This window comes from Mytilus edulis, chromosome 4 (assembly GCF_963676685.1).
Source record: "Mytilus edulis chromosome 4, xbMytEdul2.2, whole genome shotgun sequence".
Lineage (NCBI taxonomy): Eukaryota > Metazoa > Mollusca > Bivalvia > Mytilida > Mytilidae > Mytilus > Mytilus edulis.
The window spans coordinates 26775354-26840109 of record NC_092347.1 but is presented as its reverse complement, the minus strand read 5'-3'; the positions used below and the strand labels follow the sequence as shown (position 1 = coordinate 26840109).

The window sequence follows — 64756 nt, the reverse complement described above, 5'->3', positions numbered from 1 at the left end:
TTACTTGCCATTAATTTTAATACCCCTTCCATATTAATTTCTCCATGTTTAATGCCTCAAATTGTAAGTAGGGGGTGAAATTACACTGTAAAAAAATTTGGGTTCCGAATTTTAAAGGAAAGTAGTGATTTGGTCCAGGTGAAAAAGGTTGAAATATAGAACTTCGGAAGCTGTCAAAAGATTTCAAGACGCCCCTAAAGATAAAATTGTCCATATTTTGAGTTAGAGACCATGAAGTTTTCTTTAATTTTGATATAATTTGTCCCAAAAGTAGTACAACACACTGTAAAAGTTTCATTGAGAAAGCACAGGTGGGATTTTTTTAATTTTCATATATGTTCTAAAAGAAATGCACTACAAATTAATTGTGTTCTCTAACCAAATAGCAATAAGGTGTTTAGGAAAACATGACCTAAAAAGTTAACCTCCTTCATATAAGACAAAAAACGTGGGAACTCATACTGAATGGTCAAATGTGTTCAATATGAAAATTGCAGTTAAGATGATAAAATCACAAATCGGCCATTAATGTACATGTAAATGGACTAAAAGTATGACTTTTGCGCAAATTTAAAGAGAAATGACGGGGAAGGGGCAAATAAGTGTTCAAGGGGAGCAAATGCTGTTTAAATTAGTATGTGGTTTTAAATATAGAGGGAAAGTGAAGTTATCTTTTTAGACTTAAGTTAAATATAACTTATGTAGACTTACCTTCTAATTCTATAAAAAAAAAAAAAAACACACACACAACTCAGAACTATTACTAATTCACTTGGACTATACTGATATGCAGACCTAAAAACAAAAAGAAATATATCATAAAATAGCGATTGAAAGATTAATAACACTTTGAAAAGATAATTCAGACACGTGTTACACGGGGAGCATGTTTGTTTACAAATAATAATGTCACGTGATCGCGCACTGACCTCGCATGTTGCATCGCCCTTACAATTCACTAATACATAACCATTTTCATGCAAACATGCAACGTGAATTTGTTATCAAATAATACAGAAATAATGCATGAACAGTTGAAGAAGAAATTATTTCATCAAATAGATGCGATTTTCACTTTCGACACGAATAGGTCGGGTTGACATTTCTGTCATCGGAGATAGTATTGAGATAAATGGGATAAAACGGACCGTCAAAAAGGTCTAGAGAAGCACATCAGTAGAACCTTAACATGAATAAGTAAAACTTACCAAAAATTATCTAATTGATAAACTATATAACTGAAATTGCACAATAATAACGGTAAATAATTTTTTTGATGGTGATGATGGTTAAATTGGCGCGAGAAAATATTCTTACTCCTATTGATTTACGTAAAAAAAAAATGTATAGAATTGAATTCGACTACAGTTCAGCATAAAAAAACGTGAATATGCAAAAGCCTGGTAATATGTTAATGATAAAGTGTGTATAAATTTTCGTAAACGAAGTTACCTGTATACTTCACCAAGAATTACATTTGAGCGCAAAGAACTGTATGTGTGATTCGGCTTATGTAACATCGTCAATCGGAACTACTCGGCTATTCACTTCGTGCAACCAGAAAGGCCGAGTAGTTCCGACTGGTAACAAAGTACAACATGATTAATGGAATTTTTTGCGTTGCTATTAAATCATTGAGGCCACGTGATTGAGGCCATCTATTTTTATTGCGGGTTCCACATATTTAAATCGGAATTATAGAAAAAATGGAATGTTGTGAGCAGAATCAAAACAGAAATGATGAACACTGCAACATTTCCAGCAAAATATAAATAGGATGGAGGATCTGTGTATTCACATTATTTGTAAAACTCTCCTTATTCCTGTGAAGCGTGTGCTTTACATCGAGGCTTATTATGCTAAGCATCGACGCCACAGTACTTCAACCAATCAGACAATGGTTATTTGGGGCATTCGATCTATTTTTACTCAGATTTTTGAATATTTTAATCGAAATTATAGAAAAATTGAATATTGTTAGTACATATAAAATAGAAAAAGATGAATACTTTTAGCTAGAGATAATTTGGATGGGGGTTTTGTGTATTCACATTATTTGCACAACTCTCCTAACTGATGCCATATTTTGGAATTTCCGTGACCTAAATGGTTCGCGAAAATTAATATTTTTATATATAGTATAGTAATAATAATTTAAACAATACATAAAAACAAGCCCTGTAACGGATTTTGTCCGGGATTGATCTGCTTTTTACTTTTTATACTGGTTTTCTTAATTGCGACATACGGATAACAGAGCCAAGCAGATAAAGTATAGAGAACCAGTTTATTTATTCTCACAGGGATGGCGGATTTTTCGACTTGCCAGGTTTTTGATCTCCCAAATTTAATACAAATAAAAACTGATTTAATCAGGGCAAACAAAGAATGCTCACGGCGTAAACTACTTAATAGTGCTAAATGGTAAAGGTTTTATAAAGCTTTCTGTATTAGTCATTAGAATATGAGCAACAAGATTCACAAATAACAGTTTGTTCTTTGCAAAGTGATTTTAAAAACCAAATCATACCTGCCAACTTCTGAAACCTTTAAACTTAGAGAGAGATCTCCCTTTTAACTATGAAAGCTACAACTGAGGGGCAGATTTTTTGAGAATGACATTTTCAAGCTTAATATACTTGGATCACACTAGCACTAGCAGGCAAATGAAATGGGCTTAGAAACTCGTTTTCCGGTCTATCACTTTGCCCCGGTACTTCGAATGACCGAATAACACTGTTATTATCCGAATAACACATGTTATGACCGAATAACTCTTCAAATATCAATATTAACACATTTGAGTGACTTTTAAACATATATTATTGAATAAAATTATATTAGAAGTGTATTTTATAACCTAAAAATGATTTACAAGTTGCAGGTAAGTTAATATTGATCATTATAAATTTATGGATAACGCTATGAAAATATAGTATTAAATATTTGACTGTATATACAGAGAATTGTCTAATGATTATTTTTCAGAAAGGATTTGAAAATTTAACCAGTACATCAAAGCAATGCAATTACTCCAATCACTAATCACTAATTACTTTTCATAACAATTTACTCAACATCAAATAAAATGTAATTAAGAATTTTACATATTCAATTCAAATTTATTTAATATATAATTTTTTTACAATAAATTCTAAATAAAGTATTTTCGCGGACTATGACAGATAAGCCCGTGCCTTGTGCAGGATATCTTAGTAGTTATAAATTTTTTACAATAAATTCTAAATAAAGTATTTTCGCGGACTATGAAAGATAAGCCCGTGCCTTGTGCATGATATCTTAGTAGTTGTAATTTTAGAGTTTAAAAGGGGCTTGGTTAACATCCATTTCTAAATTAAAAATATAATAATATGATAAAGATAATAATTTTTTTAATAACTAACTAAAATTAAAACAAAAACTAATTTAAACAGTTTACTATTCCATATTTTATTTTAAAAAGGCACACCCTCACATTGTTCATTGCCTTGACGTGGCGTGAGGGCTCCACTTTGGTGGTCTAAGATGAACACGTTGAGGGATTGTATGCAATCTTTCTTTTATTCATTCTATATGATTTCCTTAGTCGCCATCTTGGAAGTACACACCGATATCCATAAATTTATAATGATCAATATTAACTTACCTGCAACTTTTAAATCATTTTTAGGTTATAAAATACACTTCTATTATAATTTTATTCAATAATATATGTTTAAAAGTCACTCAAATGTGTTAATATTGATATTTGAAGAGTTATTCGGTCATTACATGTGTTATTCGGATAATAACAGTGTTTTTCGGTCATTCATGTTACCCGAGCTGTACAAGTCAGAATTGAAAACTTAAATATAAAATAACCTATCAATGTGGACTGCCAAAGGTTCACCACTAACATCATTCTAAAGTGTTGCTAAATGTGTTAACTTGTAAAAAACTTAAAAGGTTGGTCAACCACTGTATTGAATCTATAAAAAAAAAGACTACAAACAATGAATTGCTGACCTGTGGATACTGCAGCTAGATATAGTAATAAATATGTAAAATGTTTTTGTACATGCTGTAGTGCAATGTCATGTTGGTGCACATTCAGCGTTGTATTCCTGTTTGTATAAATAGTTTAGAAATTAGTCACAAGAAACAAGTTTCAAAATATTAGTTGCAACATGTACAAGTAACAATTGCAAGTGTTTCATAATATTAGTTACCATAGTTACAAGTAACAAGTGTTTCAAAATATTAGTAACAAGTGTTTTAAAGATATGGATAAGATAGACATGATAAATATTCTAAAAATTTATGTACGAGTTAACATTTTTTTTTAAATGTAGAAAAACTAAGACTCTATCATGTCAATAAAATTGAGAAAGGAAATGGGGAATGTGTCAAAGCGACAACAACCGGACCATAGAGCAGATAACAGACGAAGGCCACCAATGGGTCTTCAATGTAGCGAGAATTCCCGCACCTGTAGGTGTCCTTCAGCTGGCCCCTAAAAATATGTATACTAGTACAGTGATAATGGACGCCATACTAAACTCCGAATTATACACAAGAAACTAAAATTAAAAATCATACAAGACTAACAAAGCCCAGAGGATCCTGACTTGGGACAGGTGCAAAATTGTGGCGGGGTTAAACATGTTTATGAGATCTCAACCCTCCCCCTATACCTCTAGCCAATGTAGAAAAGTAAATGCATAACAATACGCACATTAAAATTCAGTTCAAGAGAAGTCCCAGTCCGATGTCAAAAGATGTAACAAAAGAAAATTAATAAAATGACAATAATACATAAATACATGTAACAACAGACTACTAGCAGTTAACTGACATGCCAGCTCCAGACCTCAATTAAACTGAATGAAAGATTATGTCTTCATCATATGAATATCAGGCACAATCCCTCTCGTTAGGGGTTTAATATCATACTTCATAAAATATATGAGAAGAACATAACCCGTGTCATGCCAATAACTGTTTTTAAAAAAGATAAATGTGTTTAGTTCCGATGCAAAGACCCTATAAGTGAATCAATATTAAAGCCAAAATATGCAATCTTTAATGACCTGACCATGTATATAGAATATTTTATAACAAAAGCCATTACTTCACGCAAGGCAATTTTGATAAGATCAAAGATTGTTATACATTTTGTTAGTATTTGACAAGATCTAGGCCTGGGAATACTATATTTTATACCACCTACATGTACATGTATAAAAGGACAAGATACATGTACTTTATATTTATTATGCAATAAAGGATTGGGACTTGTTGCCAAATGATTTAAAAGATTAAAACAAACATTTTGAATGTTATTTTAGGGCTGCAGAATTATCTTCAGCTGTAGATGCATCAGTTGATTACCAACAAATCTTGCTTCTCCAGGAACCTAAGGTATTTGTTTTAGTAAAATAAACGGATATATGTTATTGAAACAAAAAACAAACTTTTAATTTGCATATTTATTATAATACTCGTCTAAACATCAACCCAACAATGTAAGATCTGTAAATTTGCTTTCGCAAATGTTATATATACACATATACACCAAATATCAAAAATGTTTAGTCAACCATATCCTTCATGTACAAAAGTAATATTTAAAAATCAAAATGCAAACAACAGGCACATAAACATTTGGCACAGGAAAAGTACTTATAAACTTAGTTTTCTTATATATCACTTACAAATATAGAATCATTTCCCTTGGTTATTAAGGATATTGCACAACATATAAATGTCAAAAATACAGGTCTTTCTATATATATATATACATATATATATCATTTGGTTAACACATTAATTCAAAATATAAATCAAACCTGAAAAGAGGTGTTAAAATCAGGGTTGGCAAAGTATTACCAGCCTGGGAAAACCCAGGCCGGGTTTTCCCGGGCTGGGCAATATTCCCAGAAATGGGTAATACTGGGCAATATGAATTTTTAAGCTTATTTTAACAAAAAATAGTACAGATTTCTTGTAGTATCATAGCTTTATAGCTAAATATATATTTTTTGTACAGATAACCATAAAGAGACATTTCTAGAAGATTCAAATTTCAATTTAATTCTCTCCACTAATTCTATGTAGGCAGAATACAACATTTGCACATTTTATGATACCTAGTTAATTTCCTAGCATTATTTCAATAATCAAAACTTTGAAAAACGCATTCTAATGCAGTGTTTTAGTGAATTGTAAGTTTAATTGTTTGATTTTGCTAAACAAAACACCCACAGGGTTCATGTCATTAACACTTATAGAATTGAAAAGGCTGATTATTGTTACATAAACAAATTGGTGTTCCAATCTGAATAATTACTTATTTAAGATTAGCTATATAATATATAGTGATCACTGATGTACATATACATTATTTAAAAATAAATTTTCTTTCATGTTGTTTCTAACATAAGTTGTATATACATGTATTTGAAAAAAACAGGTTTGTTTTTTTTGCTTTAAATTAACAGTTTCACTGTTTGATCAATCTAGAAAAATCAAATTATGTTTATAGATATCTTAAATCTATTGCATTTGTGTTTGATCACTATAAACCTTTTTAAAATTCAAGCCAGTAATTCATATTACCCAGTATTGCCCAGTATTACCAAGTAAAACACTGTAAGACCCGGGTTTTCCCAGTATTTCCCACTGGGCTGGGCAATACTCATAAAACCCGGGGTTTTGCCAACCCTGGTTAAAATATAATTTTACCTTCGTCTAAAAATGTCTACAGAATAAATAAAAGATTTGAAGCTATGTTATATTTACAGGATTATTATGATGAGTATGATAAGTTCGCTTTGGCCTCAAGTTATTTTGATCTGAAAGAATATGACAGAGCAGTATACTTCTTACAAGAATGCAGTAGTTCAAATAACTACTTTTTGTACCTGTATGGACGCTATCTGGCTGATGAAAAAAGAAAAGTGGATAATGCTTCAGACTCTATAGGTTAGACTTAATATTGTTAGATATAAATTCTCTATACAAAAAAAAAGAACCCTTTGTATCCCTATCCTATCGTTCAAATAATAATATTAAATTCAGTATTTTGTATATGACTTTCTACTGTGGATGGAAGAAAAACCTAGATAGTTATGCTAAAAGATAAAGCTAGACACCGTGGTTGTAGATAAAAGCTATACCATGCACTGTAAAATAAAGCTATGTTATGTTGATGAAAGATAAAGCTAGACAGCGTGGCTTTAGATAAAAGCTATACCATGCACTGTAAAATAAAGCTATGTTATGTTGATGAAAGATAAAGCTAGACAGCGTGGCTTTAGATAAAAGCTATACCATGCACTGTAAAATAAAGCTATGCTATGTTGCTGAAAGATAAAGCTAGACATCGTGGTTGTAGATAAAAGCTATACCATGCACTGTAAATTAAAGCTATGCTATGTTGCTGAAAGTAAAAGCTATACAAAGTGGCTGTAAGATAAAAATAGACACTGAGACCGTAAGGTAAGACTTGAGAATGTGGCTGAAATATAATGCTATACCATCTTGCTGTTTGATAAAGCTATACAATGCAGCTATTTGATGTAGCTATTATACAGTGTGGCTGTTAGGTCTGGAAGAAAAAGCTGCATGCCAATGATATAAGACTATCTTAGACAATGCAACTAACAGATAAAGTTAGACAATGTGACTTTAAGATAAAGTTAGATAATGTAGCTGTAATATACAGCTTGTCAATGTAGCTGGAAGATAAAGATAGACCTTGACGTTTGTGACTGTAAGATTGTATTTTGTCATTATAATTTAGTCTAATGCAAATAATGAACACTTTTTGATACAATGTATCATCTTTTTTCTATTTTGAAAGGTCCTCCTGATCACCTAGAAAATGAGCATTTGAAAACTTTAAAAATAGAACTAAGTAAAAAATACATAATGAAAGAACTTGATGGATTTTGTTTGTATTTGTAAGTATATATTCATTTACAGTATTAACACAAGAATGAATAGAAATGATAGATTGATGCTGTTTGACCCCCCCCCCCCAAAAAAAAAAAGGGATGTTTATTAGATGTGTTAATTAGTTACTTGGTTTCTGAAAGAGGACCCTATTACTAAATGGGAAAGTGAATTATGTGGTAAAAATGATGTATTTTTAGCTTCATACTTGAAAAGTATTGATAAGCTTTACTGATGGAGTAGTCCAAATAGTTAATTTACAATGAGCACACAATTGCAACACTGACATTGTGAGTTTTGAACCCAGCTTCTGACATTGTATGTTCATTTCTGATTCAGTTGATCAGTGGTTCTCTCAAAGTACTCAAGCTTCCTCCACCAATAAACACTGGTCATTGTGATATAGTCAAGTGTGCACACAAAGAGGTGTTTAACACCAAAAATAAATCTTATCAATCAAATTTTGTTTTATATGATGAAAAAAATCAGTTCAAATGAAGAGAATTATATGTAACCCAAAATAAATGTCATTTTCATGCTTTACATGTATATTCTCCTTGCACTGAATTTCTTATCAGATGATTTGAACACCTTATAATAGAAACAAAATTACTATTTAGTGAATACTTTTTTGAGTTGGCTAGAGGTTTATATTGAACCATTTTACTGAATATAAATGCAATTCATACCATAAATTGACAGATCGATAGATAAGGTAAAGTTAAGATGATTTTTTTGTGTATCATATCTTTTTTGTAGATATGGCATAGTTTTGAAAAAGCTAGACTTACTGAAAGAAGCTTTAGAAATGTTGGTAGAAGCAGTTAATTATGAACCATTACATTGGGGTGCATGGTTAGAACTGGCTATTCTCATACCTGATAAAGAAACTGTAAGTATAAATTATGAACCATTACATTGGGGTGCATGGTTAGAACTGGCTGTTCTCATACCTGATAAAGAAACTGTAAGTATAAATTATGAACCATTACATTGGGGTGCATGGTTAGAACTGGCTGTTCTCATACCTGATAAAGAAACTGTAAGTATTAGTTATGAACCCTTACATTGGGGTGCATGGTTAGAACTGGCTGTTCTCATACCTGACAAAGAAACTGTAAGTATTAATTATGAACACTTACATTGGGGTGCATGGTTAGAACTGACTGTTCTCATACCTGATAAAGAAACTGTAAGTATTAATTATGAACCATTACATTGGGGTGCATGGTTAGAACTGGCTGTTCTCATACCTGATAAAGAAACTGTAAGTATTAATTATGAACCATTACATTGGGGTGCATGGTTAGAACTGGCTGTTCTCATACCCGATAAAGAAACTGTAAGTATTAATTATGAACCATTACATTGGGGGGCATGGTTAGAACTGGCTGTTCTCATACCCATTAAAGAAACTGTAAGTATTAATTATGAACCATTACATTGGGGAGCATGGTTAGAACTGGCTTTTCTCATACCTGATAAAGAAACTGTAAGTATTAATTATGAACCATTACATTGGGGTGCATGGTTAGAACTGGCTGTTCTCATACCTGATAAAGAAACTGTAAGTATTAATTATGAACCATTACATTGGGGTGCATGGTTAGAACTGGCTGTTCTCATACCCGATAAAGAAACTGTAAGTATTAATTATGAACCATTACATTGGGGGGCATGGTTAGAACTGGCTGTTCTCATACCCGTTAAAGAAACTGTAAGTATTAATTATGAACCATTACATTGGGGAGCATGGTTAGAACTGGCTTTTCTCATACCTGATAAAGAAACTGTAAGTATTAATTATGAACCATTACATTGGGGTGCATGGTTAGAACTTGCTGTTCTCATACCTGATAAAGAAACTATAAGTATTAATTATGAACCATTACATTGGGGTGCATGGTTAGAACTGGCTGTTCTCATACCTGATAAAGAAACTGTAAGTATTAATTATGAACCATTACATTGGGGTGCATGGTTAGAACTGGCTGTTCTCATACCTGATAAAGAAACTGTAAGTATTAATTATGAACCATTACATTGGGGTGCATGGTAAGAACTGGCTGTTCTCATACCTGATAAAGAAACTGTAAGCATTAATTATGAACCCTTACATTGGGGTGCATGGTTAGAACTGGCTGTTCTCATACCTGATAAAGAAACTGTAAGTATTAATTATGAACCATTACATTGGGGTGCATGGTTAGAACTGGCTGTTCTCATACCCGATAAAGAAACTGTAAGTATTAATTATGAACCATTACATTGGGGTGCATGGTTAGAACTGGCTGTTCTCATACCGGATAAAGAAACTGTAAGTATTAATTATGAACCATTACATTGGGGTGCATGGTTAGAACTGGCTGTTCTCATACCCGTTAAAGAAACTGTAAGTATTAATTATGAACCATTACATTGGGGTGCATGGTTAGAACTGGCTGTTCTCATACCCGATAAAGAAACTGTAAGTATTAATTATGAACCATTACATTGGAGTGCATGGTTAGAACTGGCTGTTCTCATACCCGATAAAGAAACTGTAAGTATTAATTATGAACCATTACATTGGGGTGCATGGTTAGAACTGGCTGTTCTCATACCCGATAAAGAAACTGTAAGTATTAGTTATGAACCATTACATTGGGGTGCATGGTTAGAACTGGCTGTTCTCATACCCGATAAAGAAACTGTAAGTATTAATTATGAACCATTACATTGGGGTGCATGGTTAGAACTGGCTGTTCTCATACCCGATAAAGAAACTGTAAGTATTAATTATGAACCATTACATTGGGGTGCATGGTTAGAACTGGCTGTTCTCATACCCGATAAAGAAACTGTAAGTATTAATTATGAACCATTACATTGGGGTGCATGGCTAGAACTGGCTGTTCTCATACCCGATAAAGAAACTGTAAGTATTAATTATGAACCATTACATTGGGGTGCATGGTTAGAACTGGCTGTTCTCATACCCGATAAAGAAACTGTAAGTATTAATTATGAACCATTACATTGGGGTGCATGGTTAGAACTGGCTGTTCTCATACCCGATAAAGAAACTGTAAGTATTAATTATGAACCATTACATTGGGGTGCATGGTTAGAACTGGCTGTTCTCATACCCGATAAAGAAACTGTAAGTATTAATTATGAACCATTACATTGGGGTGCATGGTTAGAACTGGCTGTTCTCATACCCGATAAAGAAACAAACTGTAAGTATTAATTACGAACCATTACAATGGGGTGCATGGTTAGAACTGGCTGTTCTCATACCCGATAAAGAAACTGTAAGTATTAATTATGAACCATTACATTGGGGTGCATGGTTAGAACTGGCTGTTCTCATACCCGATAAAGAAACTGTAAGTATTAATTATGAACCATTACATTGGGGTGCATGGTTAAAACTGACTGTTCTCATACCCAATAAAGAAACTGTAAGTATTAATTATGAACCATTACATTGGGTTGCATGGTTAGAACTGGCTGTTCTCATACCCGATAAAGAAACTGTAAGTATTAATTATGAACCATTACATTGGGGTGCATGGTTAGAACTGGCTGTTCTCATACCCGATAAAGAAACTGTAAGTATTAATTATGAACCATTACATTGGGGTGCATGGTTAGAACTGGCTGTTATCATACCCGATAAAGAAACTGTAAGTATTAATTATGAACCATTACATTGGGGTGCATGATTAGAACTGGCTGTTCTCATACCTGATAAAGAAACTGTAAGTATTAATTATGAACCATTACATTGGGGTGCATAGTTAGAACTGGCTGTTCTCATACCCGATAAAGAAACTGTAAGTATATAACAGATGAACTCAGAAGTTCAACTGTCTTATTTACAAGCAGACAAAGAGCTGTTTATTTTACATGTATTTGTTAGTATCTGAGGCCAGGGTTTTTTAATTTGTTGGTTTACGGATTTTACCCATGAAAAAGTCGGGTCGGTTGGTCGGGAAAAAAAAAGAAAAAAAATATTTTTCAAGACAGAAAAATATGTTCGATGACGGACGGACAAAGACAAAATTAAATCGTCATTTCACAAACATTAAAAACAGATTAATCAATTCCAGAAAACTTGGTGAATTATGATCTTCAAGCACGAAAACTGATAAAGAAAAAAAATGTAAAAACGTCTTACGAAAATAAGTTTCAACACACGTGTCAAAAACGTAATAGACTCGTCAACTGGAAAAACGAGAATATCGGGTTAATCTGTTGTCATGCATTCCCATTTTTTTATCCAAATGGACGATATTTTTTTATTATCTATGAAACAAGAAAATTCCAAATGATTATTTAATATTCAGTACTTTAACTTGACGTCTTCCACCTGTCCACATTTGGACAACTCTATTTCTATCAGATGATGCATCTTACGGACTGATGACAAATACGGGAAACTAACTTATTGTGTAATTGGTTTTAAACACAGGTTTCGTTTCGCAAAATTATTTGCGCAAACGACATTTCAAGGTCAGTTATAATTGATTATTTTTAGAAACGTAAACTGGAAGTTTTATTTTTTCCCTACATAAAGTGTTATCAATTTTGTTAGTGATAAATGCACTTCATTTCATAAAAAACAGAATATTTTAATTATTTTTCAGGGATAATGCACTTGTTAGGGTCGGCGGAAATAAAAAAGCATGAAAAAGTGATTTTATTTTTATTCTGGAAATCGGCAAAATCGGGTCGGCGGATCCGTAAACCAACAAATTAAAAAATCGTGGCCTGATAGAGGTTGATCACATTATCGAGAAAGACATTATATAAATATACTGACATGAGGAGATAACTTGTTATATATAGAAAATGAATATTTGTAGCTGTAAAATCTGCAAATTAAACAAAATTATAGCTAAAGCCTACTCAAAACACTTATTCTATAATTCATCTTTAAATGTACTTACTTATGTGTATAAAATTTGAATAATAAATGTTCACAGTTAAGAAATGTACAAATTTTTGTATGTTATTCATGCATATTTGTCTTTTAAAAATATGAAATTAATTCAGTATTAAGTAAAAAGGTTGATGGTACCCTTGTAGTAATAATTTGTTGTTGTTCAATTAATTGTTTTTTGTCTTGCTGGATTCTAAATGTGAGACATGATGTTTCCGATGGTATTGGGTGCAATGTATTTGTATGGGGAACCATTAGTGGTATGTCAATGATATTGTACAAGTGCTGGCACATCTCATTTCCATGAAGATTAATTGGCTATTAACCTTAATTCATTGTTCATTAGTAAACTTAAAATATTTGGAATAACTTACATGCTAAAGTATTGCTATTTTAATATCAACATTTGCATTTTACTATCTAAATAACAAAAAGGTCAGACATGTGTTAACAATTTTTTTTATACATTGTATTTGTTCATTACAGTTGTTGTCATTATCATTACCCAACCATTGGATGAAGAATCTATTCTTAGGTCACATGTACTTAGAATTACAGCTAAATGAAGAAGCCCTTAAAATTTATCAAGGTCTTGTAGATGGAGGATTTAGTAAAAGTACATACATTGTATCCCAGATGGCTGTAGTTTATCATAATATGAGAGGTAATACATATTCAAATATTTTCGTGATATGCATCCCTTGAACATACTAAAAAGGAGAAATTTTCATGGAGGATTTAATTTCGTTTATTTCGAGGAACGAATATATCCACAAAATTAAAACCCTCACGAAAATTTAACCTACATATAATATCACTTCTATTTTCTGGAAATCACGAAATTAAATTCCCATGAATCTTATATAGACACAAAACCATGAAATTTTAAACCCAGGAATATTAATATTTCTACAGTAATTGATTAAAGGAAGACTAGCTGGCAGAGTGGGTATTTAGGAGCTAGCTGTATTTAACAGTTCAATATATTATACATGTATATACCGGTATATGATATATATATAGTACAGGCTATAAGTAGAACTTATTTTGGTGTTTTCCCAATAATTAGAAAACGGTGCCAAAAGAATTACATACAGGTCTTTAACTGAATAACTTATTACACAAAGAAAAAAGGACACATAAATATTTTAATAAAATAAGTAATTCTCCCCTTAGTACATGTAACAGTCTGGTTTAAAACAATCAAAATCATGATATTGTATTACATTAAGAGGAGTATAAGTAGTGAGCCATAGCATAGTTATAATCATTCAATGTATCTTTAATTTTGTAGAGATTGATATGTCAGTGACTGCATTTGCAGAATTACAAGAATTAGATCCATATAGATTAGAAAACATGGACACCTACTCAAATCTACTCTATATAAAGGTAGGTTACAACAGTGTATATACATTAGTTGATAAACATTTTTAATCCATCATAGAAAAACAAACAAAATATGCAAATAAATTCTTGAATTTGTTGCAGAAATTCCTCATCCGATCAAACATTATAAAATTTCAATATGTTGACAGCGTTGCACTAGTGAATGAAGCAATATGATCCTTAGTTTAATTTCAATTGCTTAAACTAGTAGCTTCACTATAACTAAATAATCAGTTGTTTATTGATAAAAATTTTATATAGTAAATCCAGCAGTAAATGATTCTTTTAAGCCAGAGCCTAAGACTTGAATTTTAGTTTATTGAAGGACATTTTGTCTTATTTTTAAACTATATTGTAAGGCCACGGTTTTTTTATTTGTTGGTTTACGGATCCGCCGACCCGATTTTGCCGATTTTCAGAATAAAAATAAAATTGACTTTTCATGCTTTTTTATTACCGCCGACCCTTATCAATGCATTATCCCTGAAAAATAATTAAAATTTTCTTTTTTTATGAAATGAAATGCATTAATCATTAACAAAGTTGATAACACTTTCTGTTGTGAAAAATAAAACTTCCAATTTACGTTTCTAAAAATAGACAAATCAATTATAACTGACCTTGAAATGTCTTTTGCGGAACGAAACCTGTGTTTAAAACCAATTACAAAATAAGTTCGTTTCCCTTATTTGTCATCAGTCCGTAAGATGCATCATCTCAGAGAAATAGACTTGTCCAAATGTGGACAGGAGGAATACATCAATTAAAGTACTGAATATTAACAAATCATTTGAAATTTTCTTGTTTCATAGATAATAAAAAAATATCGATCATTGGGATAAAAACTGGATTGCATGACAACTGATTAACCTGATATTGTCGTTTTCCCAGTGGACAAGTCTATTACGTTTTTCGACACGTGTGTTGAAACTTATTTTTGTACGACGTTTTTACATTTTTTTTCTTTATCAATTTTTGTGATTGAAGATCATTATTTACCAAGTTTTCTGGAATTGATTGAGAGCTACGCGAATCTGTTTTTCTTGTTTGTGAAATGACGATTTAATTTCGTCTTTGTCCGTGCAACCCCCCTTTTTTACAGGAAGTTATTAAACGATGTCATGCGATGTTCATGATAACTGATCAATTATATTTTATCGAACTAAATGTTAAGAAATGATGACAAAACAGCATATAAGACAAACATTTTATTAGTGAGGTGAAATATATATTTATTTTGCATATTTTTTTGTTTTGAAAGATTTTTTTTTTGATTTTTTTTCCGACCGACCGACCCGACTTTTTTATGGGAAAAATCCGTAAACCAACAAATTAACAAACCGTGGCCTAAATTGTAAAAATATTAAAATAATAACTTGACGTGATATAGCCTTTTTGTGCTCATACCGTGTAAAGCAAGCACCAACCAATCAATCAATCTGTAAGCCAGATGGTCTAGCAATATGTTTGAAGTTTCTGTCGGACATATGCCTCATTTTTTTGTGTTTAACTACTGCTTTACCATCTTTGCTAGCCAAGGGTTATCATCCAGACCCCTCCTCTCCATCCTTGGCAGATTAAGCCAACATTTGTGATAACAATGCTGCGCTACCTACCAGTAGATGAAAGTCAGGCCTATTCTGACTACATTATTCTGGTATGACATTAATTAATTTTCAAGATAAATAGAAGACATAGAATTAATGAAAATGTAAAATTTTTGTACATCAAAATGCTAAAAGAAAAGACAAATAAAGAGGTCAAACTCATATAAATGTGTTCTCTGTATCATCTGTAAGGTTTCTAACTTTTTGTTATAACAGGAGATGAGAGCAGACCTTGCACATTTAGCACATAGATGTTGTGATATTGATAAATACAGAGTGGAAACATGTTGTGTTATAGGTATCTAAATATGTTAGTCCAAGTAAAAATATGCTAAAGTTTATAACTTATTTTCTCTCTAATTCCAAGATGTTTTATGCTTCCCCTGAATATTTGATTTTCTATTGACAACTAAGATGTATATGCATATGATGTCTTTAGATATACAAAGTGTTTATATACTTTATAATTGTACATTTTGATAGGACATTTCACAGTAAAATTATTGAGAGAGAGAAAAAAAATTATAAGAAAGAGGACTCCAGTGTATTTGGTATTTGACCTTACCATAAAAATAAGGAGATATGGTATGATTGCCGATAAGACAACTATCCACCAATGTTCAAATGAAGTTTATTTAAATTTAATTTTACCATAGTCAGGACATTTTATAGTTAATACATGTACATGTACTTGTTGCCATTTCAGGAAATTATTATTCATTAAGACAACAACATGAGAAAGCTGTGATGTATTTCCAGAGAGCATTAAAACTGAACCCTCATTATCTGTCTGCATGGACATTGATGGGACATGAATTTATGGAATTAAAAAATACTTCGGCTGCATTACAGGCTTACAGACAGGCAATAGGTGTGTATATATGTAGTTTTCTATCGTACCAAAATGATAATTTGCTGGATTACATACAAACTGTAGGTTATGAATATGTATAGTTCTATAGGTGTGTATAATGCTTATCCCCATCTTAGTATATTTCTCGTTTTTTAATCTTTAAAAAAATACATAGCCCCGGTTGATGCTAACCCATATACCTTGACTTTACTGTTCATTACCATGGGAAGTTCATGCACCCTTTTCTTTGTTTTCTAGTTGTTCCTTGTAAAAATTTGAAATCTGTAGATTTTCTATAATGTCAGCAATTTAATATGTATTATGCGGATTATTGGCTCTCATTTTAGTATATGCATCATTTGAATAATGTAATCCACTAATGAGTTTATCTTATTATGCAGATTATTTGCATTCATTTTAGTAAATGCATAAATTAAATACCACATGTCAATGAACGAATACTTGCCTAGGCAGCCTGTATCTTTCACATACAACTTTGTTCTCAAATTTCCCTAAAAATCACCAGATTTGGAAAAAAATCATTATCTACATTCATATCAGTAGATATGGGTATTTTAACACCTTTTAGTACCCTGTACTTGGATACTCCAAGGTGTTATTATACCCATATCTTTAGATATGAACATAGATAACTTATACATGTTATAATATCTATAAAAGAAAGAGGTGGACTATAAGTTGATGACAAACTGACAACACTATGGTGAAAAAGGAAACGCAACCAAAGTACACACAACAGTAAACAAAACATAACATGGAAAACTAAAGACTGCAACAAGGACCCCACCAAAAACCATGGTGATCCAGGGTGCTTACAAAAGGGTTAGCAGTTCCTGCTCCACATGTGGCAGCCTTTGTGTTGCTCACGTAAGTACTTAGTGATCAGTTTTATTCTGTGTTGTCACATACCAGGAAAATAGGACAGGATTAGGGTTATAACAAGTGTAACATATATTGTCAACTGTTAAATATATGTAATAAGATTAAAACCAACTCATAATGTGTAATTCTCTATCATACCAGTATAGACATTGCCAGCTTACAGACCATTTCTAAGTGTGCAAATTGGCAGTTCCCTTAAGAACACCAGTAATTTTATAAGCTATGACTGAAAAAACGACCATTTTGAAAGCCATTGAACAGATAGAAATTTTGAAGATGTATCATTATCATTTATTTTATTTCAGAGGTTAACAGGAGGGATTATAGAGCCTGGTACGGATTAGGACAGACATATGAAATTCTGAAGATGTATCATTATCATTTATTTTATTTCAGAGGTTAACAGGAGGGATTATAGAGCCTGGTACGGATTAGGACAGACATATGAAATTCTGAAGATGTATCATTATTGTTTATATTATTACAGACAAGCTCAACAGCTGAGGTATTTATGATGATAATCAACCTATAAAGTTTGCAGATCTAGGAGTTTGTTTCTTGAATAAGATAAATGGAAACATTATTTCAGATAAAGTGAGGAAAAAATAGCTTGTCGGTAGTAATAACAGTGTTGATGCTAATCAGCTGAATAAAAAGGGACAGTCTGAACTTTCTCTATCATAAACTTGTCAACTGTTTTTGTTCTTTCTTTTAGTTTAAGCAACAATTTTTTATCCTTCATTCCTTCATCTGCTTCTTTAACATTTAGTTGATTTTTTTTAAGACTATAATTAACTTTGTCAAACATAGGTCATTCTAATAGGGCCTCAGGGCCTTTTTGAACTATTCAAGGAGTTTCCTTCATCTATAAAACAAATACTGACAAATGGGTGCTACCATGTAGTTTGAATGTCAATTCATTATGCAATAAAATGGAAAAGACAAAATTGGTCACTTATTTATGACGAAAAGAATCTGCATACACTTGACAAAAACCAAAGCTTTTATTGCAGTTCTTTATATCAAAGTCACAGTGAGGCCTCCAGCATGTCACAGAAGAACACACCTCTCCACAAAAGAAGTCCCTAGTACAGATTTAAATAGAGTTCGTTGTGTCAGAGATATTGAGTTTTCTTTTCCAACAAAAAACATAGCAAGGAAACTGCTTTTATTACAGTTCTTCATATCAAGTCACAGTGAGGCCTACAGCATGTTGCAAAAGATCACATCTCTCTAGTAAACTACAGTTTCAAAGAAGTTCCTAGTACAAATTTAAATAGACTTCCTTGTGTCAGAGATATTGAGTATTTTTTCCAAGTTTTTTAAAGACATTAAGCTGCTTCAGTATTTCTTTGAGTAAATTAATCTTTTATATTTTCAGACCTAATGATTCAAGAATGGTTGTAGCACTTGGAGAGTCTTATGAGAAATTAGAAAGATTACAGGAGGCTAAAAAATGTTTTAGAAAAGCCCATAGTATTGGCGATGTAGAAGGAATGGCTATCATAAAATTAGCAAAGTCAGTACATTGTCAAAAATTGAAAAATAAATATATGTGTTTTTTATTCCTTAAGGTGTTACCAATCACCTTGACTAAAATTAATTTGTCTTTTTAATTCTCATTAAAATTTCGAAAAAATGTTTACTTTGACCCTTTGATAAGATAATAAGAATTTCAAAAAACGTGAACAACACACTTTATTTGAAAATTTTCATTGGATATACAGCAGTTTGACAAACACATATTTTGATTATCGAGAAGCTTAAAAATATTAAAATTAAATTTGATTAAAACGTTCAGCTGATTTTTACAAAGTTATCTCCCTGCAGTGTTATGTACCACCTTAACTGTCTTTTCTCTGTTGTTATCCATTGATACTGTTTTCAAATTTCACAGCAACACTGTTATTCAGGATAACAATCATTATATATAAAGATAAGAAGATGGGGTATGATTGCTAATGAGACAACTATTCATACAGACTCATTGTTACCAATGGATAACTTAACATTGTATGGTGTTTGGAACGTGTAGATAATAAAGGCAAGTAATGGCTATAAACTCAAAGAAGTGTTCAGTGTTTTGTATGCTTTCCTTGGAGTCAATGATATACATAGAGACTTCGGCAAGTGACAAGGTTGAGGGCCTATTGTTACGTAAAATGGCGCTAAAACATTAACCAAAAATATGAAAAAAAAGTATAAAATAGACTGAACTGAAACTATAAATTATTCTAAACAAATGGAATCATTATACAGTATCAACATACTGTTCAGGAGGAGATAAGATCATGACAAAGAATTTTAAAGATTTTCCTTCATCTTGATTTTAAATGATCGATAAAACAATAAAGTAAATAAAGTAAAGATTAATTTGGCAGCCAAGTCAGTCAATAAATTTGGTCTTTCTATTAGGCTTTCATAGTTTATCTTGTTTTGCTTTTTCATTATATATATACTATAACTGTTAATGCTGAGCACATAAACAATAGTTTTATTACTGATGTCAAATCATAGATTGTATGCATACAGATCAAAATATGTTCAGATTAATGATTTTCAAGACAGAAATGTATCAGCAAAGTTTTGAGCAAATTTTTTCCACATTTTAACCAACCTGACTTCGTTTAGTGAATTATTATTCAATATTCCTTATAAATGTTTGAAAATAAGAACATATTTAATTTTTTTCAATTATTTGGTCAAAATCTTAGCTGATGCCACTTGAAGGATATAACTATTGCAACATTTCAGTAATTTAGTGAACTAGTTACTGATTTGAAGAATAAGGCAAAAGATTAGGTGGCATTTAATTAGATTTTCTTAAATCTTTACTTTTTTTTTTTTTATAAATATAGACTTCATGAGAGATTATCAGAAGAAACACATGCTGCTGCTGCTTATACAGAATATGTTAATGAGGCTAACAGACAAGGAGTAAGTATCAGTGATTGGTAAAATGAGTGTAAGATACCTCCCCTTTTTATACAGAATATGTTAATGAGGCTAACAGACAAGGAGTAAGTATCAGTGATTGGTAAAATGAGTGTAAGATACCTCCCCTATTTATACAGAATATGTTAATGAGGCTAACAGACAAGGAGTACGTATTAATGATTGGTCAAATCTTATACAGAATATGTTAATGAGATTAACAGAAAAGGGGTACGTATTAGTGATTGGTCATATCTTATACAGAATATGTTAATGAGACTAACAGACAAGGGGTAGGTATCAGTGATTGGTCAAATCTTATATAGAATATGTTAATCTAACAGACAAGGGATACATATCAGTGATCGGTCAAATCTTATACAGAATATGTTAATGAGGCTAACAGACAAGGGGTACGTATCAGTGATTGGTCAAATCTTATACAGAATATGTTGATGAGGCTAACATTCATTCATTCATTCATATCTTTATTTCCTCTTTACAGAGATTACATGAATTATATAATCATGACCAATACATTAAAACATTAATACAGAACATATAAATAATAAAGTTGTGAGCAATACGCAATATTTACATATAAATGAAAATGATCAGTTCTGTATATCGAGTGCTGTCGATATTGCATGTGCTAGCATTATATATTGCTCAATTGACGATTGTATTCGGATGCAGATTTTGTAATATGGATGTAGCAAAGTCGCTTGAATGACTCTAAGTCGGAATCACTGAGCATAGTTGAAGGGTTTTTTCCTAGACAGATTGTATATAAAGATTCATCATCACACTCACTTAGTTCAACATAGAGGTCGAGACGAAAGTTTTCTATGATTAAGTCCATCCAAGTGTATACTATAAGTACGTATAAGTGATTGGTCAAATCTTATACAGAATATGTTAATGAGACTAACAGACAAAGGGTATGTATCCAATTTTCATGGTTCATTGGTCATGTTAAGTTTGTGTGTTTTGGTCTGTTTTTCAATTACCATGAGCAAAAGGTTAACTATATTTGGTGTTTAAAAAATTTATAAAGTGTATATGTCTGTCAAACAGGATTTATTTGACCTTGACTTCAATCTCATAGATCGTTAAAAATGTTAAGTTGATGTGATACTTTTAGCCTTCACCTTTAAGACTTTTTACATAAAATCAATGGGCAGTATTGGAGGTGAGGCATTTCAACATATCCACTCTTGTTTTAAAATTGCAACCTAAATAATTGTTCAAACATTAAAGCATTAAAGGGTTTCGATCACTGATTGACAGAATCACCATCTTCAGATTTAGTGAAACTAAATAAATACAGGGATTAAAGTTATGCTGTTTCTTCAAAATTATATTGTTAATAGCTTCATACTCTGTAGTTGATACTCTGTATTTATGTATTTCAGATATTTAACCCTGAGGATTTAAGCCAAGCTTATAAATATCTAGCCAATTTTAACTTTGCTCAAGGTCAACTAGATGAAGCATATGCTGCAGCCCAGAAATGCACAGAATTTCAGGAGGTAAGCATATGTGGTTAACACTGGCATTATATAGTGAATTTCATAGAAACTTGTATACAGGTAATGTAGTGCTTGAATTTTTATACTGTTAAGTCTGTTTCAAATTAGAACTTAAAAGTGTTTGAATAGAAGGGCAGGCAGTTCCTGCACCACTAGTGGCAATCCTTGTGTTGCTTACGAAAAGCAAAAATAATGTTATAATACTAGGTAATCAGTCTATTTCTAAAAGGATGTTGAGCAAACAACATTCATTTGTTTCTTATAAACTTGCACTGCTATATAATCAACACGAACACATTTATTTAACATTAAATTAATATATGTTTAATATCTGATGTTTCGTAGTTTTATAATTTTTAAATACTTTGTTTTTATGTTTCAAACAGACAAGAGAAGAGGCTAAAGTTATTCTACGTAATATACAGGACCTTAGATCAAAGAAAGAAACAATATCGGACATAAGAATGGATGACAGTTGTGGGTCTATAACAACAGAGAGATTCCATGGAGCAGACCACACACCAATTAGTTCATTATCACCTGTAAATCTTAGATTCACACCTGGTGATTCTTGTTAGAATAAAGATTACACACCAATTAGTTCATTATCACCTGTAAATCTTAGATTCACACCTGGCGATTCTTGTTAGAATAAAGATCACACATCAATTAGTTCATTATCACCTGTAAATCTTAGATTCACACCTGGTGATTCTTGTTAGAATAAAGATTACACACCAATTAGTTCATTATCACCTGTAAATCTTAGATTCACACCTGGCAATTCTTGTTAGAATAAAGATCATTATCACCTGTAAATCTTAGATTCACACCTGGTGATTCTTGTTAGAATAAAGATCACACAGCAATTAGTTCATTATCACCTGTAAATCTTAGATTCACACCTGGCAATTCTTGTTAGAATAAAGATCACACAGCAATTAGTTCATTATCACCTGTAAATCTTAGATTCACACCTGGCAATTCTCGTTAGAATAAAGATCACATAGCAATTAGTTCATTATCACCTGTAAATCTTAGATTCACACCTGGCAATTCTTGTTAGAATAAAGATCACAGACCAATTAGTTCATTATCACCTGTAAATCTTAGATTCACACCTGGCAATTCTTGTTAGAATAAAGATTACACACCAATTAGTTCATTATCACCTGTAAATCTTAGATTCACACCTGGCAATTCTTGTTAGAATAAAGATCATTATCACCTGTAAATCTTAGATTCACACCTGGCAATTCTTGTTAGAATAAAGATCACACATCAATTAGTTCATTATCACCTGTAAATCTTAGATTCACACCTGGTGATTCTTGTTAGAATAAAGATTACACACCAATTAGTTCATTATCACCTGTAAATCTTAGATTCACACCTGGCAATTCTTGTTAGAATAAAGATCATTATCACCTGTAAATCTTAGATTCACACCTGGTGATTCTTGTTAGAATAAAGATCACACAGCAATTAGTTCATTATCACCTGTAAATCTTAGATTCACACATTGCAATTCTTGTTAGAATAAAGATCACACAGCAATTAGTTCATTATCACCTGTAAATCTTAGATTCACACCTGGCAATTCTCGTTAGAATAAAGATCACACAGCAATTAGTTCATTATCACCTGTAAATCTTAGATTCACACCTGGCAATTCTTGTTAGAATAAAGATCACACAGCAATTAGTTCATTATCACCTGTAAATCTTAGATTCACACCTGGCAATTCTTGTTAGAATAAAGATCACACAACAATTAGTTCATTATCACCTGTAAATCTTAGATCAAATTTTATCTGATATTTGGACAGTAATAAGCTCATCAAACCATAAATATATGTATATGCTGTCCAAAAAGGATTAAAGACAAATGGTCATTGTAACAGACATAAAAAGAAATATAATTGAAAACTCCCCTCTCATTTATTATCATGGACAAGATCTTTTTTTAAATCAGTATTTTATTAACTCTGTATAGGTAACAGACAGAAAATCAAAGAAAGATATTGCCATTAAGATAATGACTATTTTGTCTTCCATTCATTTCTTATATCATCTGTGATAAATTCATTTAAACGTGATAGTGAATATTCCAGTACAGATTCTTGGATGTCTTTGTTCCTAAAAAAGAAAAGAAAAACAAATGAAAAAATCCCCACTGAATTGAAAGAAACTAAAAATTTCTGTTAAATACTTTATTATTACCATTCTTAAAGATCTTCCAAGGTAAAAGGAAAGCAACCATATAGGTTAATAAGGTACATTTGTTAAATATCTGTGTCATAAAATTTGGCCACATTGTGCTTAGGAACTACAAATCAGAGCTTCCGAAAATTTGGTATAAAGCTTTAGGAAAGTATGCTTTACTGTATCACGTATGATGCACTTTCAGATTCACCACTCATCAACATCCAGTTACCCAAATACTTATATTTTCTTACACACAATGCAGATGTATAAAATTTTCATAGCATTTATCTTTGGAACAACATATCAAGACTTTCTAAAATTAGTAATTAAGCATCATGTGAGCATACTTTACCGTGAGAGATTTCAAATTTCAGCACTCATCCACTTCATGTGTATTGGTTAGCAGGGTTACAGCTGAACTCTAAAAGTTTACTCACTAAAAAGTTCATGGTGCTGCTTGTTATGCCAAGTTGGTTTGTCAGTTTACTGGTATATGAGTAATTATACATAAATGACATGACATAAAAGAATAGTTGCAAAGTATATGTCTGTTTGAGAGGGGTCACCTAACTCTCTTCTGGCTTATACCCAAGTGCTACAACTTCTGCAAAAAAGGTTTGTTTTTGATATGACTACTTACCAAATATCTAAACATTACATAAAAAAGTTTTTAAAAAAATCCTGACTGAATGCAAACTTATAGTCCCCAATGTGACTTATTGGGCAGGCTTACTGAATCTTGTGTTAAATTTAAAAGGACTATCCCTATTTGGCTGATGAAAAAGCAAAAGCCACCTAAACTAACGCAGCTTATGAAATATTAAAAACAAACCTTGCATCATCATGGGTATTCTTTGGTTTGCAGTCCTGATAGTAAACATCTCTCACGCCTTTCAAAGCAGGGTTGACAGCTGCATTTAAGGTGCATTCTGCTCCTTCAACTGGTGACTTACTGAAAACTATATAATTATTACAGGTTAATAGCTTTATTCAGAATGCGTTGAGTTCAATTGAGTTGCTAAAATTTTTTGGCAGTGTATGAAGAATTTTTTTGTAATGGATACCTGAGAATTGCACGTTGGGCTCTTGAAAAAACTGTATGAATATAAAATTAAGGAGATGTGGTTTGATTGCCAATGATACAACTATCTAAAGAGTGCAAATGAGAATAATGTAACTATAAGTCACCATAAGGCCTTCTACAATAACCAAAATTCATACCATTAAGTCAGCTATGAAAGGCTTTGATATGACATTTATCGGAATGTGAATCAATTCAATGAGACATTTGACAAGATTTATGACCAAACAATTAATGAAAAAATTATTCAACAAGAAAACCAATGGCTAGATTTATGGCAAATCGATGAACAAAAAAAAATCTAATTAAAAACCAATTGTTTTTATGTTCAGAGAACAATTGAAGGTCTTTCCACCAGTTAATATCTATTTTGATATTAAAATATTAAAAATCAGTCTAAAATGTCAGTTCCTATGGCTTAAGGTGACTTCCGATACTAAGGGAGATAACAACATTTTACTGATGTAAAACTGGTTCCCGTTTAAAAATTTAGGATATATCGCCTGTATATCTAGGTCACGGTAACAGTTCCGATGTCGTCTGTTGTCAACGTGTGTAAACAACTTCCAAGTTACAGCTCATCGCTCAGAAGAAAGGAAGGTTTATCATAAAGGATAAATGCATGCGTTCTTTAAAAATAAAGAATATGAATAGCTTCAGCCTGAAAGTTCACACAGTCTTAAATGATTCTCAACTTATAATATCATATGATATAAGTTTTTGAGAGTTGGAGAAATTCGGCGTCCGATCACAGACAGTGATGTTTCGTTTGACGGAACCTGGAAAGAAGGTCGACGGCTAGCTCTGATGATCACCTAGCGCAGAATATGTTCGTTAAGATGCAAAACTGTCCCCTGCGGATACTGTCTGTGAACGGAAATACGACCTTCAAGGCTTGGATCAGGAGGTGGAGGCCGTGGAGCATTTTGTCCATACCATATCGTTGTAGCTGCAGTGCATGTAACCTGCATATCATGTGTGACAGTGTAGAAACGAGGGGGAAAATGGGACTGGTGCATTTGTTATCAATTCAAAAGCTGGACATGGTAAGAGAGTTCAATTTTCTCTTTATTATATATTCTCTTTAGACTTTACACATTTTACTGGTTGGAGAAGGTGTATGGTTTCATGTCTTGAATAAATGAACCTGCCCCACACCTCTCTTTTTCTTTCTTTAATTCCCCTCTATTATGGTCTGGGGTTTATGTGGTTTGAGGGTAAAAAGCTTTATTTTGAGGGGAAGTGCTGCCCAAATTTTTTATGAAGCTGGACTTAGTAATTTTTCTGGAATTTTGCCCCTGGAAGTTATTTATCATTTTTGCAATGTACACAAAGACATCTATACATAAGGGGCTTTTTAGTTTTGCATCCAAAAGGAGAGGATTATTTTGTAAATACTTATTTGGTAGCAATTATATAACCATAAATAAAATTAGAATTGAAAAAGTAAACAATTGCAGTCACAATGATTCATTCACAAAAATAATGTTTTACAAACTCAAAATATTAGTTTTCTTTATTTTATAATCAGAATTTTCATATTAAGTCATCTTTTGCATGTGATCAGAGACCAAGTGGTCGGAAACCTTACATATTTAGTCATTTAGAATGATGTGTAGAATGCAGGATAATGCATGAAGGCAAAAAAGAAAATTAAGAAGGGGGGCACCCACCCTCATTCCACATTATTAGAAATAAATGTGAGTCTGTGATCTATAAGAATAAAGGTAAACATGAATTCACAATCATATTATATAAATATAAATTGAAAAAATGAATTGTACATGTATATTCCAAATAAAATTATGAACTCAAGTCTAAATAGTTTATAGATTATCTAATTAACCAATACATGTGCAGACTGACATTTATATCATATTTTTCAGGAATGATACATGCAGGAATTTGTGCCACACATTTCAACAATTTCCTTAATGGATTGAATGTACTGTCTGTGAATTCATCAGCCATACTTAAAGAAAAAGGAGAATTAAACTGGAAAGAAAATATTTGCAGTTGCAAAAGAATCCTGTAAATAAATTCAAAAGAAGAAACAGTTTTAAACATGGTTAATTTAATGAATAATTGGAAGGTAATTAAACCTTTAGTCATATAATTCATAAATTTTCCTAAGTAGATATATAAAGTATAATGAGGACCATAATTATATTCATATTTGCACTTAAGCAGTCATAAAAATGAATTAACAGATCTTGGTAATAATTTCAAGTTTAGGGTCAATATTTCAAATCAATTTTGTGGTAAAGCATTGTTATATATACTTGAAGACTTTCATGTATAGAACATGACAGAATTTGTTTCAACAAAAATATTGAACTAGAATTAGTTACATATGTATAATTTATTAAATGAAATCTATATTAATGTATAATTTCAACAAATTTAATGAAACCTATTTGGTTTTGAAAGCCTTTATACATATTATTATTACAAATTCATTGTTAACAGCCTGAGTTTCCAGTTAATTTTAAATGTAATATGTTTTAGCTATAGTATTTGAACACTGCATGCACTTTCATTTATATATATTTGTTATCACTTTTTTTCATTAGGTTGAAGCTAGTTATGTTGCAGAATTGCAAATGTTTGGTACTGGTTGAAACTATGAAAGTAATACAGGTAAATTTAAAGAATTTAGACTTTAACTTTATTAATAGAAAAGATATTCCCAAATGTCAAGGTGAAAGTGGACATTGTAGATTCTAAACACCCATGTGAAAGCATACATTGTAGATTCTAAACACCCATGTGAAAGCAACAGTCTTCTATGGTGAGATGATGCCATACTTAGCAATGCTCTTGTTATTATATGGAATATGGCTTTTTTTATCATTATTTTCACTATTTTGATATTGAACAACCAACATTGATAAAAAGTAATATAAAACTCTCACTTTTTATGAATCCTATATTATCTGATTATATTAATTTACTTATTTAATTTTTGTTATATTTGTTATCAACTGTAGGTCTCATGGTCATCATTTAACAGCAGGTTATTAGCAGCAGTTTTGTAGAAAAATGAAGGATGACTGTCAATGGTAAATACATACATTTTAGGATAATTACATGTAGTTACCTTTGAAAAAAAACTTAGGTTCCATTTGAGACTTTTTAATCTGATAATGGTGTTTTGCAGGCATTTATAACATTTCTTTTTGGACAATATATTTAGTAGACTCAACTATAAAATGTAGGATCATGTAAACTTGTACACAGATGTCACTGACCTACATTTTCCACTTCACTGACTTTGGTTACATTAAACATCCAATTTCATATACAACAAATGTATATCTCAGCAACTAAAAGGTGTCAGATCATGCAAACTTATATATACACTCTCAGAGTCTCAGTAAGTAACTCAGCTTCCAGGCAAAAGAAGGTCACAGTGATCCACATTTTACACTATTGATTTGTACTTTATTTGATAATTTAAATACAAAGTATATTATCAAGACTGCCACTGGTTCTTATGTGCCACAATTCTGACAATGAAGATAAGTTAACTATGTGATGTAGATAACTTATGTTTATTTCAAACTTGGTCACATGCTGTATATATGTAAATTTTTACCAAAAAGAACAGTTCAACTGTTTTGATTTAAGGTACACATATATGGTAAAGGTCACACCTATTAAATATACATGTATACCTTGAATTTATTTGCATTGGACCCTATAATGCTCCCTATATCATTTATATTGTCAATTATTGCATTCCAAATTGCCATTGTTCACAAAACAAAAACCACTAAAAAGGATGGCCATCATATGCAAAAGCAATATAAAATGCATACCCATCAGCTGACCTAATTATTGCAATCACTTCAAAAACCTGGCCATATATCATATTATAAAACTCTTAATGAGTACCTTTGTTAGTCAGGTATAATATAATCTTTTTAAATTGATGTTGTAATGCATGATTGGATTAATTTTGCACTCACTGAAATATTATATAGATTTAGTAGTTTATTAGTATATATTACACCTTTTCATTACAAATAAATAAATTAAACTTTCAGGTAAATGCAGCAACATAATGTTCCCCTGGAAAATTTACGTAGAAAATTTGGGAAAGTATGAATAAGAAATCAGAGAGGCAAACAGATAACCAGAAAACAAAGATTTTGAAAGAAAAGAATTGCCACTAATAGTAATATGCTATATCTGACTGGGAGCAACATGTACTATTCAATATGGAAGGATTGATAATTTTGACTGAGAACACAGTGAACTCTAATAATGCTATGACTATCAATAAGTACTTGACTGAATCAGAGGTGTAAACTATTTACACATTTGTAAATATAACAGTTATATGTTTGCTTGATTATTGAGGCATTCAAAATAAAGAAAGTTGAAAAACCTTTGAAAAAGTTATAATTTCATCATTTTTTGGTTATGTTACTATGACAACTGAAATATATAATGTATTATCATTATGCTTCATCAAACTTAAATCATTAATTGTGGAAAAGGTGACAAAGTCTTTTTTAATCCATTTACTTGCATGACTGTTACCTATGAATCGATAATTTAAAAAAAAATATATTTGGTGATTTTCGCTAACTTCTGAGTAATTTATTTTGCTCATTTAAGACCACAGTAATGCTAATATAAGCTGCATTACAATGTATCATAATATTTGTTTACATTTACATAGAAGCCATGTGTTGTTGGTCTGAAATCATGGTATTTGATCTGCCATTGTCTGTTAGGTTGTTAATCTTGCACATCAGAACAATGCAAAAACTTGAATTTTCCAACTTCATGTCCTGTTGCCATGGTAACCGTTGTTCATAGAAACCAAAAAATTGTTCTCATTTGATTGCTTTGTGAAACTGTATTATTCTGTGTTAGTTTAACAAAGGATATGACAACATATGTCACACTTTGATCACCGATGATGAAAGATATACAAAAAACTGCTGTTGATCACTGTTTCGTTAGGGGTCACAAAAACATTTTTCGTGCAAAAAATAGTCTGGTGACCCATATTTTTTTTTATTTCTTTTTAAAGCTCATTGTTATGACCATCTTATGTCAAATTTAAAAAAATATTCATTGGACCATTTTTTTGGAAATTTAAGAAAAATAGAAATTTTTAACAAAATCTGTGTTTTTTTTTGTGGAGCAGTGTTGATGAAATTAGAGACGAAATCAATGAAAATGAATAAAACTGCCATTATTTTTGTTTTATTTACATTTTAAATAATAATTTTGTAATAAATGAAGAACAAACCCTTCAAAATACTTTCAAAGGCTTGAAAAAAATCCAGAGTTTCTACATCAGGTATGTATTTATGCATACACGTGATGTACCAACTTTGGTGACAGTTACCATGGAAACGAGTCTGGTGACATACTATTTTTAACTCAAATTTTCATAGAGGCCATTGCATAGTATATGTATGCAAATTTTAAGAAAAATTCAATGGTGAAAAAAAATTTGCTATATCTGTAGGGATCCACCTTAATGATGTATAGATATGAATTTTAAGCAAAGGTCATAATCTAGAACGTCAAATTTACCTATGACCTTGACCTCAATTTCAAGGTAACAAACTGAGGATCTCAAATCAAAAGATCCTAGGTCTCTAATATGTATGGTAAATAAGTTATATCACTTTACACATAATTTTAGATATGATAAGGCTAAAACTCCCGTTTATTGACTACGCACCCTTTCAACCAAAATTAAGTTACAACATGTCGCAACTAACAATTTAGTAAAAATAATTTGTTGATATCTTATAAGGTTAATGAAAATGAGTGAAAATAAGCCAAAATCAAAATTAAGAATATGACCTTGACCTTTGACCTTGACCTAATTTTCATTTTTTTGGACCAAGGATCTCAAATCAAAAGACCCTAGGTCTCTAATATATATGGTTAATAAGTTATATCACTTTACACATAATTTTAGATATGATAGGAGCTAAAACTCCCATTTATTGTCTACGCACCCTTTCAACGAAAATTATTATGTTACGACATGTCGCAACTAACAATTTAGTAAAAATAATTTGTCGATATCTTATAAGGTTAAAGAAAATGAGTGAAAATAAGCCAAAATCAAAATTTAGAATATGACCTTGACCTTTGACCTTGACCTAATTTTCATTTTTTTGGACCAAGGATCTCAAATCAAAAGACCCTAGGTCTCTATCACTTATGGTGTTCCAGTTTAAAATACATTTTAAAATTTCAAATACAAAAAGGGAAATAACTCTCATATGGAGCGTTCATATTGCTTCGGTCGAAATTGGACAAATCATGCGAAGGATATAACGAGCAATTTTATAAAATGAATTTGTCGTAATCTTTTACGGTTGCGAAGGAGTTGTGGACACAAGGAAAACAGTGTTTGGGGAGATAACTCCTACAAAGAAATTTGGTTACACAGGGTAAATTTGAAAAGCGCATAAACTGTTCGATATCATATACCAAATATCTAAGCGACATATTGCGAAACAAATGTTTATCGCAAGAACAAAATTTGGCGAAAAAAAAAAATAATCAGAAGAAAAACAATAGGTCTTTCCACAGAAAAGTGGAAAGACCTAATTAACAGTAATCAAAGAAACCCACCGAATTACAGGCTCCAGAATTGGGACTAGCAAAGTACGAATGTGTCGGGTTTTATAACATGTTTGTGAGCATGCCCCTCTTTCCTTAACTCTTTGAGGCATGTCAGCATGAATTTAGTCAAAATAAAGGACCTTCATGATTACTTCTGGGCAGTCATTTATCGATTTCAGTCGTAAAAAATGTATAGATAACCTGAATCCGAATAATGGAGTACCTAAAGTATTTCAATATTCCTTAGATACAATGATTTTGACTAAATCAGCGTGATATAACTGTAGTGCAAATCACTATTATAGACATTTTAATACAACACACACAAAGTGCAGATTCAAGTTTACTTTTAGTAAATCAAGGCATATATTACATTTAATGAAATGAAGTACTAGTATGTTCACTAGACCTTGTCTGTCATTCATCAGCTGATTTTGATTTTAACTGATATCAAGTTAACTTTTCATCATTACGTCTGGTGTCACAGAAACTATGTCTTTGATATGAGTTAAAATTTGGAATGGAAATGGGTAGTGTGCCAAAGAGACCAAGGAGCAACAAACACGTTGTTTGGTATCAGTATATGACTTAGAATCTTAACCTTAATTGTCTGCCTCATGTTGGTTAAAAAATGTGTAGCAAACCAGATTAAGTGATTTATCAATTACGTGAATGGCAAATTACCTCTTCCTATTTTCCAGCCCCAAGTCATCCATTTAATATCTTGAAATCCTCGTGTTACTTCTGTGTCTACCAATCCAGGATGTACTGACAACACACACACGTTACTGTCAGCAAGCCGACGATTCATAAAATACATTTGTAAAATCTGAAATGAAGTGGTCTCTGTGGATTGAGAAAATAAACTAAATCTTTCATAATTTCAGAAATCTTTATAGTAAGATTGAGATTTAGATAATTTATCAATTGGTTCAAGATACCAAATTATTTCGGTCATTTTCCATTGAAATTTGGAATTTTTGCAGTTTACATGCTGAAGTGTGTGCAAAGAACCGCTTATAATAATCATTTGTAATTTGTCTTTGGATTGTATTTGTATTAGCATTGGCATTTCTCCTTTCCTAGTGTTTTTTGTTCCTGCATCTTCAGTCATGGTTCTTTGTCTTTGAATGTTTGCACAGTTTATAAATTAAGGTTCCTGCTAATGCTATTTTAATTTCAACATTTGGATTATATTGTCAAAATTACACAAAGGTAAGACACACCATGTCAACAAAATTTTGTATCTTGGGAATTGAAGTATTTTCAATTTTTTATGCTTATATGCTCCATCAACGATAGTAAAGGGGCATTATGTTTTCTGGTCTGTTCGTCTGCCCGTTCGTTCGTCCGTCCGTCTGTCCCACTTTAGGTTAACGTTTTTGGTTGAGATAGTTTTTGATGAAGTTAAAGTCCAATCAACTTGAAACTCAGTACACATGCATGTTCCCTATGATATGATCTTTCTAATTTAAATGCCAAATTAAGAGTTTTTGACCCAATTTCACGGTCCACTGAACATAGAAAATGATGAGTGGGGCATCCATATACTATGGTCACATTCTTGTTTTTTTCCCTTTGTTTGGTTTCGTGGAGCTCAGTGTTGTTTAATTTCTCACATAAAATATTTCGTGTATAATGATAGAAATGATAGAAATCTATCTAAGAGTGTTTGGTCTTGTCTGATATCTTTTTTTACCAAAATACTTGTTAAATGGGTTTTTGTCAAATACGTCAACTTTAAAATGCCAGTGTATAATGTCACAGTGACATCACAATAGACATTTCTAAGTGTAAGAATTATTATAATTAATAAAATCAACGTATTTTGAAAGTATTGAAGAACTTAGATATTTATGGCAATTTAAAGGAAGGGAAAGGCTCTTATTCGTGTAACTCTTAACTAGTACGTCTATAAAATTTATTTGAAAAATAAATTCACGTTTCGAAACTGTTATTTTGCATGAAACCTTCATCAATCATGCAATGTTTGGACATGACATAAACAAAATCATAGTGTAAAGTAACATTTGCATACATGTGGTTTTTTAATCTGGAAGTTACGAGTAACTTTGGGCAAAATTACATTATATATTAAATTGAAATAGAAATAATACAAATATGAAATGTATTAAAACGATATTTTACCTGATATAATTTCGAGTTTCCATAATATTTAAATCTAGGGAAGTTATCAGCGTTATGTTGCTTTCCTTGTATTTTATCCACAGTAAATGGAGTGGAGTGGACCGTATGTCCATAACTACTGACAAGGATTATCCTGCTATCGTCACCAGATCGCTTCATTATTGGCAACAAATGGAACGTTAACAAAAGTTGGCTTAAATAATTTACCTGTAAACATAAACTAGTTAATGTCTACATTCGAGACTTTTGGACATATACAGCATGACAAGCACTTGGTTGTTGTTTCAGATACTGGTTGACTCAAAAAATCTAGCTGTTAATGGGATTTTTTGACTGGTATTTTTTCAGTGCACTGCCTTCATAATTTTTCTGTTGTATTTTAATTTTTGTGGTATCTTTCTTCTTTTTACTGTCAACTATTGAAAGTAGAGTGTTCATATCATTTCGGATGTCGCCTGATCTGGCTAGTATAACATAAGGCTATGTGTTATGATGGTTAATGAGGCAACTATCCAACAAAGTTAAAACGAAACGAATTTAAGCCACTAAGATCACCTTACGGCCTTCAATAGTGATCAAAACTCACATCGTATACTCTTTACGCCTTACCTGAAACATAGTTTCATTTCCATCCTCTGTATATTCTGGAAGTAAAACAGTATTCCTTTCTAGTATGTTTAAAAAGGGACTTACCATTTTGTTAAAAGATGCAAAAAAAAAAAACCACGATAAGATAATAGAAATAATACATAAAAGTGGACAGAATTGTCCTATGTCATTTGAAAAAAATATCTTTCTAAAGATATGTGATGTTTCCTGAACATTTTTGCACGAATAATAAATTTGAAAATTAAACGTGTTGCATCGAGCATCAATGAAAGAACATTTCATCGAATGTGGTGCACTATAGGATTAAACGCCTTTTTGGAAAGATTAGAACTTGTTCTAAATCTTTACTTAGGCACTGGCTTCCCTTACAACACGACATGTTAGCTACTGTTACTAAATGTATTCACACTGAAATATAGTTCCCTATAGTTCTCATGTATGTGCACATTATACACATATGAACTGAAAAAAATGGTATATTTTTGGAGCAGTTCATCCAAGAATGTAGGTAACTAAAGTATGTTGATGTGCAGGCTTTTTTTATAACATTTTGATTAGGTAATTCGGTATTGATACAAAACTATAACGATTGACAACTGTCATTATCACTAAACAATCAGAGACAAGGTGGACCTTTAATTACAATGCCCCACCTCCTAAACTGTCAATCAAATTGACCACAATACTTATCAACCTCAGTCTTACATAATTAGAACCTTCAATATACAACTTCAATATACAACTTTAATATACAAATATTTGACCTCATAATTGAATACACAAATGTATATATTAGATGTTTGATATATAAGGATGATAGATTGATTTATTGCCTATTACTTTTGATCTACAATACATAAAGTGATTCTGTAAATTATGTCTGAAAGATAAATGATCAATATGGATTTAAAAAAAAATTAAATATGAATATAAATATGAATATATAAAAGCTATTCAAGTAAGGCCTTTAATTTACTTGATAAATTTCCAATAATCATCTGTAATTAATCAACAATTTAGATTAGTTCACTTTTTATTTATCATCAGGAATTGGCTTGAAACAGTTTTAAAATTTAAAAACTTTTAATTAAAACAAAACATTGTTTATTAATTTATTCCCCATCAATCATTATGTCTATTTCTAGTCATTTGAATTTTTATTAGAAGTGAATTTATATTTTTGCAATCAAGAAAAAATCCAAATTTTAATAAAATCAGTTTTTTTTAATTTGTTTACGTTGAAAAAGTACATTTTTAATGCCCTGTTTTGAGAAATACTTTAAAAAAATGATCAAAAGGCACTCTACAACTTTTAATCTTCAATGTCATATAAACTCTTTTTCGACTTACAAAATGCCCCAAAACAACATATTTAGATTATTTTTGTTGACACTTTAAAGTTCTTAGCTGTTGGTCTAGATTTAATGTCTTACAATGATAGTTGGAAGCATTTACTAGAAGAAGTTTTGATTTGCAATTGTTTGGATTTTTTTTAAACATGTTCAGAACAGGCAACATTATTTGGATAAGATATAAACTGCAGTTTAAATAAAATTTTGCAAATTAAGAGACCCATATTATTTAATTAAATGAGCTCATTTTATTCTCATACTGCAAAAGCACTTTTCCTTCTAAAGACCTGCTGTTAATGCAATTTTCAGCAATAGTGCTTTATTAATGATCATTTTCCCCCACCATACCTTAATATAAAAATTTTCAAACTACTCTTCTAATCTTTCCATGAGTGATCTCCATCACTTTGATTAAAGGAATTTATTGGTGTATAAACTCGACCAATTCACTCACAAACAAATAAATTTCCTATGATATGTTTGTGAGTGACTTGGTCCAGTTTATACACCAACAAATTCCTTTAAAAAGGCGTTAAATCCTTATAATTCTTAAAAAAATTGGATACAGGGAATATATTTGTCCACACTTGTTACATCTATCACACGTAAATTGTGTATTTATGTCATTGAACAGACCTGGCGCATGAATATATTTGTTGGTTAACGCAAAAATATGTACTCAATGAAATTTGCTATCTGATGAAAAATAAACTGCAAAAACTCTTATTATTCAAACGAATATTCTTGTGTTTATCATTTTATTAAACGATTACGTGCAGTGAAAATAAATTCTGTTAACGTCGGTGCGATTATCGCCGCCAACTTGTTTACATAGGTTACGAAAAGAAGTTCGGTCAATATCGTCTATCGAAAAATAACCAACGTCAAGATCAACTACCGGAAGTCCTCTCGACCAATCATATCAACGTATTCCCTAACATGCAAATGAAAAAAGAATTATTTAAAAAAGTATTTGAGTATTAAATATACCTAATGGGTGAAAAGCAATTCCTGCATTGCATATTAGTGTGTTTAGTTGCCGTCCAGAATCAATGAATTGATCTGTAAATTCTTTAGTCGATTCAAGAGAACTCAGATCTAATTTCATAAACTCTACAGATATATTGTCAGTTTGTGTAACTCCTTCTGTCTTCTGTTCTTTCTCTCTCTGGAAATCTGACTTCATCCTTGCGATTGCCTGTAATTTAAATATTTAACAGTTTGGCCCAATTGATTCAGCCACATAAGTGGTTTGGTCTAGTTTGCTCAGTTATAACATTCTTAATAGTTTATACACATTTTCTTTGAATTCTGAACAGTTCAAACTAATAGTTAAGTTACTGCATTGTCCATAAGAATCGACTATAGTAACACCAATTGTTTAGTCATTCAATTACCATTAGTGCATCATGTGTTCGTTCAATAAAAATCTGAGGCTTCAAAATGGTGAAAAATTATGATTTCATTATTTTTAGTAGCAGTTAATTTTTTGTTTTGTTTTGTTTTGTTTTTTATTTATATTTCGTCTTGCATACATATTGCTTAAAAGAGCTCAGTAAGATTGAGTGCTGAACTATATTTCACTGATTGCATACCACGACCACAGCAACTAATTCTTGATGGTTATTGTTTCATCTCAAACTGCCGCAATCAATGCAGGACATATTGATTGTTTTTCGATTTAGATATTTCACTTTACCTCCAGAGCTCTTTTTTCTGACCTGCAGGCAATAATTACAGATGATCCTAACATCGCCATCCATTTTGCTGTCTCATAACCAATACCTTCCGAAATACAAAAAAATATATGAATGAGAAAACAGAAGAACAATATACCATACAATATTTTAAATCGATTACAGCGGGAAAAAGACATGCACCTTTGTTAGATTATGAGCTGACTCTGTCTATTGTTTGAGACCATGTTTGGGTGTTCTAAGGTTGCAATTTGATACCCACGCTACGTTAATTTTTAAAGGCCCAAATGTTGCAAAACACTTTTTTGCGTGTAAATATCACTACTTAAACTGCTTGATAAATGAATTAGGTATTGACAATTCACTTGGAAACTCAACATATACCCTCACGACACTTACCAAAGAGGAAATCCTGGATAATCATAGGTCTGTACTATATTCCTTTGGAATTTCAATCAAAGATGAAGAACTGGGTCTTCAATCACTGTATTGGATACCTACATAAGTATCCTTACAAACAACGGCATATTGCTGGGTCTTCTAAGTGCTCCACGAAATTTCTTTCTTAATTATTAACATCTATTTTATCAGCAATCAAAGCCGGGCTCCAAAGTTATTGTGAATCTGCCGTTTCTAGAGGGGGCTTGAATCAGATGTGGATACTCAAATTCCAAAGATCTTACATACAATCTAAGGCTCTCTCATCTTGCAATAGTATTAAAACATTTGACTTTTCTTCACTTTACACAAGTATTCCCCATTCCAAACTAAAAGACAACTTGAAATAGTTGGTATTACTTTGTTTCATAAAAAAAATGGCGAACGTTTCTTGTCTTGGGGAGGGATAAATACTACTTTGTAAAGAATCACTCTGATTCAAACAAAAAATTCTCTGAAACTGATCACATTATCAAGATGCTTGATTTCTTGATTGACAACATATTTGTTACGTTTAGAGGACGTGTTTTTCAACAGACTGTGGGAATTCCAATGGGAACTAATTGTGCCCCTCTTCTTGCCGACTTGTTTCTTTGTTATTATGAGACTGACTTCATACAGGAACTTCTTATGAAGAAAGATAAGAAGTTACCAATATCCTTACTTTACGTTCCGCTATATAGATGATGTTCTGTCACTAAATAAAACAAGATTTGGTGACTATGTTGAACGAATCTATCCCATCAAACTAGAGATAACAGATACTACAGTTACAGCTAAGTCTGCCTCATATCTTGACTTAAATCTAGAAATTGACAATGAGGGTCGGTTAAAAACAAAACTTTACGACAAAAGAGATGATTTCAGCTTCCGAATTTTGAATTTTCCATTTCTATGTAGCAATATTCTTGCATACGGAGTATTATATCGCCCATTTGATACGAAATTCCCGGGCTTGTATTTCCTCTCATGATCATTGATAGAGGATTGCTGCTAACAAGAAAGCAATTAAACCAAGAGTTCCAAATGGTGAGGTTGAAATCATCCCTCGTAAATTTTACAGACGCCATTACGAGGTGGTTGATCGTTATGGAATAACTGTTTTACAGATGATATCGGATATGTTCCTAATATCGTAACTACAATACCCTTCCCTCTTCTTGAATGTGACCTACCGAATTAGACTATTTACCCGATGTGTAATAACATAAGCAACACGACGGGTGCTACATGTGGAGCAGGATCTGATTACCCTTCCGGAGCACCTCAGATCACCCCCGTTGTTTGTGGGGTTAGTGTTGCTTAGTCTTTTGTTTTCTATGTTGTGTCTTCTGTACTATTAGTTGTCTGTTTGTCTTTTTATTTTGGGCCATGGCGTTGTCAGTTTATTTTCTATTATGAGTTTGACTCTCCGTCTGGTATCTTTCGTCCCTCTTTTAACTTGAAAATGAGAAGGTAGTGCGTCAAAATCGTAACAAAGATAAGTTTCTTGGCCAAGTCTAACAAGACCAGAATTATTATTATTATCTCAGCCATACACCCGATACATAGGAGAGAGATTAAAGACTGGTCCGTTCGGCACAAAATGATGTGACGTAGGAAAATAATACTTCTTCCTGTGGACCGCTTCTTCAATAGCACATATTATTTATCGCCAGTCCTTAAAAGTAGCCATCATTTGATCGCTCTCTAAAATTGATACGAATATTTCTGAAAATCTAGAGAGGTTGAAAAACAAGTAAATTTAAAACGGAAACCATTCTGAAATACATTTATCGATTTCTTTGTGTAAAAGGTAAGTCAGTAGCCCTTACTACATGGACCTTTGAACTTGTTTAGGCGTTCGTGTACATACCTGTATTTCCTCCTGTAACAACTACAACTCTGTCCTTGCTGATTGGAATTCTTGGGAACGATATTTTGCCACCCATTGTTGTTTAATATTTAGAAATACACTCTATTATAAACACGTTATCTGCATTGATATACACTGTTTTGTTATCTTTTAAGTAAATATAAGTATGACACAAGGGTTTAATTAATACTAGTAGCTTTGGTATTTGATATCCTGTTAATATTTGAAGATAGGTGCACACAATACTTTAGACCTGACTAATACATATTATTATTTACTTATAATATAGACCTTTGTTTATTTATGTATCATTGTTATTTTGCCTACTTTCCTCTATTACCTATTTTAACATCGGACTCGGACTTCTTTTTAACTGAGTTTTACTACATCGATCAGTGGTATTGGTACATGCGTTTGTTCATTCTTAATTTTCTAGAGGTGTAGGAGGAGGGTTGAATACCATTAAGTCCGCCGCATTCTTTCGTCTGTCCCAAGCCAGGAGCCTATGCACTGTGTTAGTCTTGTATAATTTTTTTTGGTTCATATATATGTTTCGGAGTTCAGTTTGACGTCAATTTTTGCTGAACTAGTATACAGTTTTAGAGGCCAGCTGAAACTCGCCTCTTGATGCAATATTTTCTTGCTGTATTCTCTTTGACACGTTCCCTTTTTTCCATTCTCATTTTTTTAAATGTATAATATTTTTGTTTCAGCTTAAAGACTCTTTTTGTATCATTTTTAAAATTGTAACAAAATAAAAAAACTCTGAGAGTAAAAATTGTTTAGTCATGTAATAACCAATATTTCATCATTTGCTCATTCATTTGTATTATCAACTCTAATTGATTTTTTTATATACGGATATATTGGAAACCCTTCTTCTGTGCTTCTTCTAACACAACTGGTTTACGTCCAACATATTTTCCATTATAGAAGGATCTTACAAATTTATTAAAAGTACATGCTAATTCTATGTGTTCATTATTTTTAGTTTACAAAACCATTGGTATGTTAATGCCCATGCATGGTAATGAGGCTAACATACAAGGGGTAAGTATCAGTTATTGGTGAAATATCAGCCATGACATAAGTGTAAGATACCTCCCCTTTTTATACAGAATATGTAAATGAGGCTAACAGATAAGGGAAGTATCAGTGATTGGTGAAATATCAACCGTGACATGAGTGTAAGATACCTCCCCTTTTAATACAGAATATGTTAATGAGGCTAACATACAAAGGGTAAGTATCAGTGATTGGAGAGATATCAGCCGTGATATGAGTATAAGGTACCTCCCCTTTTTATACAGAATATGTTAATGAGGCTCACAGACAAGAGGTAAGTATCAGTGATTGGAGAGATATCAGACGTGACATGAGTGTAAGATAACTCCCCTTTTTATACATTATATGTTAATGAGGCTAACAGAAAAGGGGTTAGTATCAGTGATTAATGAAATATCAGACGTGACATAAGCGTTAGATGCCTCACCTTTTTACAGAATATTATTCATTTGCCTGTCTCACGCCAGGATTCTGTAAACTAAATGTTTTCAGCTGCTGTCTGCCATTATTTGTTTTATTTTGGTATGTGTGTGGTTTTTTTTGTTTTTCGTTCCTCAATCTGTCTGTTGTTTTGTTCGTCTCTCCGTCCGTCTATCCAACCTCAGGTTAAAGTTTTTGGTCAAGGCATAAAATGTCATGCATTTTATATAGTTGGGTTGACAAATGTTCTTTATGTAACTGAAGTTGATAAATGTTCTTTATGTAACTGAAGTTGATAAATGTTCTTTATGTAACTGAGGTTGATAAATGTTCTTTATGTAACTGAAGTTGATAAATGTTTTTCATGTAACTGAAGTAGATAAATGTTCTTTATGTAACTGAAGTTGATAAATTTTCTTTATGTAACTGAAAGTGATGTCTATTATAAACAAACTGTAAATTATTGGCAGCCCTCATTTCTTCCTAGATTCAGTTACAAAATATATTTTCATCCATTTAGGGTTTTAAAATGCAACCTATCAAGAATTGGTCAAACATAAAAGCATTACAGCAGAATGAATTGAATGTGTAGGTAAAGGTATTATCTTTGGTTAGCTTGCTGAACTGAGAAGTCATTATTCGGTTTGGTAAAGTATCCTCTTTAAAAAGTATACTAGCTTTAACATTGATTCACTGATAGGGTCTTTGCATCGGAACTAAACACATTTATTTCTAAAAAAACAGTTGTTGGCATGACACGGGTTATGTTCTTCTCATATATTTTATGATAGTATGATACTAAACCCCTAACGGGAGGGATTGTACCTGATATTCATATGATGAAGACATAATCTTTCAATCAGTTTAATTGAGGTCTGGAGCTGGCATGTCAGTTAACTGCTAGTAGTCTGTTGTTATTTATGTATTATTGTCATTTTATTTATTTTCTTTTGTTACATCTTTTGACATCAGACTCGGACTTCTCTTGAACTGAATTTTAATGTGCGTATTGTTATTCTTTTACTTTTCTACATTGGCTAGAGGTATAGGGGGAGGGTTGAGATCTCATAAACATGTTTAACCCCGCCGCAATTTTGCGCCTGTCCCAAGTCAGGAGCCTCTGGCCTTTGTAAGTCTTGTATGATTTTAAATTTTAGTTTCTTGTGTATAATTCGGAGTTTAGTATGACGTCCATTATCACTGTACTATTATGCATATTTTAGGGGCCAGCTGAAGGACACCTACGGGTGCGGGAATTCTCGCTACATTGAAGACCCATTGGTTGCCTTCGGCTGTTGTTTGCTCTATGGTCGGGTGGTTGTCGCTTTGACATATTCACCATTTCCTTTCTCAATTTTAGTCTGATAGATAACCAATTTATCTGCCTGAAGAACTAAGGAGGGTAGTACACCTAGCCTAATAATGACTTCACGGTTCGGCTGACAAGCAAGCTTACCAAGATTCTACCTCTACCTACCTACACACTCAATGTATTCTGCTGTAAAGGGCTTTGATCAATAATTGGCAGAATTACCATTTGTAGGTTTAAGTGAAAGTTAAGGAAACAGTGATTAAAGTTATGCTGTTTTTTCTTCAAAATTATATTGTTGATAGCTTCATTCTCTGTAGTTGATAGTCTGTATTTATATATTTCAGATATTTAACCCTGAAGATTTAAGCCAAGCTTATAAATATCTTGCCAATTTTAACTTTGCTCGAGGTCAGCTAGATGAAGCATATGCTGCAGCCCAGATATGCACAGAATGTCAGAAGGTAAGCATATGTGGTTCACACTGGCATTATATAGTGAATTTTATAGAAACTTGTACGGTTTAGGCAGTGCTTGATTTTTCCTACTGATTCGTGTTTAAGACTAGAACTTAAAAGTGTTTAAATAGAATGGCAGGCAGTTCCTGCACCACTAGTGGCAATCCTTGTGTTGCTTATGAAAAGCAAGATAATGTTATAATACTAGGTTATCAGGATGTTGAGCAAACAATATTCAATTTGCTTCTAATAAACTTGTGTTGCTAATTAATGAACATGCAAACATTTATTCAACATTAAATTACTAAAATATCTGATTTTCTAGTAGTTTTAAAATTTTTAAATTGTTGCATTTTATGTTTAAAAAAAACAACCGCAGAAGCTAAAGTTATTCCACGTTATATGCAGGACCTAAGATCCAAGAAAGAAACAATATCGAACATTAGAATGGATGACAGTTGTGGTTCTATAACAACAGAGAGATTTCATGGAGCAGACCACACACCAATTAGTTCATTATCACCTGTAAATCTTAGATTCACACCTGGAGATTCTTGTTAGAATAAAGATCACACACCAATAAGTTCATTGTCACCCGTACATCGTAGATTAACACCTGGTGATTCTTGTTAGAATAAAACTTACACACCAATTAGTTCATTATCACCTGTAAATCTTAGATGAACACCTGGTGATTCTTGTTAGAATAAAGATCACACACCCATTAGTTCATTATCACCTGTAAATCTTAGATTAACACCTGCTGAGTCTTGTTAAAATAAAGACCTCACACCAATTAGTTCATTATCACCTGTAAATCTTAGATTCACACTTGCCGATTGTTGTTAGAATAAAGATCACACACCAATTAGTTCATTATCACCTGTAAATCTTAGTTTCATACCTGGTGATTTTCTTTAGAATAAAGATCACTGAGTAATTAGTTCATTGTAATTATCACCTGTTAATCTTAGATTCACACTTGGCAATTCTTTTTAGAATTAAGATCAAATAATGTTTTGTATTTGTTAAGGAATATTATAAGCTCACCAAGTCTAAAAAGGATGTAAGACAAATAGTCATTGGGGCCCTTTATAGCTTGTTGTTCGGTGTGTGCCAATGCTCCGTGTTGAAGGTCGTACATTGACCTATAATGGTTTACTTTTATAAATTGTTATTTGGATGGAGAGTTGTTTCGTTGGCACTCATACCACATCTTCCTATATCTATTGTAATGGACACCAAAAGAAATATACTGAAAGACACCTCCCGCGTTTATTTTCATGGACTAGATCAGGCTTTTATTAACCCTGTAACTGATAGAAAATCAAAGACAGATATGGCAACTAAGAAAACGATTATTTTGTCTTCCATTCATTTCTAATATCATCTGTGATAAAGTCATTTAAACGTGATAGTGAATATTCTAGTACTGATTCTTGGATGTCTTTGTTCCTAAAAAAGAAAAGAAAAAAAATGATAATTAACACTGAATTGAAAGAAACAAAATATTTCTCATTATCATCCCCATCTTTTTTCTCATATTCTTTGTAAACAGTAAGCCAAAACAATCAAAGTAGATTTGTTTAAAGCATGTCCCATAATATTTTGGTCACATTTTGCTCAGGAACTTCAAATCAGAGGGGGGTCATAGTGGCCAAGTGGTCTCAGTAGTTCTATTACTGTAATCATTAGCCAGTCAACACTGAGGTGGTGATAGTTATCAAAGGTACCGTTTATTATTTAGTACGCCAGACGTCTACATAAGACTCAGCAGGGACGCTCATATCAAAATATTTATAAAGTACAAAGTTGAAGCATTGAGGATCCAAAATTCCAAAAAGTTGTGCCAAATACTGCTAAGGTAATCTATGCATGGGATAAGAACATCCTTAGTTTTTCGAAACAATCTAAGTTTTGTAAACAAGAAATTTATAAAAATGACCACATTATTGATATTCATGTCCAACACCGAAATGTTGACCATAGGGCTGGTGATACCCTCGGGGACGAAACGTCCACCAGCAGTGGCATCGACCCAGTGGTGTAAAAAAGAACTATCTGGTGAGTGCGACCCTGCTCGTGTGGATGCACTGTACTTAAATCTTAATTCACAAGGATTCAATCAATCAATTAAATTAGTGATTCCTAAAATTTGGTATCAAGCATCATGTTATATTATACTGTGAGGTGGCTGAGTAGTTTTCACGTTTCAGCACTCATCCACTTCCTCTTTTTAGGTTATCAATAAAGAGTCAAAGTTCACAGTTCAACTCGTTATGCTTGGTTAGTTTGTCTGTTTATATGAGTATTTATAGATAAATGACATGTCAAGTAACGAATCATTGCAAGGTATATGTCTGTTTGACAGGAGTCACTTAAGGTGTATCTAATGTTCAAAATTTGTATCCTCATATTTATGATGAGGTTTTTACCGACCTCATTTTCTTTTAATATTCAATGGTTCTTGGTACATGTAGCAAGAACTTTATTTCAAATACTGTCAGTATATAACTCAACAAGCATTCTGAGAGTAATGTGTAAGAAATGCAAGAAATGTCCCCATCGGGATGTAAGATTTACATTGTTTGAGTTAGCCTACTCTTGGACAAGCTAGCACAAGTCCTACAAAATTAACTGACAAGAAAGAAAAACAAACCTCTATCTTACTTCTCATAGGACTATATATCCATACCTTTTATTAATTTACTCAGGCTCAGGAAAAATTGTGGAACCAACATTTTCAAGCAATTTCCTATGTCCATTAACTACAGAAAACCTTAACCAGATTGAAACTTCTTGTGATGATACTTGGCCAGTATGTAGTCAACTGATTACAGTATTAAGGAAAAATAAAGTTGAAAACTTATATTTTCAAGAATTGTTTTATATCCAAGGGCCACAACTTCTGCAAAAGTCATTCGACAAGGACAAAACTCATTCTCAAAAAAAGTTTGTTTTACGATATGACTACATAACAATTTTCCATCCAATAGACTGAAACATTACATATAAAAGTGGAAAACTTCCCTGACTTAATGCAAACTTACAGTCCCCAAGGGAACTTATTGAGCAAGCTTTTGAATTTTGTGTTTTATTTTAGAGGACTATCCAAAGTGGGCTGATGGAAAGAGGCTTAAAAACTCATCATAGATAACAGGATTACTTTTTTATTTACGCCAGACAATGGTTTCTTCTACAAAAATCTCATCAGGTAGCTCAAATCCGAAAAAGTTAAAAAGGCCAAATAAAGTATGAAGTTGAAGAGCAAAGTGGACCAATATTCCTAAAATATTTTGCAAAATACAGAAAATCCACCTAAACTGTCACTACATGTAGCTAATGAAATAGTAAAAACAAACCTTGCATCATCATGAGTATTCTTTGGTTTGCAGTCTTGATAGTAAACATCTCGCACACCTTTTAGAGCAGGGTTGATAGCTGCATTTAATGTGCATTCTGCTCCTTCGGCTGGTGACTTACTGAAAACTGTATTAACATTACAGGTTATTAGCTTTATTCAGAATTCATTTAGTTCAATGTCGATGTCACTATAATTCACAATACAGTCTTTAACAATTAGCTCCATCAATATTACGGGACTACCATTTATCAATTTCTGTAAATCCTGAAATACTTATGGAGCTAAAAAATCAGTTTCATGTCAACAGAAAAAAGGTACCTGTACAAAAATGTATGCTTTTTTCGAAGGCAGATTGGAGTTTAAATGAACGGTGACCCCATTTCATATGCCCCACCCACGATAGTGGAGGGGCATTATGTTATCTGGTCTGTGCATCCGTTCGTTCGTCCGTTCGTCCGTCTGTTGTACCGTTCGTTCGTCTGTTCGTCCGTCCGTCTGTCCCGCTTCAGATTAACGTTTTTGGTCAAGGTAGTTTTTGATGAAGTCGAAATCCAATCAACTTGAAACTTCAGGCATATTTTCCCTATGATATGATCTTTCTAATTTTAATGCCGAATTATAGTTTAAAGAAAAAAGGGAAAGTACAGTTTTAAGTTTACTTGTAGGAAATGGAGGCAAATTCAAAGCAATTACTAGTCTACTAAAATTTACTACTAACTTAAACCCTGATGAGTGTGTATATGGTGATTGGTACAATTATGGTGAAGGATTTATTGTACATATAGATGATAAATACATAAATACTCATTTGAGGTTGTCCCGATGTGGACAGAAAAAGAATAAATACATGTAAATCACGATCTCACAGACTTGAGAATCAATTAGTACACATCCAACAAATTTAGTGTAAATTAAGATGTCAAAAACAGTATGAGAAAACATGGCCTTGCGCAATGCCAATATATAAATATGCACAATGCCATTATATAAGTATATGGTATCGGCAGGAAGTAGGACATTAGCAACAAAACATATCTAGTTATGTTTCAATTTTTCAAAAACAAAATCAATGTTTTACAGATAAAAAATCGACACTTAAAGCCAATTTTACTGAGCAAATTTTAACATCTATGAAACAGAAAACATTTAATAATTTTATTAGGTGACTTTTGATAACAAAATCCCTGACTTGATAATTTAACAGTAATACATATATTACATTCATTGAAACAAAAGTATGTCCACGTTTGTCTGTCGAATATTCATGTAGCTTATTTTTGATTTTATTGACATCGATGGATCATGTTTTTCATTATTGCGTACGTTTCTCCAAACTACGCCTTTACATGCAATATGGGTTTTGTACATTTGTTTGATATTAGCATATGACTTACAATCTTGACCTTATTTTCTGCCTCATGTTGGGTAAAAAATGTGTAGCAATTACCTCTTGCTATTTTCCATCCCCAAGTCATCCATGAATTATCTTGAAATCCTCGTGTTACTTCTGTGTCTACCAATCCGGGATGTAGTGACAACACACACACATTACTTTCAGCAAGCCGACGATTCATAAAATACATTTGTAAAATCTGAAATGAAATGGTCTCTGTGGAGTGAGATAAAAAGACAGAACTAAATCTTAATTTCAGAAAAGCTGTGTTGTCTTTATAGGAAGTTTGAGATTTAGGTAATTTATCAATTGGTTCAATATACCAGATTATTTCAGCCATTGTTCATTGATATTTGAAAGTTTTGCAAAGTTTACATGCTGAAGTGTGTGTAGGGAATCGCTTATGATAAGTCATTGGTATTTGGGTTGTTGTTGTATTAGCATTGGTATTTCTCCTTTCCAAGGGTTATTTGTTCCTGCACCTTCAGTCAAGGTGAATTGTCTTTGAATGGTTTGCATAGTTTATAAGCTAAGGTACAGGGTAATGCTGTTTAACATTTGGAGTATATTATTAAAATATCACAAAATTCTGAAAAAACACTGTGTCAACAGTTTTTTTTAAATTTGGTAAATGGTAGTATTTTCTGAGGTTTTTTTTTTTAAACTTTTGATACTAGAACGTAAATTTATTTGCCTCCGTTTCGTTTCGTTTCTCACATAATATATACTATTTCATTTATAATGATGGAAAACTAGTTAATTATGTATGGCCTTGGTTTATATTTTATTTTACCTGATATAATTTCGAGTTTCCATAATAATGGAATCTAGGGAAGTTACCAGCGTTGTGTTGCTTTCCTTGTATTTTATCCACAGTAAATGGAGTGGAGTGGAAATTATGTCCATAACTGCTGACAAGGATTACTCTGCTATCGTCACCAGATCGCTTCATTACTGGCAACAAATGGAATGTTAACAAAAGTTGGCTTAAATAATTTACCTGTAACAATAAACTAAGTTAATATCTACATTTGATACTTTTGGACATATTCAGCATGACAAGCACTTATTTGTAGTTTCAGATACTGGTCGGCTCAAAACATTTAGTTTTAATGGGATTTGACTGGTACGTTTCCAGTGCACTGCCTTTGTAATTTTTCTGTTGATATTTTGATTTTTGTGGTATCTTTCTTCTTTTTACTCTCAACTCTTGAAAGTAGGTTTTGTATAACTTTATAGGATTTTGACTGCTATGACTAGTATAACATAAGGGTATGTGTTATGATTGCTAATCAAACAGAGTCAAAATATAACATATTTAAGCAACCAAGATCACCTTACGGCCTTCAATAGTGATCAAAACTCACATCGTATATACTCTTTAAGCCTTACCTGAAACATAGTTTCATTTCCATCATCTGTATATTCTGGAAGTAAAACAATATTCCTTTCTAGTATGTTTAAAAATGGACTTAAATTACCATTTTGTTAAAAGATGCCAAAAAAAACCGAGAATTTGATAAATATAATACCTAGTAGTGGACAGAATTGTACAATGTCCCTTGAACTTTATAATAAAATATCTTTTCTAAAGATATGTAATGTTTCTGGACAATTTTGCACGATTGATTAATTTAAAAAAAATTAAACGTGTTCCATCGAGCATCACCGAAAGAACATTTCATATGAATCTGGTGCACAAAAATTGGAACTGTTAATTTTATCACAAAAAAGAAAAATATCTTATAACCGTTCCATTTTTTCCGTATTTCTAACATTATTAATATGATTTCTTATAAGTTATATAAGATAACTAGTATAATTCATTAGATCTATAATACTAAAATTACGAGGTCCAATTTGTCAGCTGTCATCACGTAAAAACGACGAATCACAGAATTCAACTTTATATATAACTAATATAGTACAAAGGTGTAGATTAAAAATTACACCACTCCAGGCCCTTTTGTTTTCCACGTAATTAATATTGCCAATAATTAAGAAGTTCCGGGTCGAGTCCGCTACCGATACCAATAGTATATTCACCTGTTACCTATTACCTTATCTGTACGTTCCGCATCTGACAGGCGCACCACCAAACGTTGTATTCAGGACTAATATGCTATATACACGGGTCATAACCACAGGGTTGACACTACTAAATTGTCAAATTGTTACCTATTGTAGTATTTTAATCAGTAAGACTTTCTAAGATAACAATACGAATACTAAAAATCTGGACTAAAAATAAGGCGTATAGGTACAGTTTTCAATTTGTTAGTGGGCATGACGTAAAACAGCAAAGCAAATAATTCAACTTTATTTATAACTTATATAGGACAATGCTGTTGATTAAAAAATACTCCATTCCAGGATCTTTTGTTTTCCAAATAATTAATATTACCAATAACTGATAAGTTCCAGTTCAACGGGTTCAAACAGAAAGACTTGAAAGCAGAGAAAAACTGTGTATCTTATAATCGACATGACTTTATCAGATGACAATACTAATACTAAAATAAGGCTTGCGCATAGTTATATACTTTAATTCATTCACGGACCCGTGATATAACGGGTGTGTTCTAGTATATCTTATATTTAGCGAGATGTCTTATAAAGTGTATTTTGTAAGATATCTTCTAAGAGTATTATTAAAAATAAAAAAATAAAGATATATAGAAATTGTATTTCCACCTGTTACAACTACAACTCTGTCCTTGCTAATTGGAATTCTTGGGAATGATATTTTTCCACCCATTGTTGTTTAATATTTAGAAATACACTCTAATAAAAAAAAACGTTATCGGCGATATACACTGTCTTGTTATCTTTTAGGTAAATATAAGTATGACATAATAGCTTTGATATGCACTCTTTCTTGTTTGTATTTGAAGCTAAGTGCACACAACACTTGACCTGACAATTTTTTTTTACTTATAATATAGTCCTTTTTTTATTTATGTATCATTGCTATTTTGTTTAGTTTCCTCTATTACCCGGTACATCGGTCTCGGACTTCTTTTAAACTGAGGTTTACTACACCAGTGCGTATTGTGCGTTTGTTTATTCTAAATTTTCTAGAGTTGTAAGGGAAGGATTGCGATCTTTAAAAATATCTTTAACTCCGCCGCATTTATCGTCTGTCCCAAGTTAGGAGCCTACATGCACTTTGTTACTCCTGTTTTATTTTTTTACAATTTTGGTTCAGATATATATATGTTTCGGAGTTCAGTATGACGTCCATTTTCGTTGAACTAGTACACATTTTTAAAGGGCCAGCTGAAACTTACCTCTGGGTGCGGGATTTACTTGCTGTGTTCAAAACCAATCGTTGGCCTTGAACTCTTTGACACATTCCCTTTTTTACATACTCAATTTTTTCTTAGATGTACAATATTTTGATTTGAGCATAAGGACTTTTAAGACTAATTAGATCATTGAATAATGTTTTATTGGTATTATTATTGATTATATCAGTAAATTAAAAGCAAACTAAAAATTATTGTTATATACTTATACACATTCATGGATCTACAACCTGTCTTGGCATTGCACAAGGCCATGTTTTTCTCTTGGCTGTTTATGACGTCTTTACACTAAATCCATTGAATGTTGGATGTGTACTGATTGACAATTTAGTCTTAGATGCATGATTTGTTTTAGTTGTTAGTGGCTTTGAACTAGCTGTCAGTAACTGCGAGTACTGTCAGATCAGTACTTAGTGTCTTTTTGTTGTTAGGATACAAAAGTACCCGGCCACGTCCCCTCTGTGTATTTGTTAGAAGTATTTCTATTTGTATCCATCTGATAAGTTTCAACTGATTTTTTATATTTCGTTCTTATGTTGTACGGTCACACAACTGTCCCAGGTTAGTGTATGTGGAGGGACTCCCGCTAACATGTTTAACCCCGCCACAATCTGTATGTATGTGCCTGTCCCAAGTCAGGAGTCCGCAATTCAGTGGTTGGTTGTCGTTTGTTGATGTGTAACATATTTGTTTTTTGTAAATTTTTTGTACATAAATTAGGCCGTTAGTTTCCTCGTTTGAACTGTTTTACGTTTGTCTTTTCGGGGCCTTCTTTTTTTTTTTTTTTTTAGCTTACTACGCGGTATGGGCCTTGCTCATTGTTAAAGGTCGTACGGTGACCCATAGTTGTTAATTTCTGTGTCATGTTGTCTCATTGGCAATCGTACCACATCTTCTTTTTTATATTTGTATCAATTAATTTTGTATCATTTAGTTAAAAGAAAAAGAATAGAAAAAACGCGGAAAGTAAAAATTGATCTTTCATGTCAATACAAATATTTCATCATTAGTTCATTCAATAAAAATTTGAAGCTTCAAAATGGTATTCAAAACAAACCAAAAAAATGGCAAATATTTATGACTTCATTATTTTCTATATCCGTTTATTCTTTTTGTTTTATCTAATTTTTATTTTACTTGGCCCTGCCCCTTTTTACACAACTGGTTTACGATTACAAAAGGATCTTGCATACATATAACTGTGTTCCTTGTTTTTAGTAAAGATAAACTATAGGTATATTAATTAAATGCCCATACGAGCTAATAATGCTATTATGACTGAGTGCTCTGATGCTTCGGTCCCCATAGTTCAAGCAAAAGATTATTGACTTTGACACCCGTTTAATTGGAATCATAAATTGCTGCTGCGCCTGTATGAACTTGTGATCATTATATCTGTATCTGTTATATAGGTATAAAGTGCCTAGAAAATCAACCTAACGATGTTAGAGTAGATCTGATTCGTAACTTCCTTCCCGGCGCCGGGGCTGCATGTACTTTTTATTTCCAACTTCTACGACAACACCGCCTAGCATTGCGCAGAGACCTTATCCCCTCCTCTAACTCTACCTTATAAAAATAAGCTTTCGTTATATAGGTATAGATATAGATTTAGGTGTTATACAATGTCTTAATAAATTTTTTTCATATTTTAGCGGTACCCCCATAGCCCCACAGACATTTTTCTCAGAAGAAGAAAATCCTATACATCCTTTTAAAATATAACACTTAAAAGTTTAAAGGATCATTTTTTCTGAGACAAATGCCTATGCATAGCCCATGACATTTAAATAGAGATTATCAACAGTAATCTTGTCACTAATTTCATTTAGTAATTAAATGTGATAGACAGGCATACAGTATGTGTGACTTAAATAAAATATTGTCTGGTCTTGTCTTGTCTTGTCTTGTCTTGTCTTGTGTTCTTGTTCATTGAATTGACTTGTCACATCCAGCGTAGACTGTATAGAGATCCTATCTTGATATTTACAATCAGGGCTATTTAAAACATGACACCCCCTATTTTTTTAGCAACAAACATGCACATTAGCTCTTGATATACTAATTAGCCTATTCAAAATGTATGCCCGATGAAAAAAATATCGTATTATTTCCCCTTCGTTATATTCCTGTCGTAATCATAATTTGCAATGCTATAAATAAGTTACTTAGTGTGATCTAGTATGCGTTTCCTTATTTGCTCAGTATATACTGGTTACATATATAAAGACGGGTTTCAGTCTTTGATGAGTAATGTTCATATGAAAGGATTATAGTCAAATACATGGTTTGTTAAAATCTTTATTCTCGACCCATACTCCACCTTATAGTGGAAATTGTGAACCATTGAATTAAACGAAATCAACAATAAGAACTTTGGAATGAGCAATTATAGGGCCACACCGTGTAGAACAGTAAAAAACTACTAACGCTAACGCATGGTATGTATACACACATTTTACTTTAATGTACCATAGTTTTGTCTTATATCTTAAAACAAAATTTAACAAAATATTTACAGGTTGACAATTAATTGATGAAAAGTCGACCTACCCTATTAACATTTTTTGATATTTTGTAACAAAAAAGCTAAACAGAAAATGCCAGTAAACTTTTTTTCTCGCATAACTTTTTGTTTGAGATTTGATGATTTACCAGGTGTGAATCATATGTTTTTTTTGTTAGTGTGAATAATGATATTTGGTAGGCAATGGTCTTAGAATTATTAATTAGTATCAATTTCTAAAAATCTTGACTGTAAGTACATTCAGTACGCACACTAAAAAACATATATTTTGTTTTTAAAAGTGATTCAACTTATCAAAGAATAGATTGTAAATCTGCAGGTCTTACGATAACGAACAATTTATGATGGTTTTCTTTCTTGTTTCAATGTTCTTAATATTTGAATTTTCTTACAATAAATGATTTCACATTAGGTAGTTTACTCTCAGTTTGGTGACTACTGAGTCAACACGCTTTTGTGGAAGGATTTTGCATTACGAATTGGTAAATATTTTCGTTCATGGTTTTTTTTAAGGCAGCAACCCTTTCATTTTCGGGGGGGGGGGAGGTAGTGCTATGGATTATTTCCCCCCGACAACCTTTTTTTTGCCTGGAAAAACAATCCATTTTTTTGGCGACAAGTCGAAAACAATTTTTGATGGAAATACTATAACTTGTACTGCAATGCGTCCATATAAAAGTGGTGGTAAGTTAAGCGTGGAACTAGTTTCTTAGTTTCTTTTGGAAAAATAGTATTCGATAGTTCAGCACTTCCACCAAACTTTAATATGAATCTATATACCTTGTTCAACTATGAATTGTGTATCGAAAACGTGACCAAGGAGAGGAACGACAACGACACAGACTGACGGACATAACTATACTATGGCACGAAAATGTATCTTGTTTTAAACAGTTATATACTTTAGTCAAATTAACCAGAGGTCAATGTTTACAAAACAATAAAATATTATGTAATAATCATATGATCACAATTATCTGTAGTTTGTATATATACTGAAAATTAACAATTTCAAAACTATTATCCGTGTTTGGTCCCAAATCTCAGTCACAAATGATGTGTGTCTTGTGTAGGGACAGTAAAGAGTTGCATTTCGATGACATTATTCATTACTCTAAATATCAGCAGTTAATGTTAAATCTGAAAATTCAAATTTGTGTACATCACTCGCCGCGCAGATCTAACATTGATATTATGAGTAATTGTGAATCTAAAATGTGTTTTCAGCTTCGTATCACCTTAACTTGGGATCCAATTAATGGATCTTTCGTAGAGTTGTCACTTGTTTAGACAAAATTACGACATATAATTTTATTAGCTTATCTGCAATCAGTTCCGTCTTCATGGCTTATAAACATATATCATGTACTGTGATACAACTCTAGATTCTACTGACGAGAAAATGTAACACTAGGCCACCGAAAGCTGATTTTTTAGTTCAGTCTAGTTGGCTATGTGGTCTAGAGCGCTGGACACATGTATGATAAAAAAATATATATATCAAAATGAAAGTAAAAATTAAAAACACAAATTGATTCACGTCAATTCAAACTAGTTCACAAAATATCAAATTGGAAAAACAAAATAAAATTCGAAATCCCCAAAAGAAAAAAAACCCCAAACCAATCCAAAACCACGACAAACAAAGGGAGACAAAACAGGTGCATTAGTAAAACCATATAATGTGGTGGCATTGGTTAGGATATTACTATATAACTATGTATTTAAATCTCTTTGTTAAAACTAATGTTGTTTAGCTTTTTTTTTTATTAACAGCTCTGCTCAACGAACTTGTCCTGAAACCGTGTCTATTTTAAGTTTAAATGTCCTTGGATTGATGAAATGGTGTAAACTGATCAGCTTAAATACGTTTTTAGCTCACCTGGCCCGAAGGGCCAAGTGAGCTTTTCCCATCACTTTGCGTCCGGCGTCCGGCGTCGTCGTCGTCCGTCGTCTGTCGTCCGTCGTCGTCCGTCGTCCGTCGTCGTTAACTTTTACAAAAATCTTCTCCTCTGAAACTACTGGGCCAAATTGAACCAAACTTGGCCACAATCATCATTGGGGTATCTAGTTTAAAAAATGTGTGGCGTGACCCGGTCAACCAACCAAGATGGCCGCCACGGCTAAAAATAGAACATAGGGGTAAAATGCAGTTTTTGGCTTATAACTCAAAAACCAAAGCATTTAGAGGAAATCTGACAGGGGTAAATATGTTTATCAGGTCAAGATCTATCTGCCCTGAAATTTTCAGATGAATCGGTCAACCCGTTGTTGGGTTGCTGCCCCTGAATTGGTCATTTTGAGGAAATTTTGCTGTTTTTGGTTATTATCTTGAATATTATTATAGATAGAGATAAACTGTAAACAGCAATAATGTTCGGCAAAGTTAGATTTACAAATAAGTCAACATGACCGAAATGGTCAGTTGACCCCTTAAGGAGTTATTGCCCTTTATATTCAATTTTTAACCGTTTTTCATAAATCTAAGTAATCTTTTACAAAAATCTTCTCCTCTGAAACTACTGGGCCAAATTAATCCAAACTTGGCCACAATCATCTTTGGGGTATCTAGTTTAAAAAATGTGTGGCGTGACCCGGTCAACCAACCAAGATGACCGCCACGGCTAAAAATAGAACATAGGGGTAAAATGCAGTTTTTGGCTTATAACTCAAAAACCAAAGCATTTAGAGGAAATCTGACAGGGGTAAATATTTTTATCAGGTCAAGATCTATCTGCCCTGAAATTTTCAGATGAATCGGTCAACCTGTTGTTGGGTTGCTGACCCTGAATTGGTAATTTTGAGGAAATTTTGCCGTTTTTGGTTATTATCTTGAATATTATTATAGATAGAGATAAACTGTAAACAGCAATAATGTTCAGCAAAGTTAGATTTACAAATAAGTCAACATGACCGAAATGGTCAGTTGACCCCTTAAGGAGTTATTGCCCTTTATATTCAATTTTTAACCGTTTTTCATAAATCTAAGTAATCTTTTACAAAAATCTTCTCCTCTGAAACTACTGGGCCAAATTAATCCAAACTTGGCCACAATCATCTTTGGGGTATCTAGTTTAAAAAATGTGTGGCATGACCCGGTCAACCAACCAAGATGGCCGCCACGGCTAAAAATAGAACATAGGGGTAAAATGCAGTTTTTGGCTTATAACTCAAAAACCAAAGCATTTAGAGGAAATCTGACATGGGGTAAATATGTTTATCAGGTCAAGATTTATCTGCCCTGAAATTTTCAGATGAATCGGTCAACCTGTTGTTGGGTTGCTGCCCCTGAATTGGTCATTTTGAGGAAATTTTGCTGTTTTTGGTTATTATCTTGAATATTATTATAGATAGAGATAAACTGTAAACAGCAATAATGTTCATCAAAGTAAGATTTACAAATAAGTCAACATGACCGAAATGGTCAGTTGACCCCTTTAGGAGTTATTGCCCTTTATAGTCAATTTTTAACCATTTTTCGTAAATCTTAGTTATCTTTTACAAAAATCTTCTCCTCTGAAACTACTGGGCCAAATTAATTCAAACTTAACCACAATCATCTTTGAGGTACCTTGTTTGAAAAATGTGTCCGATGACCTGGCCTTCCAACCAAGATGGCCACCACGGCTAAAAATAGAACAGGGGTAAAATGTAGTTTTTTGCTTATAACTCTGAAACCAAATCATTTAGAGGAAATCTGACAAGGAGTTAAATTGTTAATCAAGTCAATATATATCTGCCCTGAAATATTCAAATGAATTGGACAACCAGTTGTTGGGTTGCTGCCCTCCAATTGGTAATTTTTAAAGAAATTTTGCTGTTTTTGGTTATTATCTTGAATACTATTATAGATAGCGATAAACTGTAAACAGCGATAATGTTCATCAAAGTAAGATCTATAAATAAGTCCACATGACCTAAATGGTCAATTGACCCCTTAAGGAGTTATTGCCCTTTATAGTCAATTTTTAACAATTTTCATTAATTTGGTAAATTTATGTAAATTTTTACCAAATATTTTTCTCTGTTACTAATGGGCAAAGTTCATTATAGATATAATTGTAAGAAGCAAGAATGTTCAGTAAAGTAAGAACTTCAAACACATCACCATCACCAAAATACAATTTTGTCATGAATCCATTTGTGTCCTTTGTTTAATATGCACATAGACCAAGGTGAGCGACACAGGCTCTTTAGAGCCTCTAGTTTTTTGAACGAGTTGTATTTCATGTGTTTCATTCAATCCATTCAATACACCATTTTAATGATAAAACAGGGGTCATTTATCCTACAATAACAAAGAAGTAAACACGATATGTTGGTGTCTCAATTTCTGTCATTTGTTTTCAAACAATTGTTGTTTGTTTGGAAACAATTTGGCCGCTGGTGTTTTATTTAACCATTTTAATGTGTATAGACCATGTCTTAGCTTTAGTATCAGATGCCGATTGTTTACTAGTCAGCTTTTTATAAATTGATTAATCCATTATTTCTTTCTTTTATATCCATTCGTCCATCAATTCATTTGTTTATTTATTCATTTAGACTATTTTCCTTAGTAAACAAAACAGTACAATGAAATTGATAAAAAAGATGCCTTTTCGCTGATTCATATCAAAGTTTATCAAATTGACAATTGTGAAGACGTAACTTCAGTCTTTGGCCTTTCTCCATTTGGAAATCATTCATTCGACTATTCTTATATTGCCAGATTGTCTATGATTTTTTTTTATTTCAACCGTCACTGGTACCGCAAAGGAGCTAGACAATTTTAAAAACAATTCTAAAAGAAAAATTATGCAAATTAGTAAAGGATATTTTTATAACCGCTAAACAAACGATCAACATGTATACCGTACACCCACTTTATTCATATGTAAATATTTGGTCATTTTTAGTTTGGGTTTTAAAATTTGAACAGGTCACCCAGTTCAAATAAAATGCGTCAATGTTACGGTCACGGTACAGGGGGACTAACAAAACGGATTAACTGATGTTTGTAGTCATTTCAGACTGGATTTATAGAACTATAAAGAGGTAAATGTTTAAGTGGTTTTTCTTTCTTCGAATAAAAATTTTATGGTTTACGTTAAAAAAAAAAAGTCCGTTTTCCGAAATTCTTTTAAAACTACGTTAATCTTCATACGTCCAAATCCTTCCCGACCGTAAAGCAATTGTTTCTGCTGTTCGATGCTTTCGGAGGTGTTGCCTTAGAAATTTATGTCTCAATCCGTATTGTGGAAGCAACAGTAAGTGTCTATATTGGTAATTTGTGAGCCTGATATTTAGTCCACCTACACGCAGACTATAATTTAGTATGGATAATCATCGACGCGTGTTTAAAAAAAAACATCTCAGAAAAACTTGTAAAAGTACTTCACAACAAAATGACTGTGCACGCTATGGTATTTTTTTTCTTTTGAAATATTGAGGGATCAGGTTTAAGTTTATTGAGATTCAACTTTTATATCAACATACCATTGCAATAGGTAAGTGCATATTGTACTTGTTATGCTAGTTAGATGTAATTATAATTTCAAATAGCCTTCAGACACATAAGGGCAATTGCTATTGTGGTAAGATAAAACAAGAACTTTCCAGTTTTTAGACATGGATAAGGTCAAGCTTTCTTTGAAATGTTTTATATGTTTTACGCTATCACACTGTAATTGTTAGTGAACTGGTCGTGGTGAAGTCAAGTAAAATTATATTTTGAATAACTTGACAGCGCGTATTCAGTAGGTCGTGGTTAATTGTTGTCATGCGAACCGATCTTTTAATAATATGAGGTTTTGTGAATTATCTCGCAATTACAAAGCAATCACAAGCATGTTTGACACCCGCCCCAATAAAAGCGTCTTTTTTGTCCAGAATCTTGTTGGTCAGTGGTTATCGTACTTAAGGCTCTTCGTTAATTTGTTTTTCGATTTCTGATCATTTATTATGATTGAATTAAAGCGGCCATCGGTTGTCTTTTTTGTTATATGATTTAATATAGTTTCGAAGTACATTTGTAAAAATGTCTCTGATTTTGGACAGTTCAATAAGAACTTTTAAGCGTCTCATAGAATTTTGAAATTGGTTAGCGTGTGAAGTATTGCTTTTTACCGGTCAAAAACTCAGACGATTTAGGCTTTCAAGTTTAGGACCTCTTGGATTTAGTACTCGCAAACGATTTATATTTTAGGTTGTTCCTAAGTAACAGTCTCGGTTGTACCTGATAATGGCAATTGCCGAAACACAATTTACGATCGCATAAAAATGTTGATTTGCAACTATAAGCTGTTGAAGATGTTGTTTTTTTTATATTTTTGAATCGTCTATAGTCAGTTGATAATTGTGAATTCCGAAAAAAATATTTTAAAAATAAAATGTTTTAAAAAAATAATTCTGAATTTCATTTACCTTAAAGTCATATGAGACTGTAAAATATCATGCATATGTTTTTATGACTAAATGGCTAGTTTTTAGTATAAAAGTTATGTACATATACCCTTTTTTGAAGATAATTCTATAATGTGTCCAAATTCAGAAGAAATTGACTTTTTTTTCGCCGATATGTTTTACGTTAGCTGTGGACTCAGTGTGACCTTTCTTGTAAAAACCCGGTCATCGCATTACGCATGGATCTGTCATTAAATCAACTATTATCTTATTGTCACAGGCACTTGTCTCAGAATAAAAAAATCCTTTATACCTTAATATAACATATAGGGATTTTTTTCTGAGACAAGTGCCTGTGCTTATTTTAAATGTTATACGCGTTCTCAATACTCATGCTTCATTGTTGATTGCTTACTATAAAGGTGACACTTCGGCTTCAAAACACGACAAATAATTAGCTGCCATATTTTCACATCATAACAGACCCCAAGCATATGATTATACGATATGGGTGCGTAAAAAATGATAAAATCGTGCACAAAAGACTAAGTTTATGATATATATACATGCATTGGTTCAAGAATTGGATAAGCATTATTTTTCACAAGTCACTCGTTTCATATGACTGTAAATCCCCGCGTAGAAATTAACGTAGGTAAAACAAACTGATTTGCAAATGTAAAATCTTTTTTCTGGTATCCATTTAAAAATGTAATTGAGAAGACATTCTTGTGCTTGATCCATTTGTCCTGGTTTTTAGACACTAACATGTGTTTAAACTGAAATCGTCCTACACATCGAACGATAGAATTAATACTGGAACATATATAAACTACCCAAATATCTATAAATAAGTAACCATATCTGCTTGCTTATATACTTAGTTGTGGACTATGCTGATGGTTCTTGCTATTTCAGTTTTTCTGTGATTTTTTTTATCATTCTGGTAAGATTTTACGTCTTATTCTCGTGAGACTACTAGTATTTAAGATCATGACCTCTACTCGATTTTATAAAGTATTTATTAGGTATAAGATATGCTCAAGCACAACTTTACATCTTTTGACTTTTTCTTTGTCAGATAAAGACATGGAAAAAATAGAAGAAAAACAAGTGATGGAAGTATTTAGTACCGACGTAGAACAAAAATGTAAGTCAACTGTATTTCATTCATGAAGTTAAGAACAGTTTTATAGATTCTAAATCTCATATATGTATAAATATTGCCGTGAAATGCTATACATGTAGTGTAAGTTGAATGAACCATCACCAGCCCATAGTCAATATTTGGTCGAAAGAGGCCATCATAAAAATATTTATAGAAGGGGAATTTAAAGCGGTTTTGAATAGCCAAATAACTTATTCGATTGATCATGACATTGACATAAGAAACTTTCTGTCCATCAACAGTGATGTCCAGCCAATCGTTATAAAACAGAAAGACAAACATACGTCTGAATGTTTCCTGTGTTGCATTCATCAGGAAACCAAGAACTAAAATGACCGTTTTCAGTTAATTTTTATCTTTAAGTTTATAAATAAAAAGGATATACAAATTGACTGAGATCAACAATGCGTAAAAGAAAATTAGGGCTGGTTATAACATTTCTTAATTTGAAAACATAAAAAGTTTTCAAAACATTATAAACAATAACCCAGTGGCAGGAAATCTAATTTCGAATGAAAACATGAAATTAATTTTCCCGATTTACAGTTTTTTTTTATCTGAAATAGAACCTGCTTTTAATAAAAAAAAAAAACAAAAACAAAAACAAAAACAAAAAACCAACAAACTAGTACACATTGTAATTTGTATCTAATGATCGCTCGGTGATTCTCGTGATAGCGTGCTCGAATGCGGATTGTCATGGGTTCTATACCCAGCTGGGTTAAACCAAAGACTCAAAAAATGGTATTTGCTGATTCTATTCAAGAGCGGGGCATTCAGTGGGGGAAACGGTTCGGACTGGTCGGCTGTTAGTCAGAATAACGAAACAGGGTAGGACGAAATGTCTACCTTGCGATCGAGGACAGTAACATCCGGCTCAGCGTGTCTACCTAGTAGATGACAGGGTCCATATTTGTATAAATATCTCTTTAACATTTTCTCATCTGATAAATATATACTAGTATGTGATTAGACGTTAAACACCAATTCACCATTATCATCATCTTATCGTGTAAAGCAGTTAGTTTTCTAATTTGAATCGTTTTACTTTTGTCATTACGCCCGGTCTTTATTAGCTGACTTTGTGATATGTGCTTCATTATTGAAGGCCGTACGGTTAACTATATTTGTTAATGTCTGTGTTATTTGGTCTCTTATGGAGAGTTGTCTCATTGGTAATCATACCACATCTTCTCTTTTTATACGTTTATCAGGTTTCTCATTTTCAATCATTTCCATTGTATACACGTGTATCATTTTCTATTACAGGTATATATCCTTCCAATCCAAAGTTTAAAGAAAAAAGATCGACATCGTTTAGTCTGCTCCCATTCAGACTAAAACAAAAGTCGAAACGAAAGAGATGTGTGTCTACCTCCGATATAGCCGAAATCGAAGAGCATGTCTCGGAACCAGAATCTGACAAAGTGATGTTATCAGATGATTTTAGTACCAGTTCTAGCGAGGGCGAGGACAGTGACTGTGGACATGTCAATATCTCATTCGAACAAGAGGTCAATGGACATGCTCTTCTGTACAAGACATTCGGGTGTCACGGAACTAGGGAAGGTAATATAAAAGATGGTTCTGATATAAGCTACTTGGATAAAGGAAGGTGTATTGTAGCCGATCTACTCAATTGTCGACTGAACATATTTTCAAAATCAGGAAGAAATACTTTGACAATACAAAACGAAGATACAATCGAACCTTGGGGAATAGCAGTACACGAGGATATTGTCCTTGTGACCTCTAGGAGGAAAAAGTTGGTCCTTAAATTGTCACAGACTGGTGATTTTGAGGAGTCGTCTTTTGGTGACTCGTTATTCCAGGATCCATGTGGTATCGCTGCAACACAGGACCATAGAATAATTATTACAGACATCCAGGCAATGAAAGTTTCTATACATGACTGGAGTGGGAAATGGTTGGACGATATTTGTCTGCCTGATAATCATGATTTGCAATTCAAAACACCCCGATATGTGACAGTTTCTCCATTAGGTGATATCATTGTGTCTGATTCGGGAAATCATCAGATTTATATATTTTCTTCCAGTGGAAATTTTAAGAAGACATTTGGGTGTTATGGCTCAAATGATGGACAATTGAAGGTCCCTTATGGTATATGTTGCGACAAGTTTGGAAATATATTTGTAGCAGATCATTACAACGATAGAATTTCATTTTTCTCAAAAGATGGAGAGTTTGTTCGCCAAGTTGTCACCAAACACGACGGAATCTTTCATCCACAAGGCATCTCAATCTCACCAGATATGAAACTCTTTATTACGCATGGATCTTTGAAGGCATGTGAAGTTAAAGTGTTTAATTTAATATCAAGATCCAAAGAAAAAGACGTTATACCTGTGTTCCATCTATAATAGACAACTCTAGATAGTTTTAACATAAGATATAAAGTATAAAAGTATTCCCTTGTATTATATGTTAAAATACAATGTAGAATGTGACCTTTGTTATCTCAATCAACTTGGCATTTTTTGTAAAACTTTACAAAGTTAGTTATATTAAAAGTTAAAACAGTGAATTGTAATATTCAGAAGGACATGTTTAACTATAAAAAAAAATTTATCAAAAATATTTATAAATTTGATATACTTATATCAGATTATTACATGGCATTTTTCATATCGCATGTATTATCAGCCCTAGGTTCAATATCAGCCCAAGAGCCGCATGGCTCGAGGACTGATATTGACCGAAATCTGATAATACATGCGATATGAAAAATGACATGTTATGATCTTTTTATCATATGCTTCAACAATGGAGAAAAATAACAGATTCATATATTGTTCCTTTTACGTGGTTCCCAAATAGAAGTTCAAAGAGTGAAAAGTTCACGGACGTCGGACCCCCATCCAATTCAAAACAAAATGGAATAATTTAATGCTATTATCATACAGTAAAAGCATATGTTATTTAGTCTAAGTATATGATAATATACAATAATAGCCTTTGTATGAGGTCGATACAAGGATCATGATAATGACCTGAAAGAAGTATATTGACTGAGGTCCTCATAAATAGGCTATAATTGTTATATTATTAATTTCCGACCATATTTTTCTTTTTATCAAAATCGTCATTTGTTATTTATGTATTAATGTCATTTTGTTTATTTTCTTTGGTTACATCTTCTGACATCAGACTCGGACTTCTCTTGAACTGAATTTTAATGTGTGTATTGTTATGCGTTTACTTTTCTGTATTGGCTAGAGGTAAAGGGGGAGGGTTGAGATCTCATACATATGTTTAAC

The 64756-nt window shown here is 32.3% G+C and overlaps 4 protein-coding genes and 1 long non-coding RNA gene across 8 annotated transcripts; 3 read left to right on the top strand and 2 right to left on the bottom strand.

Annotated features, from left to right (window-relative positions):
- The first annotated feature begins 2176 nt into the window (after positions 1-2176).
- On the top strand, positions 2177-22680 carry LOC139519316 (cell division cycle protein 23 homolog). The gene is made up of 14 exons (XM_071311306.1): positions 2177-2424; positions 5328-5400; positions 6783-6963; positions 7844-7943; positions 8695-8827; positions 13352-13529; positions 14160-14257; positions 16078-16159; positions 16568-16732; positions 18014-18122; positions 18999-19136; positions 20476-20554; positions 21967-22083; positions 22470-22680. Exons 1-14 carry the CDS (start codon positions 2306-2308, stop codon positions 22659-22661), a joined length of 1764 nt encoding a protein of 587 aa, XP_071167407.1. The 5' UTR covers positions 2177-2305; the 3' UTR covers positions 22662-22680.
- Positions 22681-24004: 1324 nt separating this feature from the next.
- Positions 24005-40214, bottom strand: LOC139521798 (retinol dehydrogenase 12-like). The gene is made up of 8 exons (XM_071315432.1): positions 40080-40214; positions 37789-37874; positions 37080-37287; positions 34738-34772; positions 34129-34335; positions 32665-32809; positions 25123-25249; positions 24005-24221 (listed from the first exon to the last, which is right to left on the bottom strand). The coding sequence occupies exons 1-8, from the start codon at positions 40153-40155 to the stop codon at positions 24125-24127; spliced, it is 981 nt and encodes a 326-aa protein (XP_071171533.1). The 5' UTR covers positions 40156-40214; the 3' UTR covers positions 24005-24124.
- On the top strand, positions 25795-29774 carry LOC139521799 (uncharacterized). Of its 2 annotated transcripts, XR_011664068.1 has the most exons (5): positions 25795-26417; positions 27258-27463; positions 27945-28011; positions 28362-28433; positions 29421-29774. It is a non-coding gene; the product is annotated as an uncharacterized lncRNA (long non-coding RNA). The 2 variants fall into 2 exon arrangements; XR_011664067.1 differs by lacking the exon at positions 29421-29774 and having other exon boundaries at positions 28362-28863.
- A 4076-nt stretch (positions 40215-44290) lies between the features above and the next one.
- Positions 44291-50901, bottom strand: LOC139521310 (retinol dehydrogenase 12-like). Its single transcript, XM_071314788.1, has 6 exons — positions 50770-50901; positions 49481-49559; positions 48882-49088; positions 48143-48287; positions 46694-46820; positions 44291-44786 (listed from the first exon to the last, which is right to left on the bottom strand). The coding sequence occupies exons 1-6, from the start codon at positions 50844-50846 to the stop codon at positions 44690-44692; spliced, it is 732 nt and encodes a 243-aa protein (XP_071170889.1). The 5' UTR covers positions 50847-50901; the 3' UTR covers positions 44291-44689.
- Positions 50902-53578: 2677 nt separating this feature from the next.
- On the top strand, positions 53579-64019 carry LOC139521797 (tripartite motif-containing protein 2-like). Of its 3 annotated transcripts, none has more exons than XM_071315430.1 (3): positions 53579-53683; positions 61389-61457; positions 62745-64019. In XM_071315430.1, the coding sequence occupies exons 2-3, from the start codon at positions 61397-61399 to the stop codon at positions 63857-63859; spliced, it is 1176 nt and encodes a 391-aa protein (XP_071171531.1). In that variant the 5' UTR covers positions 53579-53683; positions 61389-61396; the 3' UTR covers positions 63860-64019. The 3 variants fall into 3 exon arrangements, with proteins under 3 accessions (XP_071171531.1, XP_071171530.1, XP_071171532.1); XM_071315429.1 differs by having other exon boundaries at positions 53645-53837; XM_071315431.1 differs by lacking the exon at positions 53579-53683 and adding an exon at positions 58856-58960.
- Positions 64020-64756: the final 737 nt, after the last annotated feature.

Coding starts and splice junctions, on each gene's coding strand:
- LOC139521310 (XM_071314788.1), bottom strand. CDS start 50,846: ATGGGTGGAAAAATATCATTCCCAAGAATTCCAATTAGCAAGGACAGA. Junction 49,089..49,480: donor GAAATGAAACTATGTTTCAG/GTAAGGCTTAAA, acceptor TTATTGTTACAG/GTAAATTATTTAAGCCAACT. Junction 44,787..46,693: donor AATACTCATGATGATGCAAG/GTTTGTTTTTAC, acceptor TTTCTTTTTTAG/GAACAAAGACATCCAAGAAT.
- LOC139521798 (XM_071315432.1), bottom strand. CDS start 40,155: ATGGGTGGCAAAATATCGTTCCCAAGAATTCCAATCAGCAAGGACAGA. Junction 34,336..34,737: donor GAAATGAAACTATGTTTCAG/GTAAGGCGTAAA, acceptor TTATGTTTACAG/GTAAATTATTTAAGCCAACT. Junction 24,222..25,122: donor AATACCCATGATGATGCAAG/GTTTGTTTTTAA, acceptor TTTCTTTTTTAG/GAACAAAGACATCCAAGAAT.
- LOC139519316 (XM_071311306.1), top strand. CDS start 2,306: ATGGCGGATTTTTCGACTTGCCAGGTTTTTGATCTCCCAAATTTAATA. Junction 5,401..6,782: donor TGCTTCTCCAGGAACCTAAG/GTATTTGTTTTA, acceptor TTATATTTACAG/GATTATTATGATGAGTATGA. Junction 8,828..13,351: donor TCATACCTGATAAAGAAACT/GTAAGTATAAAT, acceptor TGTTCATTACAG/TTGTTGTCATTATCATTACC.
- LOC139521797 (XM_071315430.1), top strand. CDS start 61,397: ATGGAAAAAATAGAAGAAAAACAAGTGATGGAAGTATTTAGTACCGAC. Junction 61,458..62,744: donor TACCGACGTAGAACAAAAAT/GTAAGTCAACTG, acceptor TTTCTATTACAG/GTATATATCCTTCCAATCCA.